A 72089-nucleotide genomic window follows, 5' to 3' on the forward strand; every position below is an offset into this window, starting at 1 on the left:
AAAAATAAAAGAACTGAGGAAGATAATTTGCTACTTACTGGTTGTTTCCTAAGGATCAAATACAAAATTGAAAGATAAAGGCGTTGCATCTGAATGTGAACATTTTAATTATTTGTATTATCAATTGTGAGTCTAGGCTTTGGGAGATAATAAGGCAAATTCCATGTCAGAGGAACAGTGATTCCGTTCATTTGCACCTCATGTCAATATGACACCAATGGGACAATATTTCTGACCCCTCTGCCTTTTACAGAGAAACAAACTGGATCATACTTTGATAAAACCCAAACTGATGGGAGCATTTTCACAGATACACTTCAATGACTGCTGATCTGTGGTTCAGAAGAACATGTGTGGGTTAAGGGGAAAGAGGGCTTAGGTATATGATGTTGAAAATAATTTTCTCTTGTTTTAGTGTACTTAGTGGCAAAGGTCATCATCAGCTGGGGATGGTTGTTAATCCAGAGCGTTCTGATTTCTTTCCTCATATACTAACAAAGGGAACTTGGCATTCATCTGTTCCTGATGGAATTCTGCACTCAGGTGGTGGCTTTCAGCAGCAGGTTCTGTTAGAAAAAAAAGGAAAGAAAAGATTATATTACAGAAATGAGCTCAAAGCTAAGCTAACTCCTCACTTCTCTAAGGATGGTATGTGGACCAGCAGCTTCCACATCACCTCAGAACTTTATAGAAATGCAGAATTTCAGCCCCAGCTCAGAGCTACTGAACCAGAATGTACCTTTTATGAGATTCCTAGGAGATTTCTGAACACAGTAAAATTGGAGCTAAAGTAAAAATAGAAAGTCAGCAGTTGGATTTGTCAGTATCATCTGATGAATCCTGATTGTCCTTAGCGGCTGAAGCAGTTTATCTTTATCTGACAGCCTGGACATTCAGATTCCGTTCAGCCTGAGATCCTGGCACATGATTAGAAAAGGCTAGCCTGACCACCAAAGAAGGGCAGAGATTCCTTGCAACACAGGCCCACGCAATCTGGGGCTCCTGGCTACCCGAATGTGGTCAGGGTTGAGAGGTGGAAACAGCAGAAGCCCCTCAGGCAGCAGAAAGAAAAACCGCTTGGGGCCAGGCACTGGAGTAAGCAGTGAGCTCTCCAGGAGCTTGGTGAGCAAGCCACCCCTGGAATGGGAGGAGAATAGTCCCCTCTGCTGACAGTGCTGGACCTCCCTGCTTCTGGCAAAGGAAAACGGTTTCATAGGTCCAGGTCCATTGTCATAGAGCAGGCAATGAAGCATGAATTTGGAGCTGACAGGCAATACCTTAATAACAGCACAATAGGATGCATTTAACCAGTTTCCCATTAGCGGACGTGTTGGTGTTTCCCGTTTTTCACCATTCTCAACAATGTTGCTATGAGTGACCATAGGCATACGGATTCTCACACTTGAATGATTATTTCATGAGAATTTGAAATTGCAGAGAGGGACATGAGGGGTTTTGCATCCCATTCTAGTGTTAATCAAGTAAGTCCTGGGCTGAAGTTTGCTGGTGAAAACATAGAAATCAGCAGCTGCCCAGATTACTTAGGGATGCTCAAAGGCCTTAGTGGGAGTTAGGCAATGTTGCTCTTTTTTTTTTTTTAAGATTCACTGTAGATAAAAGAAGAAGAGTTATTTACTAAATCCTCATAGGCCCCAGGTTTCCTCTTTCATCTCTGAATGATCTTAGCCATTGGGGGCTCTCCCAGGATAACACACCCTTAGCCTGCCACACCAGAGGACCATCATAGCTCCTTCAATTCCTTCTTTGTTTGGTACCTGAAGAGCCTATTTTTCACCCTTGGGAATATTTATATATTTATCTTGTGCTATTTGAAACACGTACAGGTGTTTGTACAGAGAACCAGGAGGTCCAAAAGGCCCTGTTTCCTGCATGGAAGGCATGTCCATCCTTCCTTTCTTTGCCCCCCTTTATCCTCAACACATCCTCACCCAGAAATCCCTTCAGTTCAGCCTATGGGGGTCACTGCTTGAGGACATACTTTAATCCATTCATCAGCTAAGCACCCTCATTATGCCAGGCAATCCGTACACGGATCCTGAAGGACAGATGCTGTTGCCTCCATTTTGTACACATGGAAACTATGGGTAAAAGCCTAAACGACATCTGAGGTGCAGTGTTTGACTGTGACACCAGATTCCCCAGTGGAAGCCCAACGCATGGCCATGTTTTAGAAAATATTGCAATTACTGGAAGGGGGAAAGGGCCAGTGGGCTTCTGTCCTGACTCAAAAGGCCTCACTGTGCCGTGCCTATGGTCTCTGGTGGCTTCTAAGGAAGTCCTTCCCTGTTAGTTCTGGCCCAGGTGGGGGCTTCCTCCAGTGACCCTTCCCATGGTCGCCTGAACACCTGTTCACACATACAGAGGGTCTTTCCTAAGTCTTTGTTTTTCAGAGGCACCGTTGTGTTTGGAGTTCTTGATCCAGCCAGGTGTTACTAGTCAAGGTGCGGTGCTTCCTTCCAAGAGTCAGGCCCTTCTGGCATGGTTCACCTCTTAGAGATGTTACCGGGCAGAGATTAACAACAAGCAGTGAAGGTTTCACCAACCTTTCCTGAGCATCAGGCGGAAGTACAGGATGGGGACCACCCACCTATGTCTTTGATTATTGCTTCCCAGAAGAGCCAGTCATCCGTTACTTTTGTTAACTTACATATTTTTCCCAATTTCAGATTCACACAGAACACACACAAAAATACATCCACAAAGACCCCGAAACATCATCGCAATATGTAACCAAGACGATCTTCAAACTATTCTTCTCTCCTTACAATTATTAGTAACTGTTTGGTATGTTACTAATAACATACTAATTAAATTTTAATGGACTATTTCCTGGGCAAAGTCAGGTGCTCAGCAAAATTGAACAGGGAGTTCCATATGGCGCCTGTCCCCACTCGCTCAGAGCCTTCAGACTACCAACATCCCCCACTGGAAAGGCACATCTGGAACAATTGAATAACGTACATTGATATGCCCTTATTATCCAAAGTCATAGCTTACATCAAGGCAACAACTTGATATTGTACATTCTCTGAGTTTGGACACATGTCGTGTATCCACCACTATAGTATCATACCGAGTAGTTTCACTGCTCTAAATATTCTTTGTGCTCTGTCTGTTCTTCCCAACCTTCCCCACAACCCCTGGCAACTACTAATCTTTTCACTGTCTCTAGTTTTATTTTTTCCAGAATATCATATTTCAGCTTGTATGGCATATAGCAATTTCAGAGTGGCTTGTTTGTATTTTTAAAATGTTTTGTGCCTAAGCTTACATGACTGTTCGTGTATTATATATTCATTAACTAGTGATAATATCAAACACAGTTTAGCAACTTTCTTCCATAAAAAGTAAGTCTTCTCCATATTTTCTCAACAGTATGAACAAAGATTAGGGTATCAACCACAATAGTCACTAACCGACTTGAACATTTACTGTGCCATGTACTGTTCTACTGTAACTGTTTTCCACCTGTAACGTGGACTGTATTGTGCCCCCCTGAAGAGCATATGTTGACGTGCTAACCCTCAGTATGTCAAACTGTGACTGTACGTAGACAAAGGACCTTTAAGGAGGTATTGAAGTTACAATGAGGTCATTAGGGTGAACTCTAATCCAACGTGACGGTTGTCCTTAAATACGGTGGAGATTAGGACATGAACACACAGACACACACAAAGGAATGATTATGTGAAGAGGGATGAAGAAGACAGCCATGTATAAGGCAGGGAGAGGGCTTCGGAGGAAGCCAATCCTGCGGTCATGATCTTGAACTTCCAGCCTCCAGAACTCTAGGAAAATATTTGTTCATGCCACCAGGTCCGTAGTACTTTCTTATGACTTCTCTAGCAAACTACTATAATGTGTAACATTTATTCTTGCCGTAGCCTCAAAAGGCAAGTACTACTGTCTGCGTTTTATAAGAAGAAACCTGAGGCCCAAGGAATTTTATAAGAAGATAAATAACTTTCCCACGATCCACCACAGTGTAATATCCAGCTACCAGGATATGCTGTGCTACCATAAAAATCCCCAAATCTTAGGTGGTTAACACAACAAACGGTTACCACTGACTGATGTGGACAGTGTATCAAGGGTTGGTGAGGGGTACTTCTTCCTAGTTTCTCAGGGTCCCAGACTCATGGGCCCTTCATCCCAACCTGTTTCCACAGGCTCCTGAGATCAGGGAAGGGAACATGGTGAACCTATGTTGATTCTGAAGTTTCTGCCTTCTCATTATTTCCTCTTACATTTCCCCTACTAAGGCAAGTCATTAGGGCACATCTGTCTTCAAAGGGCTAAAGGAAGGAAGCATAACCCCACTACGTGCCCAGAAGGAGAGGAAAACCAGGATGTTTATGGATAGCGTCATGGTAGGTACACAGGGCAAGCAAGCTCAGGGTGAACATGTCTTCCCCGATACAGGCGGGGCAGTGTGGGGCAAAAAATTCTCTTCACCTGGAGAGAGGTCTGGTCTCTGGCTTCAGCTAATGGGAGGAAATCTCAAGGTCCCTGGAGTGTCCTGCCTCATCACAACATCGTTATCTGCCTGGGGGCTTTAGCCATGAGACAGTCTAAGAAGGTGATGTATGTTGGGGGCTTTGGGACATGCCATATGACTTCTGACCTCCTGAGGGGCTGAAGGCTAATGGTCAGCTACACACACACACAATGTGATCAAGTTCACAAAAAAGCCTGAACACTTGGGGATCGACTGAGCTTCCTGGGTTGGCGGGACTCTGTGTGTACTGCCTCACCTTGTTGATACTAGGAGGGGAACGTGTTCCCAGGACATGAGACTGCACATCTGGACCTGCTCCAGATTCTGCTCTAGGTGTCTCTTACTTCCGCAGTTCTAATATGCATCCTTTCACTCTAAGAAACTATACTCACTAATGTAACACTTTCCGGAGTTCTGTGAGTCATTTGGTCTTTTCGACCAAAAAGGTGGTTGTGGGAGCCCCTAAATTAATAGACAGCTGGTATGAAGTGAGGGTGGCCCTGGGATCCCCTGAACATCTAAGTATTCATCTTTTCCTTTTTTTATTTTTATTTTCATTTTTTAAATATTTATACTTAACATAACACTTTATCCTATTGCTCTGCTGAGACTTTTCCTCCATTTAGAGAAGAGAACCCATCTTTTAGTGGTTGCCACTTCCCTCTTTCCAAATTAGGTATAATTTGACATAGGAGAATTACAAAATTCACTTTTCAGTAATACAATCCAATTTAATTTTTTATACAGCTTGAAACTGAGGGTTACAATACATACATTTGAAAATAAAATGACATCTTTTCACATAACTTATTCTGAACAGTAAAAATTAACTTTATGTACCTGACCGTCAACTTCCATGCAAATGAAGAAGCAACATTGTCAAACAATATATCAATATTCCCAATGATGGTTATTACTGAGGGTTCAATTTCTGACTATCTTACAAAGTTAAAATTTGTTCTCAGAATTTTGTTTTTAAAAACCTGCCTTTTGGAAGTGCTTTTATTTCTTCAGGGTGATGGCAATGTAAATTGTGAAAACAATGTGTAAGGTGTCAAAGATAGTATAAAAATACATACAGATACACAAATATAATAAATATTCCTGTTTTTTTCTGATTCCAAAAGCAGATATCTAGCCATCTTCCTTAAATGGTATCAAAAATCTCCAAAGAGCATCTAGGTAACTGGAATATGCAAAACCACTCTATAAGAAACAGATAAATTGGAAGTAGGGCTTCTGTCACAAACAGGATGGCTATAAAGCAAACAATCTATGGAAACATTCGTATGTTGGAAGTGGCGACAGAAACACAGGTATTTTTCTTGTTGTTTTAAGAACAGCTATTCTGATTTTTATAACCCTAAATTCTAATACATCAAACAAAAGGTATTAACATTTCACTTAAGATCACTCAGCATCCTCAGCTTTCAAAGAAATATAGTAAACACCTTAAAACCATGAAAATAGTGTTAACAAACTATACTCTAAATTAGTATGTGACTCCAAATGTTGGTCTTCTTAACAGGTGATGGGCAAAATCCCAATCGTAGAACAATCTTCAGAAAAGTTGGCATGACACTCATATTCACTCTTCTCCCAAAGAGGATGGGCATGACAGTGGGGCTCCTGGGCCTAAGCATCTGGTTGTAGTATAAAGCAGGAAAGGGGAAATGACCGGACAGGGCTCTCGGAGGGGAAATCACTAAGATACAGCCTGAAAGTACGGCTCAGGAAGGTAGATTTTGTAACTTAGAGTGTGGGTGAGGTAGCCCCCAGTGAGGTCTCATAAGTGGAGGGTAATACTCCCTCATCCCTTGTAGGATTTCATTGTTTGAAAATGATCTTGAAGTTCAGCTTTATCTTGGAGACCACAGTATGTGCTGCCTTTGCCATTTTCCTCCTGCCATTTCTCAATCAATGTCTCATCTCCGGTTCTCTCTGGCAGTTTGGCCCCTAAGAGCTTGGTGGCAAAAGACTGTTAGCATGGCAGAGCCAGACGTGAGCTACTTCCCTCCAGGAAGGCAAAGCTCTAAGAGCAGGCAGGACACACAGGCCCGTTGTCTGCTGCCTCCTCGCCCCACCTCCCTGGTGGCCTCATGGGGCCATTGTCTGCCTCTCCGAGATTATATGTGGGTGGCCTTGTCCTGTGATATTTGTGTGACGCTCATGCCTATGAATGTGGACAGGGAAGAATTGAATTGTATGAGTGTTGGCATGTTGGGAGTGCCAGGCTCTACTGCTTCAAGTTTATGGGCACCCAGCTGTCACTGGAAAGTATGTACTCCCCGCCACCCCATCCCCACCATCCAGGTCTGCCAGCCCTTAAAGGCAAAAACCTTTTGAAATTCAGGGTCAGCACTTGCAGCCAGACAGTGGTTGTACTGTCCACCTTCAGATAGCTGGGCCCTAGAAAACTTGAAGCAGTTAAGTCCCAACATGCCGCCACTCATACAATTCAATTTCTCCTCAAACATAGGCAGGAGCATCAGACAAGTAACAGGACAAGGCCTCCTACATATCATCTTGGAGAGGCAGACAACGGCCCCATGAGGCCACCAGGGAGGTGGGGTAGGAGGCAGCTGACAGCAGGCATGGGTGTCCTGTCTGCTCTAAGATGAGAGCTTTGCCCTCATGGAGGTAAGTGGCTCACCCCTGGCTCTGCCATGCTAACAGTCTTTTGCCAGCAAGCCTTTACGGGCCAGGTGGCAGAGAGTTTGGGAGATGAGGTCTTGACTCGGAATAGAAAGGAGGAAAATGGCAAAGGCAGCACACACTGTGATTATATCCTACAAGGGACAAAGCAGCAGGAAATGGAGAAAGAGTCCTCTAAGGCAGTGGTTCTCAACCTGTGCATCGTGACCCACAAGAACTGTATTAAAGGGCCACGGCTTTAGGAAGGTTGAGAACCACTGCCCTAAGGGAACTCAGGGAAGAGAGCCACTTCTGATAGTTAAGCCAAGTAAGGAAATATTTTAGGGATAAGAAGTCTTTCCCAATCCTATCAAATGCACAGACATCCAAGTGGGCTGCACCTTGTAGCTGCCAGCAAAGATGGCTCTCAGGGATTAGTTTTGGCAGCAGGGCCTGGGGTTAGTTTTGGCTTTTTAGCTGGGGGCGCGGCTGCAGAGTTTCCACAGCTTGGGGGAAGGCGTCGCTTGGGAGCTCGCGTCGTGGCCCATCAGTGACCTTATATGAAGTCTGGGGACTGGCTCCTGGATTTGATGGGAGAGGAGGTTTCTCACTTGAGGCAAAACTGATGGTCAGCGCTGGCTGGCTGGTGGGGGCTGGGCGTGAGGTGGTCAGGGTGCCGCCCAATGTACGGAAGCCACCGGAGCTGCTGCTGCTGGCTGTCTGAACAGCACTGGGAGGGGACTGGCTGAATTCAGAGGTGGTGACTGTGCTTGATGTACGGTTGGGAGTAAACTTGGCAACCTGGACGATGGAAATCTGGGCTGGGATAAACCTGTCAGCAGAGGCAGGGAGTGCCCCAGAGAGAAAGGGCTGTGCAGCGTAAGTGGTGGCGCTCCTCACACTGCTCCTGGTGCGGCTCACACTGCTCAGGGGAGATGAGGAAGACACAGCAGGTGCCGCAGAAGATGGAGGTGCCGCAGAAGATGGAGGTGCCGCAGAAGATGGAGGTGCCGCAGAAGGTGGAGGTGCCGCAGAAGGTGGGAGGGGTAGAATGCTCAGCATTCCAGACTGAAATCGTTGCTTGGCGGTGGCGGATGGGGCAGATAGGGCTTGGGATTTAGTAAACGTCTTCGCTGGAAGAGCTACAGGTTCTGGGCTATCCTCAGTCATCTCGACGTCTTCGATGGCAGGGGGGGCTGCTGGCGGGTCCACCTCCATCATCTCGACTGTGGAATCGGTGGTGGTGTCAGTGTCTGGTGGGTCCACCTCCATCATCTCATCTTCAGTCGTGTCTGCCAAAAACTTGTTCAGCCAATCGAATGAAGCTTTCTTTTCTAAGTTCAGGTGTTTAGCAGTGACTGAATAGCCAGGCTCGGGAGCTGGAGGCAAAGTCAGAGGTTCCCCTCCCGGACAGCGCAGCAGCGGAAACTTCCGTTTTCGCGGCCTAGAGCTGTGAGTTGTAGATGGGGAACTGCAGACGTTTGTGGTCGTTTCTGCAGACTTCTCTCCCCGGGACTCCTTGTCTGGGACAAGTGGAGTTGAGGAACTGAAATGATGACCCAGCTCTTCTCCTCTTATTTTCTTTGCTGTCCTCAGTTGTGTCTTGGAGCGGGATGAGGAGGGTGAGGAACTGGGGCCGCTTCTCTTCTGGAGCTGTGAGAAGCCTCGGGTAGAGCTGTAGGAGCTGGTAATGGCATTGCGCCTGGGGACAGGGATGCCACATGTGTACGTGCTCGCACAAGATGTGCACGACCTCTTATTCAAGGGGTCCTCTGAGCTCTGGGAATCGGGACCTTTCTTCAGACGCTCAGGCTTAGGCAGCAAAGGAGCCTGGACTCCTTTGGCCACCAGGGGCTCAAGGGCTGAAGGTCCAGTCCCACTGCTGTCATGGCAACTTCTTGTATTTTTCTGGCCATCAGCAAATATTTGGTCTTCCCCCCTCACTGTATTTTCCATCCTGTCTTTGAGGGCACTTGGGTCTGAGACGTCGCGTGATAGTGAGGAAAGTGCTGAGCTGATCACCTGCTCCCGTCCTGCAGAACGAGTCCATTTTCTGTCCAGAGGGGGGATCCTCACTGTCCCCGGGCGGCCCATCCACCGGAAATGATGAACAGGTAGCCGGGTCTTCTTCTTGGGGAAGCCATCCCAGCACACCCTGGGAAGTACCCCCACATGGGAATACCCGGGCTGTCGAAGGGGATCCCATCTTCGAGGTACCATCATGGAGTGCCTTGAGGACATCCCACCGTCCCTGTGGAAAGGCCTCCTGGAGGCCGGGAGCAGAGGAGTGGGGAGCAAGGGGTAAACATGGCGGACAGGATGGGCCACCCGGGCTGGAGGTGAGGGCTGGGCGGGTGGGCTGCGGTCAGGCCTCTCCTGCGGGTCCCCGCCCTCCTGAGCTGGCGCAGGCTGCTGTGGGCCAGATTTGTCCAGATAACTGCCCATGAGGGCAGTTCAGCAGAGTCAGGTCCTTCGAATAGGGTCCGCTACTCTGGGACGTTTGTGTTGACTACAGACTTCGCCAAGATGAAGGGATCAGTGTGTTCGCTGACGTTCTGTGTTCTGAGCAGCGCGTTCTGAGTTCCAGCATCAGGAGCCTCCATGACCAGCCTGACCTGAGCACCTACAGGCAGCACCAGGTAGAGCAGGAGGGCAGGAGGTGGAGCAGTAGTGGAGGAGAAACACCCGGGACGGCCCTGACACTCGCTCTCGGCCTGTATATGTGCAACGTTGTCCATCTTTTCCACATGTGATGCTGGTGTTGACAGCATGGGTACTACAAGAGGGCATAAACACTACTCAGACTATGATGAAATTAATGGCCTGATTCTTCACCCTTGTTGGTATCCACCATCTCAGCCATGCAACTTTGCACTGCTCTACTACTCAGCAGGTGGGTGTAATCTTCCAACCCGGAGCTCAGCATGTGTCCGGCTTTGGTCAATAGGAAATCAGCCAAAATGCAAGCTGCTGTGAAGGTATCATTTGGCCTACTGACCTTGACTTTCTGTCATCCCTGGGAAGACATATGGGGTCCAGCCATCTAGTCTGTGTAGGATGAGGGATTTGTGACACTGAGCTGCCCTAGCCAAGGCCAGATGAGAGCACATCTCCTAGGAAGCCTGCTGATGCACAAGAAATATTCATTGTTCAATATCCCTGTGTTCTGTGGTTATTTGTTATGCAGCTACAGCTAACTGCCTTATATTCTAATTAGTTAGGCTCCTTGGGTAGTGCACCAGTCCCATACACTGAGGATGGCAGGTTTGAGCCCTGCCCCAACCAAACTGCAACAAATAATAGCTGGTGTGGTCGCAGACACCTCTAGTCCCAGCCACTTGGGAGGCTGGTGCAAGAGAATCACCTAAGCCCAGGAGTTGGAAGTGCTGTGAGCTGTGATGCCGAGGCAATCTACCAAGGGGAATAAAGTAAGACTATGTCTCAAAAAAAGAAAAAGTCACTTTTAAACACTTTTCTTTAAACATCCCCCTCCACTTTCAGAAATAACACATTAGAAGCTGAGTGAAGATTGCCTCAATCTATCCCATTCTCTTTTTTCATTTTATCTTACACTATGACTCTTCTTTCAAACTATGACTTACTCTTACTAACACTTACTATTTTTTCAGCAGGTCAAGTGCTGACCCAGCACCCCTTTGCACCAGTCTTTCAAACCCTGGCCACACTAACTAATCAACCTGATTGCTGTTTATGCCAAGATCTAGACCATGCAAAGCAACCTGAATTCATTTTCATCCCTGCTGATGTCAGTGCCTGGTGGAACCAATCTGGAAAAAGCATGAATGATAATATGTGGTATCCACAGCCAGAGAAGAAGCAACATACGACTTCACCTGCTGGTGAGACAACTGGTCTGTAAAAACTGTGGAGATATCTTTTGCTCAGGGACACATAACAACCAGATATGTGAATATGCCAGTGAAGAGGACAAGACATGACAATCCCCAGGCTGGAAGGTCACAGGTTCTAACCTGACTGTCTATAAATAATACTGGTCTTTTTATCTTGTGTGGTAATAAGATATACAAATGGTTCCCACTCAAATGGTTAGGATGCTATAGTCTTGGCTATCTGACACGCTCTATTACCAAGTATTCCACTTTAAATTCCAGTCAAATTACAATCTTGGGCTCTGTTGCTCATAAGGTTGTACCTTATAAACATACAAAATGTGACATTATAAAAAATCCCCTTGTATATCATAACTCAAAGTTCTTTTCAATGCTCAGGATCCTTTATTCAGCATTTGGAACTTAACAGAATTGAAAGTGCAGTCATAAATCTCTCCATGGTAATAGAATAAGAGCTAAACATCACCATGTGGGCATTGGGAACACTTCAAGCAGAGATTAACAGCCTAGCATCTGTTGTAATTCAAAATCACCACATCCTGGATGCTTTGATAGCTCAGCAAAGAAGAGCTTGTGCTGTTATTTGGGGGAAAATGTTGTTTTTGCATAAATCAGTCAGGGAAAACAGAGACTGATCTACATCTCTTAAAGAACAAGATAAACATTCTTCATCAAATTAATGAAGTGAAACCATTCTATTGAACTGACCTTTTCCCAGGAATGGGAGACTGGTTTAATGGGGGTATGAGGAAATGTGCTTAGATCAGTTCTTTTCTGCTTATTCATTCTCATCCTAATTTATAGTCTCTTTTTTTTGAGACAGAGTCTCACTATGTCACCCTTGGTAGAGTGTTGTGGCATAACAGATCACAGCAGCCTCAAAATCTTGGGCTGAAGCAATTCTCTTGCCTCAGTCTCCCAAGTAGCTGGGACTACAGGTGCCCACCACAATGCCTGGCTATTTTTGTTGTTTTTGTTGTCACAGTTGTCATTGTTACCTTAGCCAGCCAGGCTGGGTTCAAACTTACCAGCCTCAATGTATGTGTCCGGTGCCTTACCCAAGGCAGGTATGGGTGCCACCTCTAATTTATACTATTATATGTCTTATCAAACATCTTATCTTATTACTAAATTGCTAACCTGCTTTCTCTCTCTCTACTTTTACCACCTCAGCTCTTAATGTTTGAAACTTCTAGGGAAGTTCCAGACCAGAGAAATGAAGGAGCTAAGGAAATTTCACCCTCAAATATAATTCCTTGGTATATATATATATACCAAGGAATATATATACCAAGGAATATATATACCAATATATATATAATGAATTAAAAGGCAATTCATGATCAGAAAGCACTGGCCTCCCCTCTATAAAACCCAAGTACCCTGATTTAAAATCAGAAAAGGCTGCTGGCCTCCTTATCACATGCTAATAGATCTGGCTCCAGGGTCATTTGAAGCTCAATACTTGTCTCTCACATTAGTTTACAAATCAATCTGTTTCCACTCATCTACACTCTCCCACCATAGCAACTACTTGATACATGTATACGTTCCAGTTTCTCTCCTCTCTTCTTTCTAAAAAGCATCTTTAAAAGTCACTGACCATCACTGAGACTTTGGGTACTCATTCTTATGCTTCCCCCCATTCACGTGGTATTTGGAAATAACCTTTCTCTTATTGTTGCAGAAAGACAAGGCCCAAAGGAGAGAAAGAGCACCCAAACACCACATTTATAAGAGGAAGGGCTTTATTCACCAGCTGGGAGCTTATAGAAGAATTCCAAACAGCCGTGCTCTCTGACTGCCTTGGTCTTTCTCTTTTTATTGACAGTCAAAAAGTTCCACCCCACAGGTACCCTTCTCATTGGCCAGTTTGAATCAAGCGGGAGATGCTATTTCACCCTTACAGAACTACAGGATTTCACAGAACTTAGAAATTTCCAAGTTTCAGGAAGTTAAGTTTATAAATTCCCAAGAGCTGAGTCACCATGGAGCAGACCCTGCATATGTATCTTGGTGGTCTCCTTGAGAAGACCTGTTCTTCTAGACCTCACCCTTCGCGGCTATCCTCTCTCATTCCCCTCTTTTGAGATTCCAAGATATTTTAATTTGAGGTCTCACTATCAGCTTGTTTCTGCAGGTGCCAAGATTAGTTACTTTTCAGCACTGAGGTTTTAGGGACTGTGACTCTTCTTGGGTTCTCTACTCGGGCCTTAATAGTACCATGGTGGTGGGCTAATATATATATGAGTTTTTATGTTTCCCTGACACTTTTCCAAAGTTCAAAGTCCAAAAAGTCCCTTGAGGAGTTTCCTCAAGCTTCAGCTGTGCATTGACCAGCCAGCTCCCAGTATGTGGCTGGAGCATGGCATGTTGATTGTTTCAAAAGTTACCTTTACTTTCCAAGAAGCAGTGAAGCCCTAGTCAGCCAGCTATGATGATTCCAGGTATTTCTTTCACCTTTACTGCTGTGCATGTGGTCAGGATGATGGTGTAAAGTTCTTTCTACCTTGGTTTCAGGGGGACCAGGTTCTGATTCCAGACCTAGACTGGGTCCCCTTGATCCTCCAGAGAGAAAGGATGTACAGACAGAAAAGACTAAACAGAACACAGTTAATTATCCCAGTGGAGATTTTCCTTGTTACTCTTTCTAGGGTTTTTATCTATTCAGTTCAGTCTTTTCTAGTTCTTTTAGGAGTTCCTGCTAAATTGCAGAGAATTGGCAGAGACCTCTTTGAACAACACCAGTGGCAAGGCCTGCATCCAGTTAAGCTTTGCTTCCTAGCAGAGTTTACCAATTTCTGCTTTTATGGTCCTGTTCATACACTTTATCCTGTATAAGCTTTGAGGCCTATAAATTATTTAAAGCTTTAGCTTATTATTTGCACTAGTTCTGTTATGAAGGCTAGCCCATTATCAACTTTTAAACAGACTGGTAACTTAAACCATGGGACGATTTCTCCGGGTAATACTTTACTACTTTAGGAGTCCTTTTTATCCCAGTGGGAAAGGCTTTTACCTATTCCAAGTCTGCTAGACCATCACTAGCCAGTACTTGTTCCCTCTAAACCTGGGCATTTCAGTAAGGTCTACCTGGAAGTCCTTGAAGGGCGTTGCTCCATACGAGTGGATTCCTCGGGGTACTGTTAGTCCTTGGCACGCGTTGAACTGGCTGCTGGTGATACACTGTAGACTGACAGTTTTGGCCAGGGATGCCAGGTGGGAGATGTAGAAGTACTGGCCCAGCAACTTTATCAAACACTCTTGTCACCACGGTGGCTCCTAGAATCTGGGGGACTGCTACTTGTCCATCTGGCATCTTTATTCATTGTCCCTCTGCTTCCTGGCTCCCTTCTGCTGCCAAACATTCCCTCTCCTCCCTGGAGTAGATAGAGTGAGTTCCGGGACCCATGGGATGAGGGGAGCCACTTGCGACACCTGGTATAGCTGGGAGGCAGCCCTTTTTGCCTCAGTACTAACCCCAGTGTCCCTTTAGTGATGATGGAAGCATTTCTTTGATGTCCACAACAGTGCATAACTGCCACTTTTTGGGGATTCCATACTGCCTCTCGCGATTGGAGCATTTCTTACTGATACATAATGTCCTTTTTTCCCAGAATTTAATAGTCCCTTCTCCTTGTACAATGCCCTGCATACTTGGAGAGTCAGAAAAGCATTCAAATTTTTCCCTTGACTTAGTTCTAAGGCTCCAGTAAAGGCAATGAACTCAGCCTTCTGAGCCAATGTTCCTTGGGGTAGGGGCTTAGTCTCTGTTAAGGTAACCACTGCATACCCAGCCCTCCACTCACCTTGCACCGTCATGTAACTGCTTCCATCTGCATACAAGTCCCAATCTGCATCTGTCCAGGGCTGGTCACGCAAGTCAGGTCTGCTAGAGTACACATTATCTATAACTTCCGTACAGTTATGCTCAGTCTCTCTTTCACTGACTGGAAGGAGCGTGGCTTGTTTCAGAGTGTTGCATTAGAGAGCCAAAAATGTCCATTAAATTGACCACAGAGTGGGGTACTTTCACTCAGATCCTGTCCTAGAGTCAGCTTGTCAGCTTCTTGCACAAGGAGAGCAGTAGCGGGTAGAGCCCGTAAGCATGGTGACCATCCTTTTACCACTCCATCCAACTGCTTAGAGAGGTAAGCTACAGGCCTTGGCCAGGACCCAACCAGCTGGGTTAACACACCCACAGCCATTTTATCTCTCTGAGACATACAGAGTAAAGGGTTTGGCCAAGTCTGGCAGTCCCAATGCAGGTGCAGCCATCAGCCTCATCTTTAGCTGGGAGAAGGCACATTCCTGTTCTCCTTCCCACTCCAAGGCTCTTCCTTCTCTTCTTTAGTTGCGTCATACAAGGGCTTAGCTAAGACAACAATGTTGGGGATTCAAATATGACAGAAGCCAACCGGGCCTAAGAATTTCCAAACCTGCTTTTGGCTCATGGGGCTGAGGAGGCAATTAATGACCTGCCTCCATTTTGTGCCTAGATACCTCTACCCCTGCTTGACAGTAAATCTTAGATAACGTATTTGCTGCCGGCAAATCTGGGCCTTCCATTTGGATACTTTATAGCCACATACCTCTAGATGTCATAAAAGATAGTCCATGCCTTGGGCGCAGCCCTCCTGGGTAGGGTGTCCTGAAAGGAGGTCATTGACATATTGGAACAGCACACATTCTAATTCCTCAGCTGGGAATTTCTGGAGGTCACAAGCCAGCGCTTCTCCAAAAATCGTGGGTGTTTTGAACCCCTGTGGCAACCTTGTCCATGTGCACTGTTTCCATGTCTGGTCTCTCCCACTGGAAAGAAAACAGCCTCTGGCTTCCCAGAGCCAGCATTATACTGAAAGATACATCTTTTAAGTCCAGACAAATGGGCCGCTTGGCTTCTGCTGGCAGTAGATTCAACAGAGTATGTCTCATTTTATAAGTTGACAGTACAGACAAGGCTGGGATCTAAATACAGGTGGACCACAGCCTCTTTTTTCTCCTTTTAAGCTATTTTTCTCTCTCCAATTTCTCTCTTTACTAAAGGCAAATTATAGTAGAACTAACTTATTTGCCAAAATAAACTGTACCTTCAGTATATGGGGTCTGATTATTTCCATAAAGTGCAGTAAGAATAATTAATTATTAGCCATCTAGGCTCTTCTTTCCTTTAAAATTGGCTTTGCTGGAACCTTTTATAAGGAATGTCAGGCTGGAATTTTTGAAAGCCTTTCAAAGCCCAAGTTTTATCTGTGCCATTAGATACCTGTATGTATTGGGTAAATCCCTCTTCTCTTGAGGTCCCCAAGCACATTTCGATTCCTGGACCCATCAGCAAGCGACCTTCATTACTTACCAGAGATCAGGAAATGTTACTGATGGGTATCTGGCCATTTTCCAAAGGGCTTTTTTTATTGGCCTTATAAAGTCAACCTTAATTCTTTAATGCAGTCTGGACACCTGTGGAAATGCTATTCCAGCCAAAGCCTTGGTAAAATAATGAGTGCCTTCATCATGTCATATAGAACAAAACAGATTCTTATTGAACTTATAAAAATAACTGTATTGTCAGAAATTAAGAATACATACAAATGGCTTGCAAATTCCGGAGAAAACAAGGAGAGAGAAAAATACATGTTTCAAACTCTGCTCATAAGTACACAAATTGCTTGAAAAACTACAAATAGCTCAAAAGACAGAAAATTATTTCTTGACTTCTGGAAAACAGAACACAGAAAGAATCAACAATATTTTGACCAAAAAGCCATTACAAACTAGCCCAGATCCGCTTAACCGATTTCTATTCTGTTGAGTTAGGTTAGCAATACTCATAGACATGTTAACTTTCCAATGAACGTTCTAAAAATCTGCTTTTTAGTCTGGCGGTATTCAATTTGCAAAGACATCAGGAATTTGAATTTGAGAGAATTTGTCAGCCTCTCTTAATATTTTTTTTTTCTTTTTAGGATAAACTTTGGACTCAGCCAGTTACATAAAAAATACTTTCTTTTTTAGATGAATTAAAATTATTACCAACAATATATGTTAGGACAGACCAATGTCTTATACATTAGGACAGACCAATGCTTTATAATATTGGAACATATATATAACCATAACCTACATAAAATTAATCACCATTTCATATTTGACAATGTTTCCTATATATTTTGAATAAATCAAATTAGTTTAATTTGTTTTCCCATGACTTTCAGTGGTCTTAATATTTCAAGAAGACTAAATTTAAAGTTGTGGGGGTTTTTTTTGCTGTTGGCCTTGGCCAAGTTTGAACCCACCAGTCTCAGTGCATGTGGCCAGCGTTGCAACCACTGCCCTGTGGGCTCCAAGCCCCAGATTTAGAGTTTTTATTTTGAAAGTTTTGTCAAATATCAAAGGCCTAAAACATTTGTTTAAAGAAAATTACAAGCCAAAAGATTTTAAAGGAAATAAATAGTCAACTGGATCATATGTAAATTCTTTCACAAATTCTCTTTTATGAGCTTCATTTAACCTACACAGACCATTTACAAACATTCTAAACTTTCTTTAACTTTTTCCCTGCCTTTCACTTTCTTATACAACCATTCTGTTTTCAGTGCAAATTTTATCACACAAGATTCTTTCTTTACACAATGCCATTCTCCTTTCTGTTTAATTTCTCTTACTCAAAAACTCACTTCGCACAAAACAGGATCCCAGTTTACCATGAAGTCACCCATTCACTCGGCCAAACTGATAACTAGAAGGTTTAAAAGGCAAGAATCTTATTCTTTGACAAAGATTCAGTTTCCACAACAATTTAAACAACCAAATTATTACATTTTACAAATGAGAGACATTTTATGAGATATAAGATTGATACAGGATTTTCCCACTCTGGAAAGGTAACCCCCATTTTTCAGGCTCAGGTGAGCTTAGACATCAGACTCCCATCTCCAGGCACAAACCCTCCGAGCCCCAGCAAGGTCATAAACAAAGCAGCCGAAATCTTTTGGAAGGCTCCACCCTAAGGAGCACACACCTTAATCCCCTCTCCAGACACAAACTGCAACAAAGACCTAATAACCTTGTCCAGGGTGAGGCGCTGCATTGATTCATTTGCTAGAACACCCTTTCAGTTTGTAAAGTTATTTTTCCATCTACCAAGTCCTGGACAAAATATCTCTCAGAGATAATTATTTACCCGTAGAAAAAGGACTTATGCAGGGAACCTGCAATCTGGGCCTCCTCCCCACTTCCAGAGGCTGTTCACCTTGGAAACCTGTTGCTTATATGGATACAGCCTCATTCAGCATGAAATTTACACTCTCTTCCCCATATTTCCAAGGGCCATCCAGAGCTCACTGGACTGCCTAAACCACAACACTTTTCAAGGCACAACCCCTCTGCCAATAGCTCTGGCACTCTCCACTCTCACTGCGTGCCCCTCAGTCCAACAAAATGCCATTTTATCACTGATCTGTGGCCCGCTGGCACAATTCTCAAATTACTGAGACCAAACACTCACTGAAGAAATTCCGGTAACAAAACTACAACAACATTCTTTCTAATGTCTTTTCATACCGCCCGCCCAAGTCCCACATGGCCAAGTCAGGAAGATTGTTCAAGTTACCACCAAAGACCGAAAGCAGAAAACCTGGAACTTCCAGTTTCTCTCATAATAGCCAGGAGGCAAAGTTGGAGCAGGAAAGAAAGGCACACTCACACATTTGTTTCACCCCATGAATGGAGGGGAGTGAACCCCACCTATTGTTACCCATCTCGGTCGTTCTCAAAGCACTCACATGCACACAATTCCAACCCAATTCTTTTTTCTTTTATTAAATCATAGCTGTGTACATCAATATAATCATGGGGCATCATTCACTAGCTTCACAGACCATTTACCAAGTTTCACATATACCCTTGTAAGATGCACCGCTGGTGTAATCCCACCAATCCCCTTCCCTCTCCCTCCCTCTCCCCTCCCTCCTCCCTCCTCCCTCCTCTCCCTATCCTCCTTCCCCCTATTCTTAGGTTGTAATCACTTTTTTTTTTTTTTTTTTTGGTTTTGGCCTGGGCTGGGTTTGAACCCACCACCTCCAGCATATGGGACCGGCGCCCTACCCCTTGAGCCACAGGCGCCACCCACTTAGGTTGTAACTGGGTTATAGCTTTCATGTGAAAACCCTAAATTAGTTTCATAGTAGGGCTGAGTACATTGAGTACTTTTTCTTCCATTCTTGAGATACTTTACTAAGAAGACTATGTTCTAGCTCCACCCATGTAAACATGAAAGAGGTAAAGTCTCCATCTTTCTTTAAGGCTCCATAATATTCCATGGTGTACATATACCACAATTTATTAATCCACTCGTGGATCGATGGGTTACTTGGGCTTCTTTCATGACTTAGCAAATATGAATTGGGCTGCAATAAACATTCTGGTACAAATATCTTTGTTATGATGTGATTTTTGGTCTTCTGGGTATATGCCCAGTAGAGGGATTACAGGATCGAATGGCAGATCTATTTTTAGATCTCTAAGTGTTCTCCATATCTCTTTCCAAAAGGAATGTATTAATTTGCATTCCTACCAGCAGTGCAAAAATATTCCCTTTTCTCCGCATCGGCGCCAACATCTCTGGTCTTGGGATTTTGAGATATAGGCTAGTCTCACTGGAGTTAGATGGTATCTCAAAGTAGTTTTGATTTGCATTTCTCTGATGATTAAAGATGATGAGCATTTTTTCATATGTCTGAAGGCCGCGCGCCTGTCTTCTTCAGAGAAGTTTCTCTTCAAATCCCTTGCCCAGCCTGCGATGGGATCCCTTGTTCTATTCTTGATAATGTGTTTGAGTTCTCTGTGGATTCTGGTTGTTAAATCTTTGTCGGAGACATAACCTGCAAATATCTTCTCCCATTCTGAGGGCTGTTTGCTTGCCTTACTTACTGTGTTCTTGGCTGTGCAGAAGCTTTTTAGTTTGATCAAGTCCCAGTAGTGTATTTTTGAAGCTGCTTCAATTGCCCGGGGGGTCCTCCTCATAAAATACTCGCCCAGACCTATATCTTCAAGGGTTTTCCCTGCACTCTCCTCTAGTATCTTTGTAGTTTCATGTCTTAAGTTTAAATCTTTGATCCAGTGAGAGTCTATCTTAGTTAATGGTGAAAGGTGTGGGTCCAGTTTCAGTCTTCTACAGGTTGCCAGCCAGTTCACCCAGCACCATTTGTTAAATAGGAAACCTTTTCCCCACTGAATATTTTTAATTGGCTTGTCAAAGATTAAATAACGGTAAGTAGCTGGGTTCATCTCTTGGTTCTCTGTTCTTTTCCAGACATCTACTTCTTTGTTTTTGTGCCAATACCATGCTGTTTTGATCACTATTGATTTGTACTATAGTCTGAGGTCTGGTAGCGTAATTCCTCCTGCTTTGTTTTTATTTCTGAGTAATGTCTTGGCTATTCGAGGTTTTTTCTGATTCCATATAAAACGAAGTATTGTTTTTTCCAGATCTTTAAAATATGACAATAGAGCTTTAATAGGGATTGCATTGAAATTTTATGTTCCTTTGGGAAGTATGGACATTTTAACTATGTTGATTCTTCCCAGCCGTGAGCATGGTATGTTTTTCCATTTGTTAATATTTTCAGCTATTTCTTTTCTTAGAGTTTCATAGTTCTCTTTATAGAGATCTTTCACATCCTTTGTTAGATAAATTCCCAAATATTTCATCTTCTTTGGGACTACTGTGAATGGGATAGAGTTCTTAACTGTTTTTTCAACTTGACTATTGTTGGTATGTATAAAGGCTACCGATTTATGAATGTTGATTTTGAAGCCTGAGACGCTGCTGTATTCCTTGATCACTTCTAAGAGTTTTGTAGTAGAGTCCCTAGTGTTTTCCAGATATACTATCATATCATCTGTGAAGAGCGAAAGTTTGATCTCTTCTGACCCTATATGGATACCCTTGATCGCCTTTTCTTCCCTAATGGTGGTGGCTAAAACTTCCATTACAATGTTTAAAAGCAATGGACACAATGGGCAGCCTTGTCTGATTCCTGATCTGAGTGGAAATGATTCCAATTTACCTGCATTCAATATGATATTGGCTGTGGGTTTGCTGTAGATGGTCTCTCAGTTTAAGAAATGTCCCTTCTACACAGATTTTCTTAAGTGTTCTGGTCATGAAGGGATGCTGGATATTATCAAAAGCTTTTTCTGCATCAATTGAGAGAATCATATGGTCTTTGTTTTTTAATTTATTTATGTGCTGGATTACATTTATAGATTTACGTATATTGAACCAGGCTTGAGACCCTGGGATAAAACCAACTTGGTCATGATGTATAATTTGTTTGATGTGTTGTTGGATTCTGTTTGTTAGGATCTTGTTGAATATTTTTGCATCCATATTCATTAGTGATATCGGTCTGTAATTTTCTTTTCTTGTTGGGTCTTTTACTGGTTTGGGGATCAGGGTGATGTTTCCTTCATAGAACGTGTTAGGTAGTCTTCCTTCTTTTTCTACGTTTTGGAAGAGGTTGAGTAATATAGGTACTAATTCCTCTTTAAAAGTTTGGTAGAATTCTGACATGAAACCATCTGGCCCAGGGCTTGTCTTTTCAGGGAGGTTTTGTGTGGTTGATACTATTTCCGAACTTGATATGGGCCTGTTCAACATTTCCACTTGATTCTGGCTAAGTCTTGGAATGTGACGTGTTTACAAGTATCGGTCAATCTCCTTCAGATTTTCATGTTTCTGAGAATACAGTTTCTTGCAATATTCAGTAGGGATTTTTTTTTGATTTCTAAGGAGTCTGTTTCATCTTTGCTGTTTCTGATTGATGAAATTAGAGATTTTACTCTTTTTTTTCCTGATTAGGTTAGCCAAAGGTTTATCTATTTTATTGACCTTTTCGAAAAACCAGCTTTTTGAATTAATTATCTGTTGTATCATCCTTTTGTTTTCAATTTCATTTAATTCTGCTCTAATTTTGGTTATTTCTTTTCTTCTACTGGGTTTGGGGTTGGAATGTTCTTCCTTTTCCAGTTACTTGAGATGTCCCATTAAGTTGCCTCTCTTTCTGTTCTCTTGAGGAAGGCTTGCAGTGCTATAAATTTCCATCTTAGAACTGCTTTTGCGGTGTCCCGGAGGTTCTGATAGTTCGTGTCTTCATCGTTGTTTCATTCCAAAAAATTGGCGATTACTTTCATTTTTTTTTTTTTTTTTTTTTTTGTAGAGACAGAGTCTCACTTTATGGCCCTCCATAGAGTGCCGTGGCTTCACACAACTCACAGCAACCTCCAACTTCTGGGCTTAAGCGATTCCCTTGCCTCAGCCTCCCGAGTAGGTGGGACTACAGGCGCCGGCCACAACGCCCGGCTATTTTTTGGTTGCAGTTTGGCCAGGGCCGGGTTTGAACCCGCCACCCTCGTTATATGGGGCCGGCGTCCTACCGACTGAGCCACAGGCGCTGCCCGGCGATTTCTTTCTTAATCTCATCTCTGATCCAGCTATCATTCAACATAAGGCTATTTAACTTCCATGTTTTTGTATCAGTATGCAGATTCCTGTTGTTACTCACCTCAAGTTTTATTCCATGGTTGTCCGAGAAGAAGCATGGAATAATTTCTATTCCTTTAAATTACTGAGGTTAGACTTGTGACCTAAGATGTGATTGATTTTGGAGTAAGTTCCATGGGCTGATGAGAAGTATGCGTATTCAGTTTTGTTGGGATGAAATGTTTTGTAGATGTCTGCTAAATCCAAATGTTGGATGGTTAGGTTTAAATCTAAGATTTCTTTGCTCAGCTTCTTGTTGGAGGATCAATCCAACACTGCCAAAGAAGTGTTGAAATCTCTGACTATTTTGGAGCTGGAGGAAATAAAGTTGCTCATGTCTGTTAGATTTTCTCTTATAAATTGATATGCATTCTGGTTGAGTGCATAGATATTAATAATTGATATCTCATCATATTGAGTATTACCCTTAACAAATATGAAGTGACCATTCTTGTCCTTCCTTACTTTTGTTGATTTAAAGCCTATTGTATCTGCAAATAAAATTGCAGCACCTGCTTTTTTCTGATTACCATTTGCCTGAAATATGGATGATCATCCTTTCACCCTGAGTCTGTATTTGTCTTTTAGGTTAAGATGTGACTCTTGTATGCAACAAATATCTGGCCTGAGTTTTTGTATCCAGTCAGCTAACCTATGCCTCTTTAGAGGACAGTTTAAGCTGTTCACATTAATGGAGAATATTGATAAGTCTGGTGAAGTTTTGGGTATCGAGTTTTTGAAAAGTCCAGTGGGCACTTTTAATCCTTTTGCCAGTGTGGAAATTGGAGTTCGATCCGAAGTTTCTGAGTGAGTTTACTTTTGTGGTATAGGATTGGGTTAGGCATTATGGAAGATAGGTCTGAGAATATCGTGAAGAGCTGGTTTTGTTATGGCAAATTTCTTCAACATATGACTGTCATTCAAGTATTTAATTTCTCCGTCATAAATGAAACTCAGTTTAGCTGGATACAAGATCCGGGATTGAAAGTTATTTTGCTTTAGGAGATTAAAAGTCAGTGACCACCTTCTTCTGGCTTAAAAAGTTTCAGCAGAGAGATCTGCAGTCATTCTAATATTCTTCCCTTTCAAGGTAATGGTTTTCTTTCTCCTGGCAGCTTTGAGGATTTTCTCCTTCATATTAACTTTAGTGAAGTTAATTATGATACGCTTGGGGGATGTCTTATTGGAGTTGAGTCATGCTGGGGTTCTGAAGCTGTGTCCTATCTGAATTTCAGAATCTCTTGGTATGTTTGGAATATTCTCTTTCATAATTTCATGCAAAAGGGCCTCTGTGCCCAGAGAGGCCACTTCATCTGTTTCTGGAACTCCAAATTTTGGATATTCACTTTCTTTGAATTATCCCAGAGCTCTCTGCCGCACCCACGGCACCAGGAGAGAATGATCCATTTTTGCTCTCCATTTCTCTTCCTCTTTGAGAGTTTGGGAGCGTATAAAGGCTTTATCTTTAACGTCAGAAATTTTTTTTCTGCTTGCTCCATTCTGTTGCTGAGGGATTCTACTGTATTTTTCATATCTTTGAGGGCTGCAAATTATTGCTTCAGTGTGTCTAAGTCTTTGGTGGTTTTGTCTTAAATTCTTGAGACAACTTTTGATTTTCTCCTCGAATTCCCAATTCCACTTTGTTAATCTTGTCTGCAATCCAAATTCTGAATTCGATTTCTGACATCTCAGCCAGTTGTTTATGAATAGGATCTTCAATTACATCTGCCATATCTTTCCTTGGGGGGGGTTTGATCTATTCTGGTTATTCATGTTACCAGAGTTTTTCTGCTGATTCCTCCCCATGGTTGTTTTACTCCCTTTGATTTTTCCCCCTGGGGCTTTGTTGAGGGCCTGTACAGTGTTGTGGCCTGAGAAACTGAGACCCTGTCTGGTGTGGTGGGGCTAACTGGTTCTGTCTTGTTTTCAGTTGGTTTCTGTTCCACCCTAGTGAAACAGATACTCTAGATTGAAGTCTCAGCTGTGGAGAAATATCAGCAATTAAGTCACCCCACCCCCCCCACCAGCAAACAATTGGAAAAGGAAAGTCAAACCTTCCTAACACGGTGCACCCAGGGCGCCACCTGATTTGTCCTCAGGCGATTGGTTCAGTTCAAAAAGTCCAAATCAGTTCTCTCAGTCTGCACCTGTCTCGGGTGAGAGTTTAAGAGGTCTGTGGGAACTGGATCACAGGGGTCTGGTGACTACTCTGGTGTGGCTTGCTCCAGTGCTGCGTGGACTCAGGAGGAGCCACCCAGCCAATAGATCAGTCTGGGAAGGTTGATGCCTCCTTCCCCACCTTGCACCGCTGTCACAACCAGTCACTGATAGCCCTGCAGTTGGCTGACCCAATTGCCTGTAGTGAATCGGTATTCCAGGATTTTGTACCTGCCTCAATCACAAGGAAGTCTGCCAGGCCTCTGTGTTCTGCTTCTCTCTAGCAGAAGGAGGTGAGGCCTGACAACCTCGGGCGCTTGATGAAGGTTGGGTTCTTTTCACTCAGGTCCAGACTCGCCCCTGATTAATGTTACTGACAGAACAGAATAGAACAACTCTGCGGTTCCCCTGCAGAAGAGAAGCTGAATTGAGTTCCAAATTAGCTTGTCTTTGCTCTTGTATTGTCTATAGGCTGATGATCCCCTGAGGTCCAGGTGCATCTTAGGTTTAGTATAGCAGACCTCTGGGTCAGCCCCACCCTGGGAGTTTCCCCCGTTTGCAATTTGGAGTTGCCTAAGGCAAATCCTATACTCACAGTCTCTGGTTGCCCAGGGAGACAGGGGGTGTGGCTTCAGAATATTTGGTAGTGAACCATATTGCTAGCAAAAGAGGGCTGCTGCTTTATGGCTCAGGCAACTTCTGCTCCCGTGTAGCTCCCTTCCGGCCAACCATCCTCTCTCTGCTCCTGTACCCCAGAGTCTGCACTGACCAGCTGCAGCCCAGCACTTTCTACACCCCTTGAGCAATCGCCTAAGAGTCTGAACCCCTGGGGGACAGGCCTCTAGACCTTGGAGGGAGAGCAGAGGGGAGCACGCAGAACGCTGGGAGCCTGGGGTTGCGGGCAGAGAACACACACAGCTTTACACAGTTTTATGCCTGGCCGTATTGTCACCAGAAGACAGCTGTCACACTGTGCCTCAGGGAACTGTCACTCTGGTGCAGTACCCTCTCTGCTGACCAGGACTGGTCTCCAGAACTCACTGTGAGTGAAGGGGAGTGCTGGGAGTTCAGAATTCCAGGTAGATACTATATACAGTTTATACAGTTTTATGCCTGGCAGGAGGACGCCGTGACACCCTAGTAGGGGAGGTAGGTCAAGTTTTTAGAGGGTCTCTCCCGTGGTGTGTAGTGGGAGGAACTTTGAACTCTTCCCCATTGTTTGTGGGGCTCTCTGAGCCGTTCTTATGGGGGAGGTAACTCCCATCTGCTTGGTGATGGATTTTGTACCTTTTGTTTGTATCCTTGTGGTCGCAGCTCGCCTCAGTGGGGTTGATGTGAGTTCTTCAACCTTCTCTCTTAGTGCAGCTCAAATCCACCAGGTTACTTGCTGAATTTTTGTCCTTAAACTCTCCTACTGGACGGGAGCCTCTGTGGAAAGCTGGCTTCAGTCAGCCATCTTGTCTCCTCCCCCCCTCCAACCCAATTCTTAACCGGGACAGCTTCGATTTCCCACTCAAGCTGCTACTTAGCCATAGGAGGCAAACCAACACTCTCCTAGGCCCTGTGAAGGGAGGTCCAACTCCACCCTCGAAGTTCTTCAGTCACACCACATCCACACACTCTCACATACCTCTCAACATACCTGTCAACAATCTAATGCCCAAGGAGTTGATCAGGCTCCTTTTCCACTAAAACTGTAATGGGACCTCCAGATCAATCATACCTTGCCTTACACTTCTCCCTGTGTAAGTACCCGTTCCCGTATGTCAGTTCCTCCTGGTGTTTGACTCCTTGAAGACCTGCCAATGGGGTCCTTTCTCAGCCTAGTTAAGGCGTCTACACAGGGAGGCCAAACTGCCTCCCTGGAGTGCTCAGTGGTTCACGTCACCCAGGCTGATCAGGGGCCCCCACGTGGGTGTCCAAAGGATTGGCAGCAACTACCAGGTGCGTGTTCTCTCCGGGGGGATCTTACTTCCCGGTCAGGGAACCAAAAATGTTGCAGGAAGACAAGGCCCAACAGAGAGAAGGAGCACCCAAACACCACATTTATAAGAGGAAGGGCTTTATTCACCAGCTGGGAGCTTACGGCATAGAAGAATTTCAAATGGCTGTGCTCCCCGTCTGCCTTGGTCTTTCTCTTTTTATTGACAGTCAAAAAGTTCCACCCCACGGGTACCCTTGTCATTGGCTAGTTTGAATCAAGCGGGGGATGCTATTCCCACCCCTACAGAACTACAGGATTTCACAGAACTTAGAAATTTCCAAGTTTCAGGAAGTTAAGTTTACAAATTCCAAGAGCTGAGTCACCACGGAGAGGACCCTGCATGTGTATCTTTGTGGTCTCCTTGAGAAGACCTGTTCTTGTAGACCTCACCCTTCTTGGCTATCCTCTCTCATTATTAATCTACCATAATTGTGAGTTGATCTTTCAGTGAACCAGATCAAGGGAAAAGGACAGGTTTTGCTATGACCCCTACAATACAGATTAGTAGAATAGATAAAAAACACAACCCTAATATCCAATGTCTCCAAGAAAACCATTTAACTCATAAAGATTCTCATAAACTCAAGGTTAAAGCATGAGAAAAAAATATCCCATGCTATGGAAATCAAAAGTTAGCAGGAGGCCCGGTGTAATAGCTCACACCTGTAATCTTAACATTCTGGGAGGCCAAAGCGGGTGGACTGCTTGAGCTCAGGGCTTTGAAACCAGCCTGAGCAAAAGTGAGACCCTGTCTATAAAGAAATAAAACAAATGGCCAGGAATTGTGGTGGGTGCCGGTAATCCCAGCTACTCAGGGGGCTGAGTCAGGAGGATTTCTCAAGTGCAAAAGTTTGAGGTTGCTAATGCTATAATGCCATGGCACCTACCCAGGGTGATAGAGTGAGACTTTGTCTCAAAAAAAAAAAAAAAGTGAGCAGGAGTAGCTACTCTTAGATCAGATAAAACAGATTTGAAATCAATAACTGAATAACTGTAAAAAAAAAAAAAAAGACAAAGATAGCCATTATATAATGATATAGGGATCAATTCAACAATTAGATCTAACAATCCTAAATATACATGCACCTAACACCAGAGTCCCAGATTCATAAAAGAAATATCACTTGATCTAAGAAAAGAAACAAACAACATATTAATAGTGGGGCACTTCAACACTCCAATGACAAAACTGGACAGCAAAGAAACACTGAATAAGACAGGACTCTAGAACAAGTGTACTTAACAGACATTTACAGAATATTTTACTCCCAAAGTGTAGATTTATATTCTTCTCATAAGAACACGGGACATCATTATCCAAGATAGATCATATGTTAGGCCACTAAACAAGTATCAAAAAATTGATAAAAATCAAAATAATACTATGAATTGTTTCAGACTACAGTGGAATAAAACTAGAAATCAATTCTAAAAGAAATTTTCAAAACCATACAAATACATGCAAATTAAAAGGCATAATACTAAGTTAACTTTGAGATCAACAATGAAATGAAGGTGCAAAATTTAAAAAACATTTTTTAAATTAAAGACGAACTAACAAAATCTCTGGGGTAAGTTAAAAGCAGAGCTAAGAGAGAAGTTTATAGCACTAAATACTTCTGATTAAAATATAGAAATATCATAGGCTTGATGCCTGTAGCTCAACGGCTAGAGTGCCAGCCACATACACCAAAGCTGGCAGGTTTGAATCCAGCCAGGCCTGCCAAACAACAATGACAACTGCAACAAAAAAACAGTGGCCATTGTGGTGGTTGCCTGTAGTCCCAACTACTTTGGAGGCTGAGTCAAGATAATCACTTAAACCCAAGTGTTTGAGGTTGCTGTGAGCTGTGATGCCACAGCACTCTACCCAGGGTGAGAGCCTGCGACTCTGTCTCCCCCAAAAATAAATAAATAAAAGACAGAAATATCACAAATTAATAACCTAATGTTACACATTGAGGTTCTAGAAAAATAAAAACAAACCAAACCCCAAGCTGGTAGAAGACAAGAAATAACAAAAAATCAGAGGAGAACTAAATAAAATTGAAACAAAAAAGAACAATATAAAGGATCAAGAAAACAAAAATTTGATTCTTTGAAAAGACAAATAAAACTGATATACCACACAAAAAAAATAAAAAGAAAAGAAAAGAATTGATAGACCACTGGGTAGATTAACTGAGAAAAGAAGAAAATGATTGAAATAAGGTCAATCAGAAATGTAAAAGGAGACATTATATCATGATATCATAGAAATGCAAAAGATCTTCTGAGACTACTATGAACACCTCTGTGAACACAATCTAAAAATTCTAGAGGAAACGAAAGATGGCGGTGACTGGTTCAGTTTGCTTCAGGATCCACAGCAGGCTCTACCTGTCATTGAAGGGTCAACGTGCAGGACTTTGTGAACGAATATCAAGTTTCAGATTTTATTCTGGAAGTACAACCCTCCCAAAAGTTGAAGGAACTGATGTAACAAGGATTGAAGAAGTGGTTATTCCAAGAAAGAAATCTTGGGATAAAGTGGCCGTTTTTCAGGCACTTGCTTCCACAGTAAACAGGGACACCACAGCTGCACCTTATGCATTTCAAGATGATCCCTACCTTATTCCAGCATCTTCTGTGGAATCTCGTTCATTTTTACTGGCAAAGAAGTCTGGGGAGAATGCTGCAAAGTTTATTATTAATTCACATCCCAAATATTTTCAAAAGGACATAGCTGAACCACATATACCGTGTTTAATGCCTGAGTGCTTTGAACCTCAGATCGAAGAAGTAAGTGAAGCTGCCCTAAAGGAACGAATCAAGCTCAAAAAAGTCAAATCCTCTGTGGACCTGTTTGATCAGCTTTTGCAAGCAGGAACCACTGTGTCTCTTGAAACAACAAATAATCTCTTGGATTTACTGTGTTACTATGGTGACCACGAGCCCTCCACTGATTATCCTTTTCAGCAAACTGAACCGTCAGAGGAATTGGAAGAGGAAAGTAACAAGAAATTTAGGAAGAAGGCTGGTCATCAGATTGGAGCTACATGGAGCGCAAAAAACAATGCTGAGAGAATCTTTACATTGATGCCAGAGAAAAATTCACATTCCTACTGCACAGTGATCCGAGGGATGGTGAAGCATCGAGCTTATGAGCCGTCATTAAACTTGTACACTGAATTATTAAACAACAGACTCCATGCTGATGTATACACATTCAGTGCATTGATTGAAGCAACAATGTTGGGGCTGAATGCGGGTTTTGAGGAAAAATGGAATAAAACACTGGAGCTACTGAAACAAATGGTTGCACAGAAGGTGAAACCAAATCTACAGACTTTTAATACCATTTTGAAATGTCTCCGAAGATTTCATGTACTTGCAAGATTGCCAGCAATACAGACCTTACGAGAAATGAAAGCCATTGGAATAGAACCCTCGCTTGCAACATATCACCATATTATTCAGCTATTTTATCAACATGAAAACATTTCAAAAGGATCATCCCTGATCATCTATGATATAATGAATGAATTAATGGGAAAGAAATTTTCTCCAAAGGATCTGGTTGATGGTATGTTTTTTCAGTCAGCCATGAGAGTTTGCTCATCTCTCAGAGATCTAGAACTTGCTTACCAAGTACATGGCCTTTTAAACACTGGAGATAACCGGAAATTTATGGGACCTGATTATCGCCGTCATTTCTATTATTCCAAGTTCTTCACTTTAATTTGTCTAATGGAACAAATTGATGTCACCTTGAAGTGGTATAAGGACCTGATACCTTCAGTTTTCTTTCCCCACTCCCAAACATTGGTAGATCTTCTCCAAGCATTGGATGTGGCCAATCGGCTAGAAGTGATTCCTCGGATTTGGAAAGATAGTAAAGAATGTGGTCATACTTTCCACAATGACCTGAAGGAAGAGATTCTGATTCTTATGGCAAGGGATAAGCATCCACCAGAGCTTCTGGAGGAGTTTGCTGACTGTGCTGCTGACATCAAATCTGCTTATGAAAGCCAAGATGGCAGACAGACTGCTCCAGATTGGCCAGCCATCCCTCTCAACTGTATAGCTGTCCTCTTTTTAAGGGCTGGGAGAACCCATGAAGATTGGAAAATGTTGGGGCTTTTCAGGAAGCATAATAAGATCCCTAGAAATGAGTTGCTGAATGAGTTCATGGACAGTGCAAAAGTGTCCAATAGCCCTGCCCAGGCCATTGAAGTGGTAAAACTGGCGAGTGCTTTCAGCTTACCTATTTGCGAGAGCCTTTTCCAGAGAGTAATGACTGACTTTGCCATCAGCCAGGAACAAAAGGAAGCCCTAGAAAACCTAACTGCATGGACCAGTGACAGTGATAGTGACAGCAGCAGTGACAGCGACAGTGACATCAATGAAGGCAAATGAAAGTGGGATATTCAGTAGTAATGATGACATCACCGTAGCTGCTGGACTCACACTTGAAAACAGATACTAATATTTAACAATGTTTCAAAGAAATAGAGGATGCAGATTTGGTGAATTTTGGTACTGTGAAACACTGGACAGATGCTACGTTATAATTTGCTACTAGCCAAACCACCTATTAACTGTAGCATTCCAGGCTTACCATGTAAGCTGCAGCTCTTGTGGTCAGGATAAGATCTGTATATCTGAAGTGCTGGTAGGCTGACCTCACAGTACCCTCTCCCTGCTACTGGACTAAAGCTTTTGTTGGCGTGATGTGTTGCTAAGATGTTGATCCTTTCTTCTTAAGAGACAGTGTCTAATTACATCACAAGTACTGTTGGGTCAGTAGTATCCCAATTTTGGGAATATTTATATGTGAAAAATTATACATCTTATAACTGATTAAACAGGATAATGGCAGTTGAGACTGCACAAGTGATTAATGTAAAAAAAATAAAAAAATAAAAAATAAAAATTTTAGAGAAAATGAATAAATTCCTGCAATCACACAACCTCCCAAGCTGAGTTGGAGAAAAATAGAAATTCTAAACATACCAACAAGTAGTGAGAATAAATTAGCAATAAAACATATGCTTCCTCCTCAAAAAGACAAAAACCAGATCATAGTGATTCTTACCAGACATACAAAGAAGAACTGGTACCTGTCCTACTGAGACTGTTACATAAGATTAGAAAGAGGAAATCCTCTCTAATTCATTTAATGAAGTCAATACCAACCTAATACCAAAGCCAGGAATGAATACAACAACAACAAAAAGATAACTACAGGCCTGATTAACATCTATCCAAAAACAATCAAGAAAACACTAGCAAAACAAACCCAAGATCACATGAAAAGTATAGTTTACTATGACAAGTGAATTTCCTCCCAGGGATACAAAGATGGATTAACATATGCAAATCAAGAAATGTGATTCACTACATAAGCAGAATTTAAAACAAGTATCATATGATTATTTCGATAGATACAGTAAGAACATTCACTAAAATCCAGTGAAGGAGCTAAGGAAATTTCACTCCAAAATTGACTACTTGTATAAAGAATATTTTGAATTAAAGGCCATTCACAATCGGAAAGCATTTGGAAGGGGCTTCTTCTCTATCTACATAAAACCTGACCAATGTGATCAAAATATCAAAGGGGCAAAACTAACTTTCTTTGTTCACCCTGAAGGCTAGCAGACCTACTGCAAATTGTTTAAAACATAATAACTGTCTCTCAGGTTAATTTACAAGTCAATTCATTTCCCCCTATCTATTCATCCTTATTAGCATTCACCTGCTGCTCCTGTACTCCACATTCTCCCCCTCCCTTCTAAAAGGCATCTTAAAAGGTATCTGGCCATCATTAAAACATTGGGAGTTGACTCCTGTAATTCTCCCCATGTGCATGATATTTGGAAATAAACATTTCTCTTACTATCCTGCCTTAATTGTGAGTTGGTCTTTCAGCCACTTTTTGGGGGGAAAGGGCACATTTCCCCTCACCCTACACCAGCAAGTGTTAATCATAAAAAACCCTCAGCAAAATAGGCATAGACAGAATAAATACATACATCAACATAATAAAAACTACATATGATGTCAATGGAAAAGAAGCCATACTTGTAAAAATAATTTAAAGAGGTTTATGCTAAGCCAAATTTGAAGACTATGACCCAGAGCCACACCCAGGAAGCCTTGAGCAAGTGGACTCCCAGTTATGGGTTTGCAGTTTGGTTTTAGGAGATAGGAATTACAGGTGAAGTTATAAATCAATAAGCAGAAAACATACATTGGTTTGGCACAAAAAGCTGGGACATCTGGTGGGTTGGGGCTCACAGATTTATACGTGGGTTTAAAGATTCTTTACCTGATAATTGTCTGGAAGAGTTAGACTTTGGCTAAAAGACCAGGAGTCAGCAAAAAGACATGCTTAAGGTAAAGGGTTTGTTAATCGGAGACAAAGCACTGGACAGACTCAACTGGTTTGTTGTGTATATTGAGGACGTGCAGGTAAGTCTTCCACAGCCTTTGGCTGTTGTGAGTCACAGAGGGCATCTCTAATAAGAGGAGGGAACATGATGAGACATGTCAGATTTCCTCTCTGCTGCCTAGCAACTCAATTTAAGGGATCCCCTTGGCCAAGGGGGGGGGTCCATTCAGTTAGTTGCTGGTGGAGGGGGACGTAAGATTTTATTTTAGTTCACAAGACAAACCCCTTCCAAATCCTTTCTGATTGTGAATGGCCTTTAATTCAAACACTATTCTGAATGAGATAAAGTTAAAAGCATTCCCAGTAAGAATTGAGACCGGACGATGCTCACTCTCACCACTTCTACTCAACATAGTGCTGGAAGTCCCAGCCAGAGAAATCAGATAATTGAAAAAAATAAAGGACACTCAAGTCAGAAAACAAAAAAAAGTTACACTATCCCTGCTGCCAATGAGATGATCTTAAATCTAGAAAACCGTAAAGCCTCCTCCAAAAGACTCCTAGAATTAATAAATAAATTTAATTATCTCAGGTTACAAAATTAATGTACACAAATCAGTAGCATTTTTATACACTAATAAATGCTAAGGTGATCATCACATCAAAAATTCAATACCATTCACAATAGCTACAAAATAACATAAAATGCCTAGCAATACATTTAACCAAGGAAGTAAAAATCTCTAAAGTAAGAACTAGAAAACACTAATGAAAGAAATTGTAGATTACGTGAATGACAAAACACTGGAAGAATCAACATTGCTAAAATGTCATATTGCCCAAATATGACTTACAGATTCAATACAATTCCCATTAAAATGCCAACATCATTTTGGAAAGAATTAGAGAAAAAAATCCTAATTTTCACACGGAATCACAAAAGAGCCTGACTAGCCAATGCAATCCACATCTGGAGGCATTACATTTCCAATCTTCAAATTATACTGCAAGACTATAGTAACCAAAAAAGCATGATATTAGTACAACAATAGACACATAGATGGAGGACACAGAGTTCTCAATAGAGACTCAGAACTATACATAAATAGTAAAGAAAGGCCAGGTGTTGTGCATGACACCCTTAATCCTAGTGTTACGCCCAGAAGTTCCCCCAGAGATCACACAGCCACACGAGCCAAATTTTCAGGGGAGTCCTTTATTGGAGAGCCAACTGACAACTGCCTCAGTGTCCCAAAATGAAGTTTCTGAGAGCAGCCCCTAGTTGTGTGTGGCTGTGTGTGTCTCTGTGTGTGTGTCTCTGTGTGTCTGTGTGTGTTTGTCTCTGCGTGTCCGTGTGTGTCTGGGTGTGTGTCTGTTTATGTATCTGTGTGTGTGTCTGTGTGACTGTGTGTGTGTCTCTGTGTGCCTGTGTATGTTTGTCTCTGAGTGTGTGTGTCTGTCAGTTTATGTATCTGTGTGTGTGTCTCTGTGTGTGTCTCTGTGTGTGTCTATGTGTGTGTGATTGTGTGTCTGTGTGTGTCTCTGCATCTTCCTCTGTGTGTCTCTCTGTATGTGTCTCTGTGTGTGTGTGTGAGTCTCTGTAATATGTTCCTCTGGGTGTGTGTCTCTGTGTGTGGGTCTCTGTTTGTGTCTATGTGTGTGTCTCTGTGTGTGTCTGCGTGTATTTCTCTACATGTGTCTTTGTATGTGTCTGTGTCTGCATCCCTGTGTATGTCTGTGTGTCTCTGTGTGCATGTCTGAGTGTGGGTCTTGTCTGTGTCTCTATGTGTTTGCGTGTGTGTGTCTGTGTTTGTCTCAGAGTGTCTGTGTGTGTCTATATGTGTGTCTATGTATGTGTCTCTGCGTATGTCTGTGTATGTATCTCTGTGCGTCACTGAGTGTGTGTCTCTGTTTGTGACTGTGTGTCTCTGAGTGTCTGTATGTTTGTGTTTCTCTGTATGTCTGCCTGTGTCTGTCTTTCTATGTGTGTCTGTGTGTGTCTCTGTGTGTATTGCTGTGTGTGTGTCTGTGAGTGTGTCTATATGTCTGTGTGTCTACGTATGTGTGCCTATGTGTGAGTCTGTGCGTGTCTCTGTGTGTTTGTCTGTGTGTGTGCGTGTGTCTGTGTGTCTCTGTGTGTCTGTGTTTGTGTTTCTGTGTGTTTGAGTCTGTGTGTTTCTTGTGTGTCTTTGTGTGTGTCTGTGTCTCTCTTTGTGTCTGTGTGTGTGTTTCTGTGTGTCTAATTGTATGTTTGTCTGTGCCTTTGTGTGTCTGTGTGTGTGCCTCTGTGTGTATCTCTGTTTGTGTCTGTGTGGGTGTCTCTGTGAGTGTGTCTGTGTATATGTCTGTGTGTCTCTGTATATGTGTCTCTGTGTATGCCTTTGTGTGTGTGTCTGTTTGTGTGTCTCTGTGTATGTCTGTGAGTGTGTCTGTGTGTGTGTACGTGTGGTTGTCCATTTGTTTCTCTCTGCGTTTCTTTGTGTGTCTGTGTGTCTCTGTGTGTGGCTCTGTGTGTCTCTCTGTATATGTGTGTGTGGCTCTTTGTGTGTCTCTGTGTTTGTGTCTGTGTGTGTGTCTGGGTCTGTGTGTGTATCCATGTGTGTCTGTCTCTGTGTGTGTCTGTGTATCTCAGTGTGTGTGTCTCTGTACCTCTGTCTATGTATGTATCTGTGTCCATGTCTCTGTGTGTCTCTCTGTGTGTGTCTGAGTGTGTTTCTCTATGAGTGTCTGTCTTAGTGTTTGTTTACCTCTGTGTCTGTGCCTCTGTGTGTGTGTCTGTGTGTGTCTGTGTGTGTTTGTGTGTGTGTCTGTGTGTTTGTCTCTCTGTGTGTCTGTGTGTATGTGTGCATGTCTTGTGTTCTCTGTGTGTCTGCCTCTGTGTGTGTCTGAGTGTGTGTCTGTGTGTGTCTATGTGTATATGTGTGTGTCTTTGTGTGTGTCTTTGTCTGTGTGTGTGTCTCTGTGTGTGTCTGTGTCCCTGTGTGTGTTTGTGTGTATCCGTGTATGTGTCTCTGTGTGTCTCTCTGTGTCATGTGTGTGTCTGAGTGTGTCTCTGTGTATGTCTGTGTGTGGGTCTGTGTGTTTGTATCTCTGTGCATCTGTGTGTGTATGTGTGTGTCTTTGTGTTCTCTGTGTCTGTGTCTCCGTGTATGTCTGTGGGTGTCTTTGTTTGCATCTGTGCTTCTGTGTGTATATGTGTGTGTCCTTATGTGGGTTTTTATGTGTGTCTCTGTGTCTGTGTGTGTCTTTGTGTCCTTGTGTGTGTTTTTATGTGTGTCTCTGTGTGTGCTTTTGTGTGTCTGTGTGTGTTTTGATAGAAAAGTATAAAATTACTAGAAGAAAGTGCAGGGAAAACACTTAAAGAAATTGGCCTGGGAGAATATTTTCTGAGAATGACCCCCAGGTAATTGAAGCAACACCAAAAATACATTACTGAGAAATGATCAAATTAAAAAGCTTCTGCACAGCCAAGAACACAGTGCATAAAGCAAGCAGACAGCCCTCAGAATGGGAGAAGATATTTTCAGGTTACGTCTCTGACAAAGGTTTAATAACAATAATCCACAGAGGGATCGGTGCCTGGGGCTCAAAGGGGTAGGACGCCAGCCCCCTATGCCAGAGGTGGCAGGTTCAAACCAGCCCTGGCCAAAAACTGCAAAAAAAAAAATAATAATAATAATCCACAGAAACGCAAACATATTAGCAAGAAAGAACAAGTGATCCCATCTCAGGGTGGGCAAGGGACTTGAAGAGAAACTTCTCTACAGAAGACAGGTGCATCGCCTACAAACACATGGAAAAAATGCTCATCATCCTTAATCATCAGAGAAATGCAAATCAAATCACTTTTAGATATCATCTAACTTTAGTAAGATTATTCCACATCCCAAAACCATAGATGTTGGTGTGGATTTGGACAAAAGGGAACACTTCTGCACTGCTGGTGGGAATGCAAACTAATATATTCCTTTTAAAAAAATGTTTGGAGACCACTGAGGGATCTAAAAATAGACCTGCCAATCCTTCAATTCCTCTACTAGGTACATATCCAGAAGACCAAAAATCACTTTTTAACAAAGATCTTTTCACCAGAATGCTTATTGCAGCCCAATTCATAATTGCTAAGTCGTGGAAGAAGCCCAAGTGCACATCAACCCATGAATGGATTCATAAATTGTGCTATATGTATGCCATAAAATATAGCCTTAAAAAAGATGGAGACAAACAGCACCTGTGGATCAGTGAGTAGGGCGCTGGCCCTGTATACCAAGGATGGTGGGTTCAAACCTGGCCCTGGCCACATTGCAACTAGAAGTAGCCTGGTCTATTGTTGTGGAGGGTGCCTGTAGTCCCAGCTACTCAGGAGGCTGAGGCAAGAGAATCACCTAAGCCCAAGAGCTGGAGGTTGCTATGAGCTGTGATGCCATAGCACTCTACCGAGGGTGATGGAGTGAGACTGTCTCTTAAAAAAAAAAGGGGGGGGACTTTACCTCTTTCATGTTTACGTGGATGGAGCTGGAACATATTCTTCTTAGCAAAGTATCTCAAGAATGGAAGAAAAAGTATCCAATATACTCAGCCCTACTATGAAACCAATCTATAAGCATCCACACTTCCATATGAAAGCTATAACCCAACTACAGATGAAGGGGAAAGAGGATGGGCAGGGGAGGGAGGAGGATGGCTAGAGGGAGGGTAATTGGTGGGACCACATCTATGGTGCATTTTATAAGGGTACATGTTATATCTACTAAGTGTAGAATATAAATATTTTAACATAATAACTAAGAAAATGTGGTGAAGGTTATGTTAACCAGTTTGATGAAAGTATTTCAAATTACATATAAAACCAGCACATTATACACCATAATTGCATTACTATACATAGCTATGATTTGAAAAAAAATAAATGAATGAATAAATACATAAATATGACTTGATGAAAAATTTTAAATGTGTTTGTCAATGGACACAATCAAAGAGAGAGAAAGTCAAACACTAACAGAAGAAACACATGCTGATCACATATCTGAGAAGGCTCTACTATCTCATGTATAATAGAAGGTCTCACAACTGAACATAAAAAGCAACCACCCTGTCATGGTGAAGCATGGGCAGAGGGAAAGCAAAGCCAGCCTCCTAGGCCTTTCCAACTAACAGGTCTTGGCTGGGCTGTCGCTGTCCTTTGTGGTTCTAGTGAGCTGACCCCACAACAAATCCACAGTGGAAGAAATGGCCACAGATTAAACTGCCAAGGAGTCCCTGTCACTGAAGTCAGCACCTAGCCCAGGTGAACAGCTGTCCTGTGGAGGAGCCACCGGGGAGTGAAGGGGTCCTTCTGTCTGAGGACAGCAGCAGAGAAGGGGTGGGGAGCCCAGTGTTCTTCCCAGGGTCCCCTGTTGGGCATCTCAGACCTGAGCGAATCCACCCCAGGGGCAGCAAGGGGCACTGTGGGGCTGCCCGGCTGGAAACCAGACACCTGTTCTCTGCTGGGGGCCTGGGGCTCACTGTCCCAGGGGACAGACTGGCTGCTTAATCTTAGTCCCAGGGAGGCTCAGGCCAGGCCCTGCCAGCCTCATGTAGAGAAATCTCCGTGCCCAGGGACTGGGAGGCCATGTGAGGGGAGGGGACTGATTTGAATTAAAGGCCTCTCAGTCCCCACAGTGGGGAAGTAGGTACAAGAGACAGGGGCAGCTCTGAGGCAGCTGTGGATCCCCAGGAATCAGAGCTGACAGGAATCTCCACCATGGCCTGTGCCCCTCTCCTGCTCACCCTCCTCACTCTCTGCCCAGGTGACAGGCCCTGGGAAGCAGAAGTGCCTGGGTGGAGTACACCTGGTTGATTTCTCCCTTTCATTTTGAGAGCATGTGGTGGAAAATGACCCCAGACTACCTCTGTGTGTCTCTACCTCTTCTGTTCCAGGATCCTGGGCACAGTCCAGACTGACACAGGAAGCCTGGGTGTCAGCGTCTATGGGAGAGACGATCACGCTGTCCTGTACTGGAAACAGCAACAATGTTGGAAAGTATAATGTGGGCTGGTACCAGCAGATTTCTCCTGGTGCCCCCCAAACTGTCATGCTTGGAATTTCACAGCCCTTAGGAATCCCTGATCAGTTCTCTGGCTCCAATACTGGCAACACTGACTCCCTGACCATCTCGGGCCTCTAGCCTGAGGATGAGGCTGTTTATTACTGCTCATCATGGGATGATAGCCTGAGTGCTCACACAGTGCTCCAGACACATGGAGAACTGAGACAAAAACTGCCCTTGGCCTCCCGTGAGGTAAATAACCCCATGACTGCCTGTGACAAATGCAGACGATGACTGTGGCCAACCCTGTGTTGTCAGTGTTAGAGGAAGTGAGGTTCAGCACATTGCACCTTCTAATTGTCAGTGGGGTTTTTTCCACGTAGTATTCATTTATTAAAAATAAGAGGGCAGCGCCTGTGGCTCAGTGAGTAGGGCGCCGGCCCAATATGCTGAGGGTGGTGGGTTCAAACTCAGCCCCAGCCAAACTGCAACAACAACAAAAAAATATCCGGGCATTGTGGCGGGCGCCTGTAGTCCCAGCTGCTCGGGAGGCTGAGGCAAGAGAATCACGTAAGCCCAAGAGTTAGAGGTTGCTGTTAGTCGTGTGATGCCACGGCACTCTACCCGAGGGCGGTACAGCGAGACTCTGTCTCTACAAAAAAAAAAAATAAATAAAAAAATAAGAGATATACTCGACATACTATAAAAGGTACAATTAAATCGTTTTACTATGTACACAGAATTATTCTTCCACCATCATAATCCAATTTTACAATACTTTTATGAACTCCCCCACCAAATCCCACAATTATCAGTCAGTCCACATTCGTCCCCCAAACCCAGCCACTGGTAATCCCTAATCCACTATCTATGAGGGATATAAACTTAAACAGCAAAGAAACTTAGTGACTCAAAACCAGATACACTTAATAAAAACCATGTCCAAACAATAATAATGTGCTGAAACCAGAGATAAAGGCAAAGTCACATAAATAAAATCAGACAGAAAATATTATAACATATACAGAAGATCAACAAATGAAACAATTGTGACTATTTCATGTGCCCACATTGAGAAAATATAGTGATATTAGATTTTCACACTGTTAAGAAAGAAAGAACTGTCACCATGTAATGAACTTTCCAGGTGTATTTTTTATTTTGTGAGAAAAAAAGAAAAAATTAAGATCTTGTCAGCTGAAGACAACCTGAAATGTTTCATCTCCAATAAATACCCCAAAGTCAAATAAATAAATAGATAAATAAATACATTAATAAATGAAAAAAAAAATCCATCAAATAAAGAAGTAAATGGTCACGTAGCACAGTTCCTGGAACAGAAACCCTAACTCTTCCCAGACACCCGCTTTCCAGTCCAGAGAAAAACACCAGTCGTCAGTTAAGTTTCGTTTGTTTGTTTGTTTGTTTGTTTTTTTGTAGAGACAGAGTGTCACTTTATAACCCTCGGGTCCAGTGCCATGGCATCACACAGCTCACAGCAACCTCCAACTCCTGGGCTTAAGCGATTCTCTTGCCTCAGCCTCCCGAGTAGCTGGGACTACAGACTCCCGCCACAAGGCCAAGCAATTTTTTGGTTGCAGTTCAGCCGGGGCCGGGTTTGAATCCGCCACCCTCGGTCTGTGGGGCTGGAGCCTTACCGACTGAGCCACAGGCGCCGCCCCTCAGTTATGTTTTCGACCTTTCTTTCTGATCTGTTCCGTTTTACAGGAGAGCTAGGTAGCCAAACACTGAGGCGCTGACCTGACCTGACCCGAGAGCCGAGGTTGAAGGGAAGAACGCCTAGGATCTGTCCCCGCCCTTCCCCGCACCGCCTCCCCACTGCGCTTTGAGAGGACGGATCTGTCCTTCGGGGAACAGCTGCATACAGACACAAAGAAGTTACGGGGCCGGGGGCGGTTGATCTCCACTCTAATGCTAGCATTCTGGGAGGCCGAGGCCGGTGGAGACAGGAGACGACCGCTCCCCTCCCCACCATAGTCCCAGCTGTTCGGGAATCTGAAGCAGAAGCATCCCCGGAGCTCAAGAATTCCAGTGTTCTGTGACTTGTGAATGGCGAGAGCCCCCTCTTCCTATGGAAGGTGGACTGAGAGGGTATGGGCAAAAAAAATCTATGAATAAATAATTATATCATCCCACAGACATATATTGTCCTAGCTGGTTGTGTAGACGTGAATGAAGAAGAGTTGTTTTTTTGTTTTTTTTTTTTTGATAGAAATGACACACCCCCTAGGCTCACACGCTGCCCCGCTCGCTCCTCAGCTCTAGTAGTTACACAGGAGGCAAGCAGTGCATAGTGTCAGAAGAACCGTTTCAGGATAAAGGGAGAGAGAAAATGAGGAGGGTAGAGAGAGAGAGCTGGGAGAAAGGGAGGGGGAGAGGGAGAGAGAGAGAGGGAGATAGAGAGAGCAGACGAACACGAAAGCAGGAGCACGGGGTTTGGAGGGGCTAGGCGAGGCTCCGAGCCTCAGGGGGACCAGAACTTATACACGGCCGCCACCTGCTGGACTGAGTACGCCAAAGCACGCAGAAGAGACATCTGGTGGACCGACAGGCGCTAAGGTGACAAGATCCCCGGTCTAAGGTCGGCCACGGACGTCTGGTCATCGGCGGGGCACTGGGGAGACCGAAGTTAACTAACACCCACGTGGAGCACATGTCATGCATGCCTGCCTGCCTGGCAAGAGAACACGGGGTGCTCATTCTTCGCTAGCTCAGGTGTTTCATATGCAGGTGCGGGTGCCTGGGGGGGATGTTACCAGGGAAGGAGAGAAAGAAAGGGGAGAGGGAGGGAAGGAGGGAGGGATGCGTGTCTCAGCATCTCCTTTAGTAGTTCATAAGCGTCATGATGATGTGTTCGAGCACACGTGTGAGATGTGGAAAGAGAGAAAGAGAGAAACAAGGGAAGAAAGAAGAAAAAAGAAACCCCGAAAGTGGTGCCTTTGGCCACGCAGTCACAACAAGTCAGCAACCTGCAGAAACGCAGGACCGGCACGCTCCGCAGCCATTTGGAGGCCCACAAGAGGTCAGGGTCTGCGGACTCAGCGGGGGTGGGTGGGTGGGTGGGGTTGCTCAGTTCAGAAACGCGTGTGCGTTTGAGTGGGCGCAGTCCGTGGCTCAAGGAGTAGGGGCCGGCCCCATACTATAGCGTGGGTGTTGGTTCAAGCCCTGACTCCGCCAGAACTGGAAAACAAAGAAACAAACAAATTTTCGGGAGGTCAATTCAGTGAGCTGAAGCGATCCGCCCACCTAGACCTCCCAAGTTCTTTGATTACAGTCCTGTGCCACCTCACATCGCCCAGCCTAATTCGATTTAGTTAAATATCATTCTCCCACACCTGGTTTCACTGTATCTGGAGAGTTGTATGTGTGGCGGGGGGAAGCTATTGTTAAGAATGGAATAGGACCGGGGCGGGTCCTGTGGCTCAGTGAGCAGGGCGCCGGCCCCATATACCGAGGGTGGTGGGTTCAAACCCAGCCCCGGCCGAACTGCAACAAAAAAATAGCCGGGCATTGTGGCGCGCGCCTGTAGTCCCAGCTGTACTACCTTATGTAGTGATTCTTCTGATGGATCTGGGGAAAGCAAATTGTAAATCTTCTGGAAAGTATTCACTAGTCTAGATGCCATTAAAAACATTGATGATTCCCCTGTAGTCCCAGCTACTCAGGAGGCTGAGGCAAGGGAATCATTTAAGACCAGGCGTTGGAGGTTGCTGTGAGCTGGGTGAGGCCACGGTACTCTACCGAGGGCCACAGAATGAAACTCTCCCTCTACAAAAAAAATAATAATAATAATAAAAAATTGATGATTCATGAGAAGGTATCAAAACAGCAATATTAACAGGAGTTTTGAACAAGTTGATTTCAACCCTCATGGATGACTTGAGAGGTTTAATTTTTAATGTAGTAAGAAACTGGTAATAGCAAGAAAATCAGAATTGGAATTGGTGCCTAACTATATGCTGAATTGCTGCAATCTCATGATAAAACATGAACAGATGAGTAGGAGCCTTCTTAATAATGAGCAAGGAAAGTGCATCTTTGAGATAGAACTGCTAGTGAAGGTGCAGTGAACATTGTTAAAAGGATTATGTAAACTTAGTTGATAAAGCAGTGTCCGGATTTGAGAGAATTTTGAAAGAAATTCCACTGTGGGTAAAATACTATCAAACAGATAAATGTTTTGTAAAGGGAAAAGTCAACAGATGCAGCAAAATGTATTGTTGTCTATGAAATTTCCACAGCCACCTCCACCATCAGCAGCTAGCACCCCTGTCAGTCAGTCAGCCATCAACATTGAAGCAGGATCCTCAATCAGCAAAAAGATTATGACCTGCTGAAGGCTCAGATGATTGTTAGCACTTTTTGACAATAAAGGATTTTTAATTAAGGTATGTATGTTGTTTTCTTGAACATAATACTATTGCACACTTAATAGACTACAGTATAATATAAACATAACTTTCATTTGCACTGGGAAACCCACACATTTGTGTGACTTGCTTTCTTGTAATTTGCATTACTGCAATCACCTGAGATCTGAGCCCATAATATGTTTGAGGTATACCTGTATTTTTAACTCATCTCCTAGCAAAACAAATTTCTCAATTTTTCCTGACCATGCATCTTTTGGAAGGATTATCTCCAACCCAACATCAAATCCCAACCCTGGGGGTTTTCTTCTGCTGACTGACTGAATACTGACTACTACCTTATTCTCCCAGTCTTCATTTTTCACTACTCAGGTGATCACAAAAACAAAATCAATTCTTATCCCCCAACCCCTGCTGCGGTCTCCAATACTGGGCTTGGTTTCTGCAGTAAAGAAGATCTTGCTCCCAAAATCAGCCCTGTTACTTCTCGGCTACGAGAGGTTGGATGTGCTATTTGAGAAATTCATAAGTGCCCATTTCTTTGTCTGTAAAATGGGGATAACTGATATCTGAGAGTGGTTGTGAAGGTGAAATAACTAAAAGAATGCCAAGTCTCTGAAACGTAAGTGTGTCCTCCCTACTGAATCAGTTCTTTCTCCTTTGTTTCAGAAGGCTGCTCCCATCCTCCTCTTGAATAAGGCAGCCCAAATCTACCTTGTCACGTTGAAAAAACAGAAGTGCCCCAAAGCTCTGTACTGTTGTGGCTTACAGAAACTTCTCTGGGAGGTTTCCAAAGCATGCTCTGCAGAATAGTTGCTCTACAAGTCACTGTAGAAAAAAAGTCTCAGAAGAAATAAATGTGAGAATACTGTGCATTGGAGCTTTAACTTGGAGAGTCATGGCACATATTTACTTGCTAAAGTTTCTGGAAAAAAAGTCCTGCATTAAAGAAATACATTTAATCAAGTATTTTACACACTTATTTGATGGTGAGTCCCTTACTTATGTAAGACATTTATTATCTTAAAGGACATGTTGTGGTCTGTTCACTTGGTCCCAGTCATCTTAGCTCCCTCCCTTTTAGCAATAATTCATGATTCAGAAGTTTGAACTGGAGGAAGTATACTTTAGATTAATAGAGAACAACCTGCTCCTACTTATTATAAGCTATGCATGAAATAACACAGACTTCGGACCTATTAACAGGTTGTCAAAATAAGACATGGAAAATGCAGAAGGCACTAAAGCAGTGATTTTTCAACTGCAAAAATATTTGAAGATCATTACATTATTTTCCAAAGAAGTTCAAAACACAGTCCTTTTTGATCGACATAATTTAAGTGTGCCATGAGATTAAAAAGGTTGAAAAACATTGCTTTAGAGACGCATAGATTTTCTCATTCTATAGAGCTTAGCCTCCTCTAAACCTCTGAGAGAGGCTGTGCAAATGGCACAGGTCAGTCAGAAAGGGCGATACTGTGGGAACCCCCACTTGTGTAGAAGCCAGTCGCATTCCCAACACCAGGCTGCCTCCAAAGGTGTCAGGTGAGGCTGCAGGTTCCCAGGGGTCGGCAGAGCTCAGGTGCTCCGCATCAGTTCTGAAGTCCTGCCTGATTACCCAATCAAGGATGAGACACCGGGGGCTGGGAATTCTGTCCTCCAGTGCCCTCGTATTATCCTCAAGCAGCGTGGATTCTCAGTTCTGAACCCTAAGTGAAACAAGGAACTGGGGCTAGCAGCTTCTTCCATCTAAAGTCCCAGGCCCTGCTACTGCCCCATTCCTCCTAAGGAGCCATCTTTCTCTGCACCCAAGCTTCGCTTTCTAGAAGTGCTGGTATTATCCAGGCTGCAGCTGGCATTAGCTAGAATCCACACTGCGGGCTGCTGCTTTGCGGAAAGAGCAGAGCGAAGGACCAGGCTGCCCCCCAGTGGGAAACTGGCAAAGAGCAGCGACGCTTCTAATCAGTGGCCACCTTGCAGGAGGGAGCATTTCAAGGAAGCGAAAAGGCTCCCGCATTTTCTGCTCTGAGGACCCTCTTGAGAACATCTGGGGAAGAAATTGGGGGTGCGGATTCTTTACCAATGCGGGGCGTGGTGGGAGGCGCGTGGACAAAAAATGGGCGAACCCATTGTCAATCTCCCGACCCTATAAATATCCCCGGGTTAAATTCAGATTCCAGGTCCTCTCCTGGGAGATTTTCTTTAGCAAAATTTTAGTGGTTTCTAACCAGCGTGATTCTGATCATCCAGCAAAATCTGAACATTCTGGGGTGGGATGCGACTTTCTGTTTGCAGTTCCCAGACCCTGGCAGGGGCGGAGAACTTGCGGATCCCTGGCACTGGACAGTCGCTCTCCCGGCCCGCGTTTGCTCAGCCCGCAGCCGCGTCTCTGGCGCCTCCTGGCGGGTCCGACCCTAGCCATCCACAGCCCGGCAATTTCCATGGCGACCCCGCTGCGATGTGTTAGCATCCCACCTGCTTGTGAAGAGCCACCTATCTGCCCAGGCACTCATGGCGCCACCTGCAAAGGGGCAGTCTCCTCCAGAACGTCAGGCTAAGAAGTAACTCTCATTATTCTTATTGTTAACATTGCTTATTAGTTTAAGTACGTCTTGTGTTCATCATTAAAACTAAGTTTTAAGAAGTGTTTTATGTTTGGAAGGGGAGAGGAATTTATGTGACATGTCTTTTCAGTACTTTTCCTTAATATTTTACTTTCAGATTCAAATGCTCAGGACAGACTGCCTGAGCTCCCTGGCTGAAGGAGTCTGGAAAGCCTACCTGAGCAACAATTTGCCTTTGCACATTCCTCCTACGGGGTAGAGGGACACCAGGTATGTGGCTGATATAAGGTTTCCAGACCATGGACATTTTGGTCCTTTCTTTACTGCGCTGATCTGTCTCCTGTCAAAAGCCTGCTGCCTCAGCTGAACCACATGTAGGAGGTAGGTTTCCAGGTGGCTCATTGAGAAAGCAAAGGCTGTGTTCTCTAAAGCTCTGGGGGTGAGCTGCTGCTCAGAAGCCTAGTAACTATTCTAAACGACTTCCCCCGTGAGAGATACACGGACTGGAGGTGCTGGTTTTCTGCTTATCAATGTGGCCTGTGCATCACTTACAAGGTGTTTTAGGTAGTTTGGTCAGCATGTTTCAGCTAGTCAGGTTTTACCCTACAGGTCTTTATTTCTGGAATGGCCTGAAGGACTTTCAGAACCCTGGATGACCTCCAATTCAGGATGAGTTCTAGAGGCTAAATGGAAATCTAGACATCTCAGAAAGCCTGTGCTGGGGGAGGGGGGAGGTTCAAACAGAAGAGATGAGGGGGAATGCCAGGGAAGGATATTGCTCTACATGTCACAGTAACCCAAAAAAAAACTATGTCATATCCATGTCATAGACCAGAAAAGGGAGGCACAGAGAATTACATAAACTTGCCCCTTGTGGATACCAGAGTCAAGCTCACCCACCTGATATGGCTTCTAAGGTCACACTTAGTGCTTTGAATTTAACTTGACTTTCTTTTGCCCTAACAGAGCTCTTAATTCATCCTCCACCCACTCCCTGTCCCATGAATTTAACCAAATTTATGTATTCATTCATTGATGAGCTATTTCATTTCTGCCCTCTTTCCTTTGACTCTGGTTCCACAGGAACAGAGACAATCACATTTGATTTATGAAGTTCTGTTTCTGGCACATGGTAGAAGTTTGATGAATGAATAAAGAATTAAGAGAGTGAGTGCTTCTGAGTTTTTGCATTTTTGTATAAATTATAAGGAGAAGGAAATGTAAGTGACATTTACAATTACCTTTTCTGGGTCAGGTGGCTGAGTATATTTTATCCCCATTTATTCTGTACTAGGAGATAGGAAAGTAATTTAAGTCTCATTCCCCCCACTTTTTTTAATGAATGAAGAAATAGAGGTTGAGTTAGCTGCCTAAAGACACACTGATAGTAGACCTGGGATTTAAATCCAGGATTGTTTGCCTGACTGCAGAATCCATATATTTTCTATCTATCTATCTATCTGTTGTAGATCTTGCTGGGTTGCGCATGCTGATCCCAAACTCCTGCACTTGAGTGATCCTCCTGCATCAGCCTCCAAAATGCAGGGACTACTGCCATATGCCACAAGGCTCAGCAGAATCCATATCCTTGTTATATGCTAGACCATCTGCTGAGTTGAAGTTCAACAGAATGTTGAAGTAGTGGCCAAGGGGAAGGTAGAATCTTTTTTTCCTAAGTGAAAAGTTTACAGTGAAAATTTCATAGTAGTTGAGTTACTCTGCAGCCCACCAACAAGACTGTTCAGGTGGATGAGATTAGACAGGAAGCACATGTATAATAATGAAGTACTGAGGCTGGAGAGAGTTCTTCCTTCTTTCTTTGGGGTCTTCCCTTAGGACGTTTTGAAGCTCTGGCCTTAAAGTAGGGACTGGGAACATGAGGAGAGTTTTAGCCACCAGCTACTTCCATTATAGTCTTGCTTGAGATGGAATTGCAGATTGTTTTGTTCTGCTATTTTAGATGCAAAAGGCATATTATACAAGCACCAGAAACAAAACAGTGGTGTCTGTTGGATTTGGGCAGGGAGAGTCTTGCTGCGGAACGTGTAGTGTTTTGTTAGAATCCGTGGTTTGTTTCCCAGTTTATCTTTGTAGAAGAATCTCTGCTGTGTTCTAATTGTTTACCAGTGCGCATATGGTTTGGCTTTCATAACAAAACAACCTCTGTGTCCAGTTTGCAAGTGACACACTCTTCTGGTTCCCAGCCCTTCACTTAATGTGGTTGTGCTTCCATTTTTTCCCTCAGTTCAGTCACCGCACTAGTCCCCAGCTCTCTCTCAGTGTTGCCGGGTTTTATACTAACCACCTCCCTTGCCTCTGCCATGATTTCTGCTCTGCCTGGGATGACAGATAGTTAAGCAATCCCGCAGGCTGCTCTGGAGAAAGCTTGTGTCTTTTATGCATGCCTGTAGGTGGCATGTACAGACTGCAGTCTGAAAAGGGGCTGGATAGTAAAGCTTAATTCTTAGAAGTTATCAGTTAATTGCAAGGAACAGCTATTGATGCAACAAAGTGCCTCAATGTGAGGTCCAAAACCAAATCTTGTCATTCAAGAAAGAAAGACTTATTAAGCAAATATCTGTTTGTCTGCATACAGACACTGCCAGTTCTGCATCATGCTCTAAAGTATTGCAAACTGTAATTTTCACAACATTTTTTTTTTTGTATTTAGCTTCAGATATTTTCTTTTTCATGGGAAAACTAGTTTATTTGTGTATAAATTAATGGCTTGCCAGTTTTGGATATAGAAACACAACTCAAATGTGTATTGGTTATGACAAGGCAGAAGTAACAAAATAATGAAAATCAAGAGGCTGCATATCCAAGAGGTAAGAGAAGGACTTCTAGAACCAGTAGACTTAGGCTGAGATTCTGGCTTTCCCACCTATATGACGTATGACTTTGAGCAAGTTACTTGACCTATTTGTACTTCTTTTTCAAAGTGTTAAGTGCTATGTGCTAGCAGTGATTGTATACTAGTACAATTATCTGACAATGGGCTTTCATACTTTTATTGTTTATAGACAGGAAGCTGTGGAAAGAACACTGGGCTTTCAAAAGACACAGGTTCCCTCATAACTTGGTGGCCCTGTACTGCCTGTGATCCTACTATCTCTGAACCTGCATGTCTGTCTCTAATGAGTGACAGGTACAGTTGGCCTAGACAAAAGCCAAGTCATCTTTATCCCACTGGAGCACTAACAACACCCTTATCTGCATGATGGTGAAAAATTAGGCCAGTTTAAGGCAATGTGCAGTGTAATGAAAAGTGGGTAGAAAGACCATAAGTGCCCTTCAGACTAATTCCCACAGTTCTTATTTCTCACTTCTTGATGAGTGAGTCCAATCTGCTGAGGCTGTTTGGGCCAGCGGAGAATGAAATGTTCTTGGCTTCAAATGGGAAAAGAGAGAAATCAGCTACTTTGAAAAAACATTTTGGCAACTCCTTAAAAAGTGAAACACCAGAGTTACCATATGACCTGGAATTTCACCCCCAGACTTACACACAACAGAGTTTAAAACATATGTCAACAACAACAAAAAAAAAACATGAGCATGAATGTTCATGACAGCCAAAAACTGAACAACTCAAAGGTCCAACAGATGAATAAATAAAAACGTCTACCCATTCAGAGGAACACCATTCGGCTATAAATAGAGTACTGAGAAAGACGGCAACATGGATTAAATTGGAAGACATCGTGCTTAGTGGTAGAGCCAGATACAAAAGAATCATATATGATTACATTTAAACTGAAACGTCTAGAAGCAGTCGATAAATACAGACAGAAAGTAGAAGGTGGTTGCCAGGGGAAGGCGTGGGAGTATAGAGGGGCTGTTAATAGGTCTGGGCTTTCCTTCTGGGTGACAAAGACATGCTGGAGTTGTGGTGATGATTATACAATGTTGTGAATATACTACAAAAACCACTGAACACTATGCCTGTCTGAATGATATCTCAATAAACAAAAGAAATCTCTGAAGTGAGAAAACACTCTAGGACAGTGGTATCCAACCTTTTTGGCACCAGTGACCAGTTTTATGAAAGACAGTTTTCCCTCCTGGGCGCAGGGACTCATGCCTGTAATCCTAGCACTCTGGGAGGCTGAGGCCGGTGGACTGCCCTGAGATCACGGGTTCCAGACTAGCCTGAATAAGAACAAGACCCCGTCTCTAAAAATAGTTGGGTGTTGTGGCAGGTGCCTGTAGTTCGAGGCAGGGGCAGGAGGCTGAGGCAGGAGGATTACTTGAGCCCAGGATTCTGAGGTTGCTGTGAGTTATGATGCCATAGCACTTTACAGAGGGCAAGAAAGTGAGATTCTGTCTAAAAAAAAGACAGTTTGCCCATGGAAAATTCCCAGCGGGAGGGAGGTATCTGACAGGAGGCAGAGCTCAGGCAATGATGAAAGGATAGGGAGTGGCTGTCAATACAGATGAAGCTTTGCTCTTTTGCTCACTGCTTGTCTCCTACCATGTGGCCCAGTTCCTAAGAGGCTAGGGACCAGTACCAGTTCACAGCCCAGAAGTTGTGTACTGCAGCTCTAGGAATTTATAGCTAAGCAATAGCATTAAGATTTGTGTTTAGAGATTCCCATGTTTACTTTGAACCTTGGGTAGACCTGTTTCATTTTGAGCATGTTATAATATTTATAAATGGGTACTTTTTACAAAATGTAAAATCATGAATCTTATACAAATATGAAATGAACACATATCAAGGGCTTTATTTAATTCATCAATTAACAAAGGAACTAGAAAGATGTTACAAGTTTAAAGGAGAATTGAAAAAATTAGAACTATATGAGCAATAAGTATTATGAAATGAATTTTCAAATAAATGTAAAAATGGTCTGCCCTCAGGGTAATAGTCAATTACATTTCACAAGACACAATTCCTTTGCATTTCTATGGACAAGCATCATTTACATTGTTATCAGTTTTTTTCCAATTTACAACATTGCAAAGTGGCTCAAAGTCAATAAAAAGCAGAGAAAACCACAGAAAGGTGTGCTAAAGAGGACATTTAGCAACCAAACTATTTGCCCATCTCAAAATTCAAAAATTTTCCTGGCTTATCTGGGACATCGTAAGTACTTTGATGGTTGAATAATAGAAGATGAATGCTATTGTTTTTATCATGATTATCCTGAATATTACTTTGGGAGCTTGACAGAGGCTGCATAGAACATCTCCTTCTGCCACATGTTACATGCCTGAAATAATGAGTCTATTCCATCACTCAGTACTATGGTAGTAAAAATAGCACTAAAGCTGGACCAGGTGAATACGTTTCTTTTTCTCTGTTCAAACTACCTTTTGAAACTTGCAGCCTATAGGTTATTTGAAATGTGATATATTTTGCCATCGAGATCCAAAAAGCACCTCTTTTTTCATAGTGGACAGTGCAAGATTCATCAACTTCTTTCTTACCATAGAAGTAATATTAAAACATAATGTAAAATGCAAGAGACTTGGCAACTTAATTAATGTGTCAAGCTAATGTCTAGATATCTGTTTTAATATTGTATTACCTTTGACTCCATCAGACATGTACTTTATTATACTCAGGGATTATCTTTGACTATGTCAGATGTGCACTTTAGTGGATCATTTAGAGTGTTTTCTACTTTGTGCTCACTAGGAATTAGCATAATCTCATCAATGAAAGGGACTTTTATAATGCTCCGTGGAATATCTGGATAATCACAATACCTTTGGAATATCAGGGAAAATACTTGACATATTCTTAAGGCAAATATAAAAAGAAATGTTGCCATCCTTACTTATAAGTTTTTTGCCAATACAGATAAAAGAAAATAAAACAGGTTGACAACAGCGTACTAGTTTCCAGATTCTGCTTTATTTTCTCTATCACCTGGCTAAAATGCTATCACTAAATGAAGAACTGAAGGAGTCTCAATAAATCTAAAGAATATCTTCACACACCTAATTTTTGCATGACCAAATATTCTAGGTTAAAAAGGTATTGATTCATATTGACCAATTCTGCAATCTTTAAGGATTTCATGATAGTGCTAAACTCTGCAATCCCTTCTATAAACACAGAATTGCTTTTAGTATCTGTGTTCAGAGGGGCATTTTTTTGGGCTTTCATTTCTCTCTCCCTGCCATTTCTGGAGTCTGGGATATGATGCAGGAATTCTGTCAATTATATATATCTATATATATGTGTGTGTGTGTGTGTAATCTCAATTATGTACCCTGTGTTTATAAAATAGAACATTAGATAATCACATAGTCCCAGAAATAAAGAAAAAGACATACATCATTTGTGACTCTATTTAAAACCTTATTTTAATAAATTCTTATTTGCAAAACTTGGTAAATGTAGAATGTAAATGTTTTGGCACAGTAACTGAGAACGTCGGAAAGGCTATGTTAACCACTGTGATAAAAATGTGTCAAATGGTTTATGAAGCGAGTCTATGATGCCCCATGATCATTTCGATGTATACAGTTATGATTTAATAAAAAAAAATAAAATAAAATAAATTCTTCTTTATTGGACCACGGTGATTTTTCAGGATATCATGAATTAGCATCAGTATCTCAAAATTCCTAGAACTTTCAGTTTTCTCCTATCTCAGTGGAAAACCACTTTGATCACTTCTTTCATCTTCTAGAAAAATCCTGAGATATTCATGGTATATCACTTGGGCTGTGATGTAGAGTCTTTCCTCAAAAGAACCATAAACAGTCTGTGCACTGTGGGGTCTGAAACTGAGAATAGATTGTACACAGTATTCTGCCCATAAAAGCTAAAACTCATCTTGCCTAAATGTGACAAGTTATATCTTAGGTTGCAGTCAGTTTATTTCATTTTCATGATCAATCTTTCATTACTTATGCACATCTTGATTAATAAAACAGCAACAAATGTTTTATTTAAAATTAAACATTTTATTTTAAGACAATTATAGATTCATTTATTAGTCAGGGTTCTACAGATATGGAGAATAAGGAGACATACACACATGCAGGAGAAGAGTCCAAGAACCAAGAATTCCAGTGTCGAAGGGGAGGAGAAGATGGATATCCCAGTTCAAGAAAGGAGCAAGTTTTCCCTTCTTCTGGCTTTTTTTCTATTCAAGCCTTCAATAGATCGGATGGGGCCATAAGGTAAGGACCACTTTTAATCAGTTAGCTGATTACTCATTTATTACAGAAAAACCCTCACAGATACACAAAGAATATGTTTTACCTGCTACGTGAGGATCATATAACCTACAAAAATTGAAAAATAAAATTAACTATAACAATTCACATGTATGTGTGGGAAACAATGCAGAGATTCCATTTACTCATATTCACTCAACCTTGACATCTGGCAAAATCCTAGTGAAATATCAGAATTAGGGCATCAGCACTGATACAGTAAATCACTAAGGATATGGACATGGTAAGAAAATACATAGCAGAGCTGAAGGAGTTGATAAAGGCATACAAGAAGCTTTGAAACACAATGGAGACTCTCTTAGACTGAATATGGAGAAGAAAGAATTTCAGAAATTGAAGACAAGAATTTTGAACTCTCATAAGCAGTCAAAGTGATACAAACAAACAGAACAAAAAACAAAATATTCCTTTAGTTATGGTATGATTCCAAAAAATGAAATATCTAATTTATAGGGATTTCTGAAGGAGAAGAGGATGATCCTAAAGGCACTGATGCTCTATGTCATGATACTATGGTGGAGATTTTCCAAAACATTTTTAGAGACACAGAAATTCAGATACTAGATAGTTTCAGAACCCCAGTATTACTCAGTCCTAACAAAGCAACTCCTAGAAACATTGTAATTAACATTTCTGAGATTAATATGAAACAGAAAATCCTGCAAGCAGCCAAGTGTAAGAAAAATCTTACCTAAAAAGGGAAAAAATCAGTATGACTGCAGACTCTTTAGCTAAAACTTTTCAAACCAGAAGAGGATGGCCATTGAACTTCAACTTTCTTAAAAAAATTTTTTTTCATCCCAGAATCCAATATCCTGCTAAACCGAGCTTAATTTGTAATGGAGAAATTAAATATTTTACTTACATACAAATATTGAGGAAATTTGCCATAACTGGACCAGCTCTACAAAAAGTACTCAGACCCATTCTTCATAATGACCAACAGGACAGTCCATCACCCAAGTGAGAACACACAGAAATTAATGTAAAAAGCTCAGTGTCCACAATGATGAAAGAGATAAAAATAAGCTCTGGACCTCTTAAAAATGAGATGACCAAAATCCCCCCATATCTATCAATTCTTTCAATAAATGTGAATGGGTTGAATTTTCCTCTAAAGAGGCAAAGCCTGGCTGACTAGATAAAAAAGCTCTGACCCTATATCTATTGTATCCAAAAAACACACCTACCCTCAAAGGATAAAACAAGACTTAGGGTTAAAGGGTGGAAAACAATAATCCAGGAAAATAGAAATCAAAAAACTGGGGTTGTAATCTTATTTTCAGATACAACTGGATTCAAATCAACAAAAATAAGGAAAGACAAGAGTGGACACTACATACTTATCAAGGGAAGCATACAACATAAAGAGATTTTAGTAATTAATGTTTATGCACTATACCTGAACACTCCTTAGTTTATAAAGAAAATCCTAAATGATCTGAACAATATGATATCTTCCTTCACTATAATAGTTGGAGATTTTAATACTCTTTTGACAGTACTGGACAGAGCCTCTTAGCAAAAACTAAACAAAGAAATAATGGACTTAAACATGACTATAGAACAAATTAGCTTAACAGACATAACATTTCGTCATTTCATGAATTCATACCCAGCCCATGGATCATCCTCCAAAATTGATAATATCTTATGACACAAGTCTACTGTCAATGAATTTTAAGAAATTATTCCTTGTATCTTCTCATAACATCAATGGAAGTTGAAGTCAACAGCAACAGAAATCTCATACTCAAATAAAGTCATGGAAACTAAAAAAAACATGCTGAATGACTGCTGGGTCCAGGATGAGATTAAGAAGAAAATTATTTGATTTATTGAAAACAATGATAATGAAGCCACAAAATATCAAAACCTCTGTGTAACTTCAAAGGTAATCCAAAGAGGCAGATTATAGCATTAGATGCCTTCATCAATAAAACAGAGTGCGAGCAATTTGACAGGTTAATGGACTACTTCAAGCAAATGGTTAGGAAGAAAAATCCAACCCCAAACACAAACCCAGCAAAAGAAAAGAAATAACCAAAATTCTAGCAGAAGTAAATGAAATTGAAAACAAAAGAATCATTCGGAAGATCAGGGAAACAACAAGTTGATTCTCTAAAATGATTAGGAAAATTGATAAACCCTTGGCCAAACTAACCAGAAACAAAAAAGTAAGATCTCAAATAACTTCCATCAGAAATGAAAAAGGGTAAAAACAGCAGATACTACAAAAATACAAAGGTCCTCAATGGATACTATAAAAAATTCTACATGCAGAAGTATGAAAGTGTAGAGAAAATGAAACTCTACCTGGAATCATACCACCTTTCTAAACTCAACCAGAAAGAATTAGAAATTTTCAATAGACCTATGTCAAGCACCAAAATAGCATTAACTATACAAAATCTTCCAAAAAATAAAAGCCCTGGACCAGATGGTTTCACACCAGAATTCAACCAAACCTCTATAGAGGAAATTTGTATAATCTATTCCAAAGCAAGAAGGAAGAAATCCTTACCAGCACATTCTATGAAGCAAATATCACACTAATACTAAAACCAAGAAGAATCCAACAAAAAAAGATAACTATAGAACAATATTATTCATGCAAAAATATTCTATAGGATCTTGCCAAGCAGAACAAGAATATATTTAAAAAGTTATACATTACAATCAAGTAGGTTTTATCCCAGAAATATAAGGTTGTTTCAACATATTTAAACCATAAATGTAACTCACCATATAAATAAAATCAAAAGCAAAGACTATATGATTCTCTCAATTCATGCAAAAAGGCTTTTGGCAATATTCACCATCCTTTCTTGAGAAGAACACTTAAGAAAAAGGCATATATGGGGCAATTCTTAAACTGATGGAAGCCATCTACAACAACCTCATAGCCAATATCACATAGGATGGAGTAAAAGTGAAAGCATTTCCACTCAGATGTGGAACTAGACAAGGATGTTCACTGTCACCAATGCGATTCAACATAGTGCTGGAAGTCCTAGCCAGGGTAATCAGGAAAGAGAAGGAAATCAAGGGTATTCAAGAGAACATGTCTTCACTATTATGGAATTGAAAATTAAAACAATCTCTATGGAAAGAAGAATGGAGAATTCTCAAAAAACTAACAGTTGACCTTCCATGTGATCTTACAAATCCATTACTAGATATCTATCCAGAAGAACAAAAATCATCTTACCACAACAACATTTGAATGGATATGTTTATTCCAGCTCAATTCATAATTGCCAAGTCATGGAAGTAAACAAAATGTCCATCAACCTGTAACTGGATTAACAAACTCTGACATAAGTATAACATGAAGTATTATTCAGCCATAAGAAAAAATGGAGATTTCACATCTTTTATTTTTACCTGAATTGAATTGAAACGCATTCTTCTTAGCAAAGTAGCTCGGGGGGGGGGAAGTATCCAATGTACTCAATACTAATATGAAACCAATATATAAACAATTACACTTCCAGACAAATGATAAAACACAAATATAGTCTACTGAGAGGCAGGGGAAAAGAGTGGAGTGAGAGGGTGATTGGTGGAATCTCACCTAATCTGTACAATGTGAGAGTGTTTATCATGGCCCCTGGGTGAAGGGCTCAACTACATCTTGAACTTTACCTTGGAAGTGAAAAAAATTCAACATAAAAAATATGTACCCTTATATTATTTTGAAATTAAAAATTAGAATATTAGGGAAAAATTAACTTCAAATAAAATGTTGAAAAGCAGCAGCAAAATGGCCATCCTTGCCTGTTTAATCTTAATGAGAAGAGTTCAGTCTTTAACCCTAAACTACAATGTTAGCTAGGGGATTTTTTTTTTTTTTTTTTTTGTAGAGACAGAGTCTCACTTTATGGCCCTCGGTAGAGTGCCATGGCCTCACACAGCTTACAGCAACCTCCAACTCCTGGGCTTAAGCGATTCTCTTGCCTCAGCCTCCCGAGTAGCTGGGACTACAGTCGCCCGCCACAACGCCTGGCTATTTTTTGGTTGCGGTTTGGCCGGGGCCGGGTTTGAACCCGCCACCCTCGGTATATGGGGCCGGCGCCTTACCAACTGAGCCACAGGCGCCGCCCAACTAGGGGATTTTTTGAATCCTTTTAGCATGTCAAAAAAGTTTTGGGTTTTATTAATCGTAGATTTCTGAGTGTGATTTATGACAAAAAGGTGATACATTTTTTTCAAATACTTTTTTAATGCATTAATTGTAATTAATACTGACTCTCTTATCTATGAATATATTTTATTACATTAATTATGTTTGTACATTGAATGATCTTTGCACTCCCAGAATAAATCTCACTTAACCAAGATGAATGATGTTAATGTGCTGCTGGATTCACTTTGGTAGCATTTTGGTGATGATTTTGAAATCTACATTGCAGTACTGGTGTATAGTTTTCTTTTCTTGGGACATTTTTGTTATTGGGGCAATGCTTGCCTCAGAGACTGTTAGAAAGTGTTTCTTACTCCTCTATATATTTTAGAAGAATTTGAGAAGTTTTGATATAATCCCTTTAAGCGATTGTTAGAATTCAGCTGTGAAGCCATCTGGTTCTGGACTTTTCTTAATTGGGCAGTTTTAAATTACTGGTTCAATTTACTTATATGTCTGCTCAAATTTTCTATTTCTTCTTAATTTAGTTTTAGATAATGTTTCCATAAATTTTCAACTTCATATGACTTAGTTAAATTTGTTGGCATCCAACTTTTCATAATATTCTCAGCTTTGTAATAATGGCTTTACTTTAACTTCTGGTGTTAGTAATTTGATTCTTTTCCTTTCTTTCTTTTTCAGTTTAGCTAAATGTTTGCCAATTTTGTTGATTATTTCAAAGAATCAACTTTAAGTTTAATAAATTCTCTTTTTTTAGTTCTATAATTCTTTTGTTGGAACTTCAACCCTTAATATACTCTTCCTTATGCTATTTTTGTTGTATATTGCTTTTACACCTATTTTTCTATTTCCTTAAGGTAGAAAGTTAGGTTGTTCGCTTCATCTTAATTCTTTGTTAATACAATCATTTGAGTTTTAAATTTCATTCTGACAAATTTTTCTGAGAAAGTCTATATGTTTTGTTATGTTTTACTTCTATTTTTATTCTTATTTGAGTCAAAGTATTTATAATTTCACTTGAAATTTTTCCTTTAACTCCTTGGTTGTGTGAAAGATTGTTGTTTTATTATCACATTGCAAATCTTTTGTTGTTTTTATTGTTGTTCTATATGACTTAAAAGACAAATATATAAAACAATAATTGAAACCTATGTTAATGGACACAAAATGTATAAAAATATAATTTATGACAATACAACATCCAAGGAGTTAAAACCATAAAAGGGATGGGCGGCGTCTGTGGCTCAGTGAGTAGGGCGCCAGCCCCATATGCTGAGGGTGGCGGGTTCAAACCCAGCCCCGGCTGAACTGCAACAAAAAAATAGCCGGGCGTTGTGGCAGGCTCCTGTAGTCCCAGCTGCTCAGGAGGCTGAGGCAAGAAAATCGCATCAGCCCAAGAGTTAGTGGTTGCTGTGAGCTGTGTGACCACGGCACTCTACCCGAGGGAGGTACAGTGAGACTCTGTCTCTACAAAAAAAAAAAAAAAACTATGAAAGGGAATATCTGTTTACTGCTGAAATTAGTTCAGAGCTGATTCAAATTTGATTGTCATAAAGATAAAATGTTAGCTACCATAGAATAAAAAAGAAATGTGCAATTACATTTGATATCTTTTATATTTACCTATATGTGTACCATTATACTTGTTTTTATTTCTTCATATGGCTTCAAGTGATCATTAAATGTCCTTTCATTTCAATCTGAAAGACTTTTTTAGTATGTATATGGGACAAGTCTACTAGTGATGAATATCCTTAATTGTTGTTTATTCAGGAAAGTCTTAATCTCTTCCTTGTTTCTGAATTACAATTTTGCCAGATATAAGAATCTTAGTTGTTCTTTTTTTTTTTTTTTTTTTTTGTCCAGCACTTTAAACATTTCATCCCACTGACTTCTGACCTTCATGGTTTCTTTTAAAGAATTAGCTACTTTGTTTTTGAAGATCCATTGCATTTAATTAGTATTCTCTCCTGCTGATTCTCTATCTTTGGATTTTGACAATTGTGATTATAATATTTCTTGATCTGGGTATCTTTGACTTTATACTGCTTGGAGTGTGTTGAGTTTCTTGCACGTCTTTCCAAATATTGGAAAATTTTAGTTATTCCTTTTCAAATATTTTTTTTCTGCCCCTATATGTCTCTTCTCTTCCTCTGAAACTATCATTCTACATATATTGTTACACCTAATGGTGGACCGAAGGCTTCTGAGCCTCTGTGTATTGTTCTTCATTCTTGACACTTTTTGTTGTCAGACTAGACGATGGCAATTAACGTGCCACCAAGTTTGTACATTCTTTTTGGTAATTCAAATCTTCTGTTGATCCACTCTATGGGAATTTTTATTTCAGTCATTGAACTTCCTAGCTTCAGAATTTCTAACTTGGTTCATTTTTATAATTTCTGTCTTTTGGTTGGTTTGTTTTTTTTTTCTATTTGATGACACATTGCTTTTCTAGTTTCATTTTGCCCTTTGTCTATGGCTTTGTTAACTCTCTGAGTATATTTTTTTATTATTGTGTCTGTTCAGGCTGTTATAACAAAATAGTCTATATTGGGTGGCTTATAAACAGCAGAAATGTATTTTTCACAGTTCTGGAAGTTGTGATATCCAAATTAAGATGTTGCGAGATTCAGTGTCTGATGAGGATTCATTTTCTGATTTATAAAATAGTACCTTATGTAACTCCACATGGTGGAGGAGAGAAGGTGGCCCTCTCAGGCCTCTTTTATGAGGGCACTAACCCCATTCCTTGGGCTCCATTTTCATAACCTAATCATCTTCTAATACCCCTAATATTACCGCATTGCAAATTTGCTGATTAGATTTCAGCATGTGAGTTTGGGGAGTACAGGAACATTCAGACTATAGTAAGTGTGTGTGTGTGTGTGTGTGTGTGTGAGTGAGTGTGTGTGTGTGTGTTTCTTTTTCTTCATATTCAATGCCTATCTTTCTTCCCTGGTAGCTTCTATTAATTTCTTTTATTCTCTATGAATGCATCAAACTTTCTTGCTTCTGTATAGGCTTTGGACCTTTTGAGTATGGTAATGTAAACATTCTGGATAACAGATTCTCCATTCCCTCAGGAGTTTGTGTTGGTGTTTATTATATGTTGTATTTTGGTTAGCGTCAATCTAAACTGTCTTGCAAAGTCTATATTTTGTCATATATGACCACTGAAATCTATTCTTTGGATCAACAGTCACTTAATGTTTTGAAACATTTTCCTCACGTAGATCCAAGACAAGAAAAGAAAAATACAATACTCCCCCCAATCTTTGAATATTGGCACTGTTTCAGAGCAATTCTCTGCTGCTTATTCAGAGCACTATACCTTTGTCTTAGCCTTTACTTGTGGCTTGCAGGAGGAAAGCCAACCAAAAGTACAGCTGGACTACTGCTCTGGCCTTTCTGAGTATGCTTTCAGCCCATAGCATTAATGTGATTTTTGGTATTCCCTGATAAAAATGGCAGCTTTTACAATTCCTTTTATTCCTGATGGATCTCCTTTACTAAATTTTTCTTCTTGGGATTTTTTTTTTTTAATTCAGGTGAATATGAGGATACATACAATTAGGTTACATTGTGTGAAATATAGGGGCATCTGACTCACTTCCTGGGGAAGGAGACTTTCCCTTATTTTCTCAGGAGTTTTGTCTTAACTATCATTTGCCCTAATGTTATCTCATACTCCTTTAACCCCAGCTGCTACAGCAGTACTCCAGAAGCCCCCATGAAAGACACCCAGCTTTGTGGTGAATATTTCAAGTTAGATGAAACAAAAGTAAGCCCTTGAACCATTCCTTAAGAGAGCCTCCAGACAGGTGGAAATGCACAACCATAATTCTTTAAGAATATGATCGGATATGCTGACTCTGGCACTCACAACTTGTACCAGGCATGCAGGCTGCTGTATTCAGAGCTGTTGCCCATCTGATGAGGCAAGCATTTAAAAAATAAATAAATAAAAATAAAATAAATAAAAAAATAAAAAACCGAAAAAAATAAAATAAATAAAAATAAAAAAGCCACAGAGCTCTAATTACTGTGTGTCAGCTCCTTCCTTACTTTATCATTCTGATGGTGGTTGTCATTTTGTGACTGGATTCCAGAGTCAGCAAAAGTTTATTCTGAGAGTTTTTGCTCACTTATTAGTTGTTTTGGTGGAGAGAGAGCACAAAAGTTTCTTGTAGTGCCATTTTTAGTGATATCAATCCAATTCTCACTTTTATATTCATATTTCTGCACAGTATTGTGAATATTCTGAGCCTCAGAAAAATTATTATTTCTTTTGTTTTTGCCATAATACCATAACAACCCCATTTTCACTTTTTGAATTATAATTCACTTGTTCACTGTATACTATCCACTCTGGGAAGTAAAATAGAAGATCATTACAATGGAAATCATAGTTTTGCCTTAGCTGGCAAGAAATAATGGTAATAGGCATCATATATGCAGAGTCTATAATTCAAAATAAGATAAAGCAAAATTAAAATGATCTTGGTGACTTCATCAGCAAAACATAATTCAAAAATTGCATTATAGTGTGCAATTAGCCTACGTAGATTCAGGCATACCTTGTACTTTGTTCTTGAACATTTTGTGAACTGACATAAAATTTCCCTGAGGTAAGTTTATATTAGAAAATGTATTGAGAATTAATAAAAAATTTTCAGTGGAGTGTTACATTTCCGTATGCAGAAATTATATGTTCTAAAAACCTATTTAACTTGCAATGTTGGTACCTCTGATAGAGTAAGAAAATAAAAGATAATTGACACATGAGGCTTGTTTAACATTTATTTATTTGCTCTTCTAATCATCTTTATTATTAATTATTTTGTAACATTAGGCCTTACATGGATACTAAACATTCATGAATTCAGAGACTATAAAAACAATTAATTTATTTCAATACTTTTATAAGATGTTAAACTGTATAGTAACTTCCATAATTAGAAATCAAAACAAACAAAACAAATCAAAATAAAAATTTATTTTATATTCTTATTTTCTTTTTGTAGGAAAGTAATTAACATTACCAGTGTTACCAAGGATGAACACTTTTAGTAGTTTAAATCTCTGCAAATAGTGTAATACTGAAGTTATAATGTCTTATTGGCCTGTTACCTTCAATTAAAAATAAATGCTTTAATATTTTTGAGACTAGAATAGTTATTTACAGCAAATTTTACAGATAATTTTATTGCTAAAATATGATAAATTTATTCCACTAACTCACATGCTTGGTAATGTTAACCTCATGAGGTATTTTCTTTCTGAATAAGGAAAATAAAAATAATTAAACAGTGTATATTGATCTGGTTCCCTTTCTCTTGATGTTAAATAAAAAGATCATCACCTCATGATCTTGATTATCAAGATGTAATGACATACTAATTCAACACACTACATTTTACTCTTATGTTTCTCTGAAGTGTTATATTCATTTCCTTTCATATTCGTTAACATAACATATATTTCAGTGTATCTAAAGGATGACTAGAATTGATTTCCTCCCTTCCTTCTCTTCTCCCTTTTTTTAATCTTTATTTTTCCTGTGTTTCCTTCTCTCTGTCTCTTTTTCTCTCTTTCTCACTTCTTTTTTAATTTGATGTTGCAGCTTGTAGACATGGAATTTTGAGAACTTCTTTCCTAAAAATAAATTCTATCTTATAAAATTGATAGCCATTAATGATATTTCAGTATACACTTGGGTAAAAAAAAAAAAAATTCCCACTACAATCATTTTAACATGCTCATTAAGGTCTATAGCTAATTAAAAATTGTTAAATTATACTGTGTTGAAATTTAATTTTTCAATAATATACATGTATTTATGATCAAGTTTCATTCAGACCTTTTGTCATATAATCAGGTTATTTAAAAAATAACCTAATCCTAAGTATCACAAGAATGGAAAAACAAATACCGCATGTACTCAGTACTAAACTGGAATTAGTTAATCAATACCTATGTGCTTATATGGAAGCAAAGTTCAACAAAATTGAAATAGATAAGATGGGGGGGAGGAGATGGATAAATTCCAACCCAACAGAACATTGTACATTTGAGGGGCACATGTATAACTTTGACTTAAAATATACAAAAGCAAACTATGTAAACAAATCATCTGTACTCCCATAAAAAATATGAAACTAAAAACAAACAAAAAACCTCAACCATGCAAAGTGAGGAGAATTAATAATAGTAGAAGAATAAGGAGAAAACCGTCATTATTCAATAACAAAGGTAGAATTTCAATTTAAATAGAAAACCAAAAATATCCTGAGGACCATATAAGAACAGCAAGTCCTGGTTTATAAATTAAAGTGAGTTGATCATCTGTCACTGAGCAGAGCTGAGGCCATTCTGATCACATCACCCTTACCAAGCTTACTAGGGACATCCAATAAAGGAATTCTATTTCTTATGAACTCTCCTAAGACTTTGGATGTTTGCAAGTGCAATGTTTTTTTTTTTTTTTTAATATTGCCAGTTTCCTTCCCTTAATTCTTCCACTTTATTTCAGGATACTATGCATACTCTTCTCTTTCAGCCTATCTTCAGAGATAGCTTATATATACTATTGTTCAGTTCGTTTCAAACTGATCTTACATGGTGCTCTGAAGCATGTCATACACCATAGAATTGATCTCACATTGAAGTAAAGACTTTAAGACATTTCTGCCATCACCCAAATTAACCTTTGGTTGAGGTATTTCGTCCCCTTCAACCTTTACTCGGAGTTATGTAAAGTTACCTTCTTATTGGTAAGTAAAATATTTTTGATTTTTTTTAAACAGTGCCACAATTTCTGTCATTGGTTTATTTATAAATATTTTAAGTGTATTTATATTTATTAAGACACACTTGACAATAATTGCATATATTTATGGTGTGCAATGTGATGCCCTCATGTATATATTGTGTGAAATGGTTAAATCAAGCTAATTAACATATCCATAACCCGACAAGTGTATAGTTTTTTGTGGTGAAAACAAATATGATCTACTCTTGGCAATTTTTTTTGTTTGTTTCTTTTGTTTTTGCAGTTTTTTGGCTGGGGCCAGGTTTGAACCTGCCACCTCTGGTATATGGGGCTGGCACCCTACTCCTTGAGCCACAGGCATTACCCTACTCTTGACAATTTTTAAGTATGTGAAACATTATTATTAACTTGGTCACCTTGCTGTATGACACACCTCTGGAACTGTTTCATTCTTGCTAACTGAAATTTTGTATCCTTTTTTTTAAATTTATTATTTATTTATTTTTTTTGTAGAGACAGAATCTCACTTTATGGCCCTCGGTAGAGTGCCATGGCGTCACCCGGCTCACAGCAACCTCCAACTCCTGGGCTTAAGCAATTCTCTTGCCTCAGCCTCCCGAGTAGCTGGGACTACAGGCGCCCGCCACAACGCCCAGCTATTCTCTTGATTGCAGTTCAGCCGGGGCCGGGTTTGAACCCGCCACCCTCGGTATATGGGACCGGCGCCCTACCAACTGAGCCACAGGCGCCGCCCCTGTATCCTTTTTTAAAATTTGAAATTCATATGAGGGTACAATTTTTCAGGGTATGTTGTTCTCAATTCCAAGGTAAAGTTCACATTGTGGAAGAGTTCTTCATCCAGGGTCCTGCTGAACATCTTCACACTGTGCACGTTAGGTCAGATCCTGCCACTGTCCTCCCTGCTTCCCCCAATCCTCCCTCTGCTTCCTCGTCCCTCCCTCTTGCTAGACCATTTTTGTGTTTTGTGTGGGCATGTAATTGTTTATATATTGGCTTCATATTAGTATCGAGTACATTTTTTTCTTTTCCAGTCTTGAGATAACATTACTAAAAAGAATGTTTTTCAACTTCATCCAGGTAAACATAAAAAATGTAACATCTCCATCTTTTCTCATAGCTAAATAGTATTCCTTGGTATACACTTGCTATAGTTTGTTAAACCAGTCATGGGTTGATGGGCATTTGGGTTGCTTCCATGACTTGGCAAATATGAATTGAATTGCAATAACCATTCTGGTGAAAATGCTCTTTTTTTTTTTTTTGTAGAGACAGAGTCTCACTTTATGGCCCTTGGTAGAGTGCCATGGCATCGCACAGCTCACAGCAACCTCCAAATCCTGGGCGTAAGCAATTCTCTTGCCTCAGCCTCCCGAGTAGCTGGGACTACAGGCACCCGCCACAACGCCCAGCTATTTTTTGGTTGCAGTTCAGCCGGGGCCGGGTTTGAACCCGCCACCCTTGGTATATGGGGCCGGCGCCTTACCGACTGAGCCACAGGCGCCGCCCGGTGAAAATGGTGAAAATGTTCTTGTGGTAAAATGATTTTTTTCTTCTGGTTAGATACTTGGTAATGGGATGATGGGATTAAATGGAAGATCAACTTTCACTTCTTTGAGGATTCTTCATCCTTTTCCTATAAAGGTTGTATTAATTTGTAATTCAACCATCAGTGTAGAAGTGTTCACTTCTCTCTACACCCACACCAGCATCTGCAGATTTGGATGCTCTGATGTGGGCTAATCATACTGCACTTAGGTGATATATCAAAGTGGCTTTGATTTGCATTTCTCTGATGATTAAAGATGAGCATTTTTTCTTGTGTTTGTTGGCCATTCATCTGTCATCTTCAGATAAGTTTCTGTTCAAGTATCTTGCCCACTTATAAATGTGGTTGTTTGCTTTTCTTTTATTGATTAATTTGAGTTCTCTATAGATTCTAGTTATTAGGCCTTTGTCTGATTCAAAACATGCAAAAATCTTCTCCCATTTCAAAGGCTGTCTGTTTGATTTGGTTATGGTTCCCTTACCCCTACAGGAGCTTTTCAGCTTGATCAAAGTGCAGTTATTTATTTTTGGTATTGTTGCGATTGTCCAGGGATTCTTCCTCATAAAATCTTTTCCCAATATTTTCAAGCTTTTCCCCAACACTCTCTTCTAGAATTTTTATTATGAAATTTTGTATCCTTTGACCAATATTTTTCTATATACCCTCAACTCTAGATCCTGGTAAATGCCATTCTATTCTTTGTTTCTATGACTTAGCCTTTTTTAGATTCCACATGTAAGTAAGTTCCTGTAGTAACTGTCTTTCTATGCCTGAATTATTTCACATAGCATAATGTCCTCCAGGTGCATCCATGCTTTTGCTAAAGACAGAATGTTTCCCTTTTTAAGGATGAATAAATATCTTCTTTTTAGTAATATGTAAAATGATGTCTCATGAAAACAATCCTAGAAATACTGGAACATATAATTTTCTGTTAAGTAAACACTTTAGATCATGAGAGAATAGGAAAAGCTTTTGGAGATAAACAAAGTGAGGTTAAAAAAAAATGATGGGTTGATATCAGTGTCATTCCTGTCATGGAGACTTCTGCTACTATCAAGAAACAAGAGTCTGGGATAGCACCTAAAACAGCAGTCGGATTGCCATGGAGGAAATTAAAAACGTACACTGCCTAAGATGGAGGATCTTGAATGTTGAATTATCAGTGAAATAATGAGATTAAAACAAAAATCACCAGAAAAATCAGACTAAGAGACCTGTCTGTCTTGTTTGAGGTCTAGGTAGAAAATAAATATGCAATTGAGGAGTACTCCTATAACTTTTGGGAAGTTAAGTTTGTATTACTTTCAGAATCTAGTCAATTACACCGTGGGAGTATAATAAAAAGTTTTCCTAGATTGATAACACCCTAGGAAATCTAGTAGAAATAAATTAACCACCTCTGCAAGCTCTCAAAAACGAGTCCCACAGAAGAAAACTGTGCCTGTCACAAAGACTTTCAAAATCCAATATTATAAGTTTTATAGTTTCTGTTTCTCAGTAAAATAAAATAAATAAACTACTAGATGATATATCTTGTGAAATAAACTTGAAAAGCTGAATATAATACAAAAAGGGGATGTGGAATGAAGAGCTGCAGAGCAATCTAGTGGGGAGAATAGGCTTGCCTGGGGGGCAGAGCAGAAGCCGTGACAGTAAGTTCCTATTTCTGCTGGATGGTTTGCACAGCTAAGAAGCAGCACACGTGGAAAAGCCCAGATTCTGGCCTGGGAACCAGTAATCAAAAGGCAAAATAGTTTATACATAGCAAGGATGGTTGTGATGGACTTAACTACAATGTTGGAAAGACACACCAGCCACACTGAGGAACTGAGTGGGGATTCGGCCAGTGGCTGGTTTGCCCACGGCAAGCCAAAATCAACCACTGGAAGGAGGAGTGAATAAATTTTCGGATGTGTCAACTCTTGGATTTCAAGCCATATTGACATAAGGACAGCAGAGTTGAGCTGACCCCACGGAGCTCTGCTCAGATTAAATATTTGTGTCCGGAAGTAAATGTTTTATACCACTGACTTAGGGTGTTATTTTTTTTAATACAAGAGGAAAATGAAATATGTGACAAAATAGACTTTGGAGAAAATAGTCTCTGGATCTACATAATTCAAAGTACATAATTTCACCAGATAATTCAAAAGTAATATAATTTCAAATGAGTCATATAACATACATTTGAAACATGAAAATCATGATAGAATGAAAATATAATATGTCCAGATTAAAAATAGTAAGAGATGTTTAACACATAATCTCTGTTAGTTGATTGATCTAATAGATGTTTTTAAAAATGTTGGGAATAGAAAAGACTTGATCAACACATTTAGTAAAATTCGTAAAATTATGCAAATTTTAACTTTAAGTTCAAAGATTATATAACGTATATATACATATATAATGATATAGATACATATCTTTATCCTTAATGTACAAAATATTGACAAAGAAGATCATGTGCAAGACTGTAAAGTTACTCTTCCGTAGTTTTAATAAATTACATAATTTAATGAATTATTAATTACTTACAAAATAGATTTTAGCAACTTCCATTCTTCTAATAATTTATAAAGAAAAGAATCACAATGTAAATGCCCATGAGTATAGCTAAGTATAACGGTGAAGATTGGAATACTTAGAACTAAGCAATAATGATAATGTCACATTATTTATTTGTGGGTAACAGGTCAATAGGTACTTAGAGGAAAACTTTAATGTCACATGCCAATTTATGATAAGACATTTCTGACATAAAAAGTTTAAAACCACCATATAACCAATTCTAATTATATAGAGGAAGGAAAATTAATAAAAAATGGCAAAGATGAAAAAAATAAAGAAATATTATAAACCAATCATTAACATTCAATGTTATATCTTTAAAGAACACTAAAAAAAAAAAAAAAAATTCAGTTTCCAAATAGACTGAATAAAGCATAGAGGAAAAAAATTCATTAATACTATATTTAAAATGAACAAGTGAATGTAACTGAAGTATAGAAACTTAAGAAGAAAAATAATGGAGATCTTTTCTCCATTAATTTGAAGTCTTTCAGAAAGTTAATGTTTTTAGGAAAATAAAGGCCAAGAAACAAAAATATATTCTAAATCCTTAAAGCATTTGAGTCAATGGATTTTAATTTAATCTACTCATCATTATCCACCCAAATCAAAATCCAGATAATTTTAAATATATTCTATCAAAGAAATAGGAAACTTGAACTTACTTAATCTAATGACAAACAAAATAGTTTGTGTGTACATCGGTGAAAATATAACAAAAAAATAAAATTATACAGAAAAATATAAAAATATTTTTATCGATTTTAACATTGCAGCAGTTGTTATTTTCCTTTAACTGGCCTTATGTTCAAAAATTCTACAACTGAACATTTTTTAACTCTTAAATAATTCTTCAAACTACATATAGCCTCCCTTGACCATTTGGAAACCGAATACATTTAAGATGCACAATGTCACAATCTTAATCTTTTAAATTCTAGTCATGTTATAATATCCTGGATTTCAGTTTCATTTTTTATTATTTATACAGTATAGTTTTATATACTGTATAAATAAACTACAGTATATAGTTTTATATACTGTATAAATAATATTTATAAGCATATTTTAAAAGTTGAGACTTTTCTGCAATGTTCACTTATGTTCAATTTAGAGACAAACCAGTATTCTTTTCACACAGTAAAATAATTCAATCTAACATCTTTAGGAAATGGAAAAATTATTACCAGCGGGAAGAGGTGCAAACAACTTTCAATGTGGTTCTTATCATGTGTATTGTTGCCATGATCCTTTTCCCAAGTGGGGAAAAAAAGAGACTTATATATTCTTAATGAATATTTGCATTTGGAAATTCATGAAATCATTATAGCCACTCAGTATTAAAACACTATTTTAATTTTTTAATATTTTATTTTATTTCAGGACCACAGGAGGTTTTTTTTTGAAATAATAATAGGAAATATATTACCCTTCTTATATTTTTATGAATAGGAAAGAAACTACACCTTTGTGATGCTCACCTCTTTTGGCAGTGTATGAAATAAGATATTCTCATAAATCAAATTGAATGACTGGCAGGGGACAAAATTGACCAGGAAAACTGCCATTGAGTCTCTGGGAAGAAAAGTTTGCTAACACATTTCTCTATGCCATTTGATGACAAATATGATGATGGCCATTTTCAACACTGCTGGGATACAGTAGTCTTTTTTATTAGACTATGTCACAATACATTGTAATTAATTTCTCTTTTGTCTTGTCCTTTGCATTTGAAGTAACTGCCTTAGTAAACATTGGCTCTTTATGACTATGACTAGTACAGATCCATTTTCTCCTTATGCATAGAAGAGAACATGGACAGATGTCTGTACTATTCCTGTTCTGAATACTGTTGTCTAATCTGGCTCACAAAAATCATAAAACCTCTTAAAATCAAATTGAAAGAATTCCTCTTTGATTCAGGGGAGTAAATCATTATTTTCTAAATAAACAAAACAGCTCAGGCAATAAGCATATCAAGCATTCAAGACCTGCTAAACATGTCACTGTGGAGATAATTGGAAACATTCACACCAAGGACACATCTTTAGGCAATTTGGATGACTGTGAGTGCAAGTTTGCAAGTGGCCCAGTGGAATCCACTGTATAATAATTCTATGCATTAAACACAAGGGTTGTTTCATTCTTAAACCCCTGGAAATAATGATTTTGATTCCTCATGACTTGTTTTAGCGTAACTTTCTGTGGGAAAAAATGTGAATACATTGAATGTATATTTTTCATATTTGCATTGTGTGTGTGTTTGTATTTAATATAACATTTATACTTTGAAAACACAAATATATATATATATATATAATATATAACAGGATATGTTTTCCAGGAATGAGATTTTCCTTAGAAAATGCCAGAAAGCTTTTCAAGTCAATTGAGATAAACTACATAACATACTTAAGACATTTTCAACTATCTGAGTTAATTAAATAATTTTCAGTTTCCTAGCTCATTTTCAATATTTGGTTTACTTTTGTGTCATTTTCAAAGACTCATTCCCTCACTTACATCCTGCAACATGTCCTTTACTATTTTGGATATGATTGACCCAAATCATAAAGATTATCTTTTTAAAAAATTTGTAATTAATAGCACTTTCCAGTATATATCTCCTTTAGAGATTCAGAGTATATATCTCCTTTAGAAATTAGTACAAATATACCTAAAATATTTACAAGTACTCATCATGTAAGAAATCCAGTTTTAATTTCTGCAAGTTTCCTAAATCTGAGTATAGGAGCCTTTGGCACAGTACAATTGACTACATGTGTATGCAGCTATTCTATCATATAGCATTCTGCTCATCCACCTGAAAATTTGTCTTGTATAAAAAATCTGTAAGTTTTCATATGCAAAAATTATTTCATGAAGAAATTATTTCATGAATTATTATTACTTTCAAATTATGGGTAATACATTCAAAAGAAGGCCTGGGAGACACAGTATAGTGTTTATTAGCAAATATCATTCAATATAAGAATAGTTACTCTAGACTTCTGATTTTCTTCAAGTTTATACTTGGAGGTTTCTCTGCTCCCACTGAGCAATGATGAATACTATATAATAGTGTGATTTAGAAAACGAAAATCAAAAATTCAAGTATGAAATTAAGTTGCCCATGTAGAGAATGCAGAGCACCTGGCACTTGAAGACACTGCTGGCGGCATCATGAAGGGTGCAGGTGCTGGGAACAATTACACTTTTTAAGTGTTTGAATTTTAAATTTACTTAGAAACATTCACTTATACATGTAACTCGGATTACTCCTTGAATCCGAATCAAAATTTGTTTGGGGAGTTGGGGGAATAACTGATTACATTTGTTACCTAAGACCAGAATTATGGAAAAATTCCAGAGGCAAAATAGCAAAGTTGGAATAAGAAGACAAAGAACCATAGCTGCATAAACAAAGTTCCCAAAATTGGGATGGTGCAGCCACTTTAAGCCTCGATCTGCATCCCAGCAGGGGGACTGACAGAAGCAATCCCAGAATCCTGAGAGAAGAAGAGTGATACTGAAGAAGAGGCAGAAATAAGGCTGCCTCTTATTTTTATCTATTTCTCTCCAGGCATACTACACTCAACGTAGATCTGACTATTGCTGTGTCTATAATATATACCACACATACTGTGGCCGGAGACTGTTACAGATACTTCATGAATATTCATTCATTCACTCCTTTAACAAATTCTGTGAGGTAGTCACAGAATAAACATGAAACAGAGTGAGATTGAATTTCT

General features: G+C 40.4%; 1 protein-coding gene across 1 annotated transcript; it reads left to right on the forward strand.

Annotated features, from left to right (window-relative positions):
- The first annotated feature begins 29042 nt into the window (after window positions 1–29042).
- Window positions 29043–31592, forward strand: LOC128579055 (pentatricopeptide repeat domain-containing protein 3, mitochondrial-like). Its single transcript, XM_053581346.1, has one exon. The coding sequence runs from the start codon at window positions 29043–29045 to the stop codon at window positions 31107–31109; it is 2067 nt and encodes a 688-aa protein (XP_053437321.1). The 3' UTR covers window positions 31110–31592.
- The last annotated feature ends 40497 nt before the right edge of the window (window positions 31593–72089 follow it).

The sequence above is a fragment of the Nycticebus coucang genome, chromosome Y (assembly GCF_027406575.1).
Source record: "Nycticebus coucang isolate mNycCou1 chromosome Y, mNycCou1.pri, whole genome shotgun sequence".
NCBI lineage: Eukaryota > Metazoa > Chordata > Mammalia > Primates > Lorisidae > Nycticebus > Nycticebus coucang.

Bases quoted from the DNA above. Each gene is read 5' to 3' on its own strand.
- LOC128579055 (XM_053581346.1), top strand. From the start codon at position 29,043: ATGGCGGTGACTGGTTCAGTTTGCTTCAGGATCCACAGCAGGCTCTAC.